This window comes from Amborella trichopoda, chromosome 8 (genome assembly GCF_054954075.1).
Source record: "Amborella trichopoda isolate Santa Cruz 75 chromosome 8, AtrichopodaSantaCruz75HAP2 v2.0, whole genome shotgun sequence".
In the NCBI taxonomy this organism is placed as follows: Eukaryota; Viridiplantae; Streptophyta; class Magnoliopsida; order Amborellales; family Amborellaceae; genus Amborella; species Amborella trichopoda.
In genome coordinates, this window is record NC_142343.1 from 38,179,903 (window position 1) to 38,251,991 (window position 72,089).

At 36.3% G+C, this 72,089-nt stretch overlaps 3 protein-coding genes and 1 long non-coding RNA gene across 11 annotated transcripts; 2 read left to right on the forward strand and 2 right to left on the reverse strand.

The window, feature by feature from the left end:
- The first annotated feature begins 6,360 nt into the window (after positions 1-6,360).
- On the forward strand, positions 6,361-21,580 carry LOC18433415 (PHD finger-like domain-containing protein 5A). Of its 3 annotated transcripts, XR_016060567.1 has the most exons (4): positions 6,361-6,448; positions 17,628-17,708; positions 17,836-18,063; positions 21,044-21,580. XR_016060567.1 is itself a non-coding variant. In XM_088873581.1 (2 exons), exon 2 carries the CDS (start codon positions 21,083-21,085, stop codon positions 21,413-21,415), a length of 333 nt encoding a protein of 110 aa, XP_088729707.1. In that variant the 5' UTR covers positions 6,361-6,448; positions 21,044-21,082; the 3' UTR covers positions 21,416-21,580. The 3 variants fall into 3 exon arrangements, 2 of the variants coding, with proteins under 2 accessions (XP_088729707.1, XP_088729708.1); XM_088873581.1 differs by lacking the exons at positions 17,628-17,708; positions 17,836-18,063; XM_088873582.1 differs by lacking the exons at positions 6,361-6,448; positions 17,628-17,708 and having other exon boundaries at positions 17,925-18,063.
- A 6,466-nt stretch (positions 21,581-28,046) lies between these two features.
- Positions 28,047-40,741, forward strand: PTAC2 (plastid transcriptionally active 2). Of its 5 annotated transcripts, none has more exons than XM_011624717.3 (6): positions 28,047-28,221; positions 28,829-30,368; positions 33,153-33,565; positions 37,676-37,990; positions 38,423-38,530; positions 39,935-40,741. In XM_011624717.3, exons 2-6 carry the CDS (start codon positions 28,890-28,892, stop codon positions 40,236-40,238), a joined length of 2,619 nt encoding a protein of 872 aa, XP_011623019.1. In that variant the 5' UTR covers positions 28,047-28,221; positions 28,829-28,889; the 3' UTR covers positions 40,239-40,741. The 5 variants fall into 5 exon arrangements, 4 of the variants coding, with proteins under 4 accessions (XP_011623019.1, XP_088729709.1, XP_020522408.1 ...); XM_088873583.1 differs by having other exon boundaries at positions 33,242-33,565; XM_020666749.2 differs by having other exon boundaries at positions 29,066-30,368.
- Positions 40,742-50,945: 10,204 nt separating this feature from the next.
- LOC18433420 (uncharacterized) lies at positions 50,946-53,357 on the reverse strand. The gene is made up of 2 exons (XM_020666645.2): positions 51,732-53,357; positions 50,946-51,544 (listed from the first exon to the last, which is right to left on the reverse strand). The coding sequence occupies exons 1-2, from the start codon at positions 52,717-52,719 to the stop codon at positions 51,246-51,248; spliced, it is 1,287 nt and encodes a 428-aa protein (XP_020522304.1). The 5' UTR covers positions 52,720-53,357; the 3' UTR covers positions 50,946-51,245.
- Positions 53,358-58,244: 4,887 nt separating this feature from the next.
- Positions 58,245-64,142, reverse strand: LOC148781077 (uncharacterized). Of its 2 annotated transcripts, none has more exons than XR_016060570.1 (5): positions 64,023-64,142; positions 61,915-62,156; positions 61,089-61,146; positions 58,558-58,627; positions 58,245-58,398 (listed from the first exon to the last, which is right to left on the reverse strand). It is a non-coding gene; the product is annotated as an uncharacterized LOC148781077 (long non-coding RNA). The 2 variants fall into 2 exon arrangements; XR_016060569.1 differs by having other exon boundaries at positions 63,941-64,142.
- Between the last annotated feature and the right edge of the window lie 7,947 nt (positions 64,143-72,089).

Below are 72,089 nucleotides of genomic sequence, written 5' to 3' on the forward strand. Positions count from 1 at the left end.
CCAATAATAAGTACACCTAAATTTATTTTGATCAATGTTTTTTATTCATAATATTTTTATTTAATTTTTTTGAAATCATTTATTATGAATTTCATTCACCCATAAACGATTACAAATGATGTTAAAAAATAAATGGATGTAACCGCCAACCATTGTTGGTGCCCACCACCTTTTGCGAAAGCATCAACTTTCATATTAGACTCTTTAAAATAATGAGATAACTCAAAATAGTTATTATTTAAAATGAAAAAAATTTGTCAAAAATGTTGCATAATCTCGAGGGTGCCTTCATTCCTCCTTTTGCCCAAGCAAGGATATTACTTGAATCACCTTCAGTCATCTTTTGGTCCTCAAGATTCTTTATTATTTTTAAGCCTTCCTAAAGAGCTCTTGCATCCGCTTCATTCACTGTTGTATGTCCATATGGTCCCGAGTAGGTGAATTGGTAATTACCCCTATGATCTCCAATAATACCACAGTAACCTGTTGGATCTGGGTTTCTAATCGAGCTTCCATCAAAGTTGAGTTTTAAGCAATTTTCATGAGGCTTCTAAATAACATTTCGAACATGGGTGCCATTGTTATGCTTAGCAACTTCATATGAGTTCTAAAAAATCTGTGACTTTGGGATACTTACAATCCTTATTTGTTGAACTAGTATTTTTAAATTTCAGATCAATATTGTTTTTAAATAAAAAATTAAAAGTAAAAATAAAATTTATTTTTGGCCCTTGGATGAAGATGGTTCAGTTTGAACAATGAAAAGGTGCTTGTGTACTTTTTAGCGTCCACAATATACCAACCAATATCAGGGCTATTTATTCAAAAAATAGAGAAACAAACAATGAATATTGCTGAAGGAGAGAGATATTCTACTAGTGAACTTTTATACATAAGACATGACAGTCCTTGGAGTTGGTGGGGCCGGTGGGAGAGGGGTCAATGGAGAAGAGAGAAAGGATTTTCATGGATTGCCGCCTTCAATTAGTTGGAAAAAAACTTTGACGATAACGATGATTGGAACAAATAGAAAGCTATCTAATTTCTTTTGTTTTCTCTTCCTTTCTCTTCCAGGCTCCATGCAATTTTTTAAAAAACTGTGCTTTATGTGGGATTAATATTAACCATTGTTATTTGGAAGGGTTGTCACATAAATACATTTGGGGTAAAAACCTGATGACAAATTTGAGTAGGGTAACAAACCCACTCTTTAGCAAATTTGTGTGGGGGTGCGAAACCCACTTTGTGTGGGGGTACATTACATTTAGGGTAAGAACCCAAAAACAAATTTGAGTAGGGTTACAAAACCCACTATGTAACAAATTTGTGCATTGGTACAAAACCCACTTTGTATAGGGGTACAAAATACTACATTTGTTCATTTTGTAACAAGGTGTGGAGATCCACTTTCTCATGTTACCGACAACCTTCTCATATAATATTTTGAGATAGAGAAATTTATGTTTATATCCCTCTAAATTACAGTTATTTAGGATGTTTTAAAGTTTGTTTTTATGTTCATAGTTTTTTTTTTTTTTGTGCCCCAGATTACCCCAATTTCGGAACTCAAACGTCCATATTTTAATCTAATAGCCCAACTTTGGATCCTCAAGTTCCAAGTTTTTTTCTTTTTTTTTACTCAATCTTATTTCGGACCTTGCATGTCCGACGTTATTCCAAACCTCAATTTCACACCTTCGAAGTCCGAATTTATTCGAATGATGACTTTCTTCCTAAAATGACGATAAATTACTTTGGATTGGCTCAAAAACTCAACATCCTGAGTTTTTCTTTTTTAAATAATCATGTAGACCAACAGACCAAATGTTTTCTTACTAAAATCATGTGACATCTTAAAGATAGATACAAGTTGGTGTTCTATTTAAAAACAATGGAAACTATTGGTCCAAATGTTTTTTTACTAAAATTATTATTTATAGTTTTTAAATTTTATTTATTTTTTTAGAAACGGGGTCCATATTTTTTAATAAAATTATCATTTTTATTTTAAAAATTTGAGTTATTTTTATATATGGGAAAGTATAGAATGAGATCGTTTACCTTTAAGACAAAGTGGTCACATTAATATTGACTAATGGATGTTAAATAGGGTGGCTGCAATTATTCTATCGACCAAGCTCAAACTTCAAAAGAAGTTTTCTCAAACTTTGTGACACATCCAAGCTATCAAATTTCACATCAAATGGTTGTAAGGAATTGTGACCACCTTGTATCGGAGGTAAATAGTCTCATTGTATACAATCCATTTATATATGGAAAAAGTTTATGTAAAGATACAACCTTATAATGTAGAACCACGGATGCACATAAAAAATCTATCGGAAAAGGTAGTTTTAATATTGCCCTTTGATTGATCATCTCGACATCGAGATGTGTGACCATGAAAAATAAAATGATTTTAAGTCTTAAAAGCATTTTACAACATATTATCTACACATTCCATTTTCAAGATTTTTATATGTTTATAGATCTACTTGATTTTAACTTTTTTTGAAATTTAAAATTTTATAATTAGATATAAAAATAGATTTTGAGATAATCTTAAGAACATTTTACATCAAAATTATATACTATGATAAAATTTGAAGGTACAACTTACCTCTCTATAACTACGGATGTATCTATATACCAACTGCACCCTTTATATATTCGTGATCTTCATATTAGAGATCATATATTTTTAAAAAATTCAGGTCCAAAATCCATGTCAAACTTTTTGTTTTTTTATAAGAGGGGACTCACGTATGTCTATAAGAAACTTGAGTTTACTATTAACCCCATTTGGTGGTCTTTCAAACTGGCCGTAGTACAAAGGGAGGGACTGCACAAAGGCTAAAAGCTCGAACAAGAGAGAGAGCGGGCTACAAACGAGCTTGAGGGCCCGTTTGAAATGGGTTGTTTTGGGGATCTATGATAAAAAATCGTGTTTAAATGCCTCGTATAGGCGGAAATGTAATTTCCGCATCAAGATTGGAATCCTTTTTTTAGGCTAAATTTGTGAAAATCTCAATTGCACCGTAATTGACATTTTATAAGAAAAGGAGAAATTATGAAAACCCCTCTTGACACAATTTTCTTTACAACGTACTCCAATCAATTTTTTTCCCCCAACTTTTACCCTGAAACATACCCTTCCAGCAGATATAGCAAATAACAAAGTCACCGTTATTTTAACCAAAATGCGTACGCTTCCAACTGTCGTCCGACCATGGTCATTTTGTTCAGGCCGTTGGTTCGGCAATAGAAAAGGTGGTCCGGCAGGTACACCCGATCCGACAATTCCAACTGCCGACTTACTCTTTGCTAACATAGTATACCCGCCGTTAGGCACAAGGGGCCCTTGGTCTGACAAATATGGAATGGGGTTCGACAGTATTTTTACCTCGATCCGATACATGGGGTGCGAGATTGTTTTTACCTCGATCCGGTACAAGGTGATGTCGGACGGCACTTAACCCACACGGATGGGTTGTATGAGGGACTAATCTTTTGACATGGGTCCCTGTCCTTATGCTGTTTATTTGTGGTCCAGCATATTGTTCATTCGGCAACTCTACAATGGGTCCGGCGTAGCTTTTATTGTACCCATCGTTAGCAATTCCGCCGTTAATCACCGAATTTTTCAAACAATCAGGGATTTTTTTAAAAACGTTTTAAACACCGATTTTTTTTTAAAGTTCCCCAAAAAAACACGGTTTTATCATAAAACCGTTAAAAACGCGTTTTTTTACGAGGAACTAAAAAAACGGGGTTTTTTTTTTTTACTTGCAATTTTTTAGAAAGAAAAACAATTATTTTCCTAATCTATCTAATTTTTAAAAGAACAAATTATTTTCACAAAAAAAAATCCGAAAATGAAAGGTATGATTTTTTTTTTTTTTTCTTTTTAACTTCAACATGATGCATATTTAAGTGGTTATTTTGCAAAAAAAAATACTGTGAGCAGCATGATTTCAATACCCTACACAAATTGTGTGCAGCAAGAAAATACTGTGTGCATCAAGAAAATATAGTGTGCAGCATGATTTTGCAAAGAAAAAAATGAGCAAAGAAAATTATTTGTCTTACAAACACCTTATCAGACTAAATGCTTCATTTGCCCTTTCGATTTAGCTGCTGAAACGCTTCCTTCGCCCTTTCGATTTAGGGTTTACCTTCTGGGTTTCTTCTTCCACTTCGTAGAGTTCGTCATTCGATTTAGGGTTTACCTTATTTGAAAAACAGGGGAGATAAGAGAGAGAGAGAGAGAGAGAGAGAGAGAGAGAGAGAGAGAGAGAGAGAGAGAGAGAGAGAGAGAGAGAGAGAGAGAGAGAGATGCAACCATATATTGTTTACCTTCTTTGAAAAACTGTGGTTACCTTCGAAAAACAGGGGAGATGAGTTCGCTGTGATGCAACCATATATTTTTTACCTTCTTTGAAAAACTGTGATTACCTTCGAAAAACAGGGGAGATGAGTTCGCTGTTCTGCCTCTGTTCTCTCGACCTACACTTTGCCTACCCTTTTATGTTTACATTTTGGAAAAAGTTTTTGTAAGGATGCAACCTTATATTGTAGAGCTACGAGCTCTACCTTGTGTTCTCTTCTCGATTTACACTTTACCTTCCCTTTTATGTTTACATTTTGGAAAAAGTTTTTGTAAGGTTGTAGAGCTATGGATGCACCTCAAAAATCATCGAAAAAGGTAGTTTTAATGCTGAAAAACCCTTTGATTGACCATCTAAATATCGAGATATATGACTATGATAAATAAAAAGATTTTCAGTCCTAAAAATAATGTATTTTACAACATATTATCTACATTGCCTATTTTCAAGATTTCCATATGTTTATGGATATACTTGATTTTAATGTGAACAAATATATGGTTTATTTCTTGCTATGTTTTTAACTAGGTATGATATTTTTTAAAGTATTTAATGTAAAAATTTATATGTATTTTTTTGGTATGTACTAAGTAGGTGTGATGTTTGTTAAAACATTTAATGAAGAAATTCATATGTTGTATTTACCATGAACTTATTATTTTATTTTTTATAAAGGGCATGAACCCTTAATATGTGTAGACTTATATATTCTATATTTTTTATTTTATTAAAATACAGGAAATAGATACCATGATTAGGTCAAAAGATCCACTTTGGGAGTATCGTGAAGAAAGATGGTATAAATTGTATTGCAATTTTTATTTTTCGAATTTCAAAATTTCTAACATTTTAATTTATCCGATTTTTAAAGCCTAATCCGATATATTAACGATATCTTTACATGAAGTATTTTTGCCTATTCGTATTTTTTAACCGAAATTTTCATCCAACTTTTTAAAATAAAAACAATTTATTCTCGATTTTAAGCTAAGCCAATTTATTAAAAGTTCTTGACTTGCTAACTATGATACGCCGATTTATTAAAAGTTCCCGACTTGAACTATGATTGTATCAATCCGACGGTTTTCTACCCTGACCCAATAGTTCACCTTTGATCATTATACATCCTACAGGATGTCACGTGAGCTTGTACGGATAAAAACATTTCAGTATAAATAACGCCTCTCTCTCTCTATATATGAAACTTTCTCTCTCGCCCCCTATAACCCCCCTCTCTCTCTTTATTTCTTGTATTGTGTTTTTGCTCTCATAATGCCTTGCTTTGGTTAATTGATACCATATTGCGATCAATGTCGTGGTATTATTAAACCTGTAATTTTCCTTGTATTAAATCTGTAATTTTAATTGACACCATATTGTGATTCAATTTCATGGTTGTGCTAAACCTGTTAATTAAAGTATTTGAAAGTTCTAATAAATTTACAATTTGGGTTATAGGAAAAGAAAAATTGTTTCATGCGGGTTGGACTGCATTTCTACATATATGGCCCAAAAAGTGTAAAACATCCATTTTAAATATGGATGCAAGCAGGTGTTCTATCTAAAAATAATGGAAACTAACAATGGCCTAAATATTTTCTTACTAAAATTACTTTTTATATTTTTAAAATTTATTTATTTATTTTATATTCATGATCTCTATGTTAGAGATTCTATGTTTTTAAAAATTAAGTCTTAAAATCCATCTAAAAAATTAAATCTTAAAATCTATTTAAAAAATAGATTTATTAAGAGGCCTGCATTTCTACGTATGCTGGCTTGGCCGCATAGAAGCGAGATCCATAGGAAAATTCTGATTTTTTCGTTGGAAATGCTAATTCTAGGAAATGCCAATGTCAGGATACACTTGTCTTCAGGAGTCCCATTTCCAGGGAACCAAACGTGCCCTGAAAGAAAGCTCCTTGACTCTTATTCCGAGTATATAAAGAGGACCGCCCCTTCCTTCCCTTTCATCACATTCCGACCTTCCCATTTTAAGCTTTGCAGTCAGATCCCGGCTTCCATCGCCTTCTCACAACAAATTGGTGCTCTTCTTCCAGGTTGGTTTATTTACTCCCCTTCAATTTAATGTGATTCATATACCAGTGTTTCATTTGTTTGTAGTTTACTGAAATTTTAGGGCTTATCATTGAAAGTTAGGGTTTATCCTCGTTCTTTGATTACTGGTATGAATTCCTTTCTTTTGTATTTGGAGGAAATTTTAGGTTTTCTTTGTTTGTTCATATATATGAAAACTATGGTTTGCGGAAGTTGAAACATTTAAACGTCACTCATAAATGGAGTGGGTGAGGGCCAAGCGACGAACCGAGAGAAAAAGGAAACAGAAAAAAAAAAAGGAGGTTTTCGTACCATCTTCTCATTCATCTCCAAAAGCCACTCGGCTTGGTCCGGGAACATTATTGGGTGCACTACTCAGGAACCCATTTTGGAAAGGTTCATGCATTATCTTATTTACTGTCGAAACCACAACGTGGTGACTAGGGTGTGGGGGTGCTACCACCACGACCCTAGCCCCTTTCCAAGAATAGGGACTTTTAGAAAACGAAATATGGGAGAGTGATAGATCATTTGGGGTTGTTTTTGCGGGCTGTGGCAAAACTCAGTCTCTAGGGCTTGTTTCCCGCAACGGCATCAACCCACTCTTGTTTGAAACCCGTAAGTATAGTCAACCATATTTTGATCGTTTAATTTATTGTTGCAAAATAGAAAAAATCTGTTTTTTTTGTGGGTTTTTGCAAGAAATCTTGTAATGAGCCTGGAATCTATTGATTAGTTATCATTCAATCTCAACCCAATATCCATTATGTGGCGGTACTTTTTCATGTGTAAAAATGCTTTTTTATGTGGGTTTTTACTTTTCTCTCTCTCTAAAACTCTTTGCGATTTTCTCCAAGCAAGACTTTTCTTTTTGAATGATTGAATGAACTTTGAAGCTGATATTATTAGGGATGTTTTGATTTAAATTGTGGTCGGTCCTCAAATCTTAGGTATATCTGCTTTTCAAGCTTACTGTTTATGCAATTTGTTTTGCTGTTTTTTTCAAAATAGTAAAGACCTCACCATGAAAGTATTTAAGATTTTGAACCTACATAAAGATATTATGAAGTATAGACTCATAATTTACTCATTTGCTATTACAAGTTGAATTTTTTTCACGTGGATTTGTTTTTTTCATATGAAAAAAATGCTGAGATCTTGAGACAGATTCATTATTTTGTTATATTTGTTAATTCAATGTAATTTCTTTTTTTTTTATGTAAAGTAAAATCGACAAAACACAATTTTCTCTTTTTTCTATTTTTTTTCTTATTTTTCTGTGAAAATTCATAATGAAATTACTTGCATCTAATATTTGTTTGTCAATGAGTATTTACTTATTGATTGATGTATTATTTTTGTTTCTATTAATCTTTTGAAGTTTTCTTGTTTTTCAGATTTTTTTCTTTTTCATAATTTTCTCTATTTTCCCTTTTTCCTTATTACTTCATATTTTATTCTTCATCATCATCTTCGGATTTTATTAATTTTTTGATTTATTGAACCGGTCTGGCCATGAACCGGCCGCGTTCGGCCGATCCAACTAGACCTGTGCTCGACTTTTTGCCAAATTAATTTTTTGCCTCGGACTTTTTGGAGAAAATCTGACTTAGTACTAGTATTTTGGTTCGTCGATATATTATTAATCCCTGATTTAACTATGGTTTCAACATCATGGGCCGAATCTTGATTGATTACTTGGAAGTAGTTTCCTCATTAACATTCACATTTCAAACATTTTTTTGATCTATGAATTAATTCCAACTTTTGGAAGGGAAGTTTCAAAATGAACTTGCAAGAAAATGGATGTTGATTACTCGTAACTCATGGCGACTTGATGCTATATGTTATTGGGTGTCTTATTTTAGGGGCAGGAAATGTTCCAACCATTTTTATAGGAGTGAAAGGAAAGACTCTTAACATTGGTGATGCATTTATAGCTTGTTTCTATGGAAATTTTTTAAAAAAGCATTTTATAGTTTGTGGAATACAATAAAATAGCAAAGGATCGTTGTCTGTCTATTTTATAGCAAAGTGATTCTTTGTTGCATTATTGCATATAATTTTGTTGTTGAAAACAATGAAAGAAAATCATGTGCAACTGTTATTACCCCAGATATGAGTATAGGTTGTGACTTTGATGTTTGACTGCCAATTTTCAAAAAATGGGTGTGGGTAGTTTCTGTAGAACTTTTGACATAAAGTTGGTCTGCTCGGAAGTTTTCTGTATATCAACGAGTTCTAATGAAGTACCAATCAGTTTGTTTGAGATTATTCTGTGGTTTAGGTTTTCTTTCTTTACCTCTGAGTAATTCTTCTTCTGGTCAATGACAGTCCCATTTGCCGCGTGAGTTTTTCTCCCTCCGCCATACCTGTGTAACTTCATTTTTTGACTTTTTCACATAATGAGAAAATTATGTGTTTTGGAATAAATTTCTCAACTAAGAGAGCAAAAGGGTGATTTGTTGATATCTTGGTTTCCATAACCAGCAAATTTCCCACAGCAAATTTCCCACAGAAATGAGAAGGCCCCTCAGATTTTGAGTGTAGGAGTATCTTTAGGAGGTTTTCAGTTAATGACTATTTACGATTAAAACCAATATTTGCTTGATTGGGAGGATATTAACATTCAAAGGTGAGGACTATAAGGCCTCTTGCAGTTTTTTTTTCTTCCGGGTACATTCATGATATGAGCACATTTGTTCGGTAAAACCCTTACGAACAAGCTTCTTCATTATGACCCATGGAGCCCCTAGAGGTCACTGTAGAGGTATCAGAGGGCGTAATCTGAATTATTCTATGGTATCTAAGGTGAAGTGGCTGGAGCAAGTACCATTAATATTTTTCTCTTGCTAAGGGAATCTATCCTATTTCGGATCCCCTTTATATGATGCTTGACCTGAAATTTGTGCGTAGATGTTTTGATGATGCTTAGGGTGAAAATGTCAATTGGAATGAGTTGGAGATGTTGTTTTTCTTCATATTGTTTTGATAATCAAAGATAATAGGTTCAAGGCTAATAGGTTGTTTAGGCACTAGTTTTGGATATTGCAAGAGCCATGGAAGGAGAGTGGGTTATTTGTGGTTACTTTTGTGTATTGGTTTCAGTCTTGGATAGAACTGAAAGATGTATGGCACCATCAGAGGAAAAATGATGTCCTTCAGATGACTCAGGTGATGTAAAAGGGATTCTCATTGTGATATGTTGGGGAGGAGTAAATATCTTTCTACTTCTTTGCAAGGCCAGAGCCAATGGGAGTGTGAGATAATCAGATTATAAGTTCCTAGATCTATTGTCCTAGATAAATGGATGTGGAAATCCTTCTTGAGAAGGGGAGCCTTGGAAAGGGAGATAAAGGTAGGTAAATACATTCTAGACAACCTTGAAATTTATGGAGATTGTTGGAGGAGGAGTAAATATCTTTCTACTTCTTTGCAAGGCCAGAGCCAATGGGAGTGTGAGATAATCAGATTATAAGTTCCTAGATCTATTGTCCTAGATAAATGGATGTGGAAATCCTTCTTGAGAAGGGGAGCCTTGGAAAGGGAGATAAAGGTAGGTAAATACATTCTAGACAACCTTGAAATTTATGGAGATTGTTGGAGGCATTTGGTTTCAGTGTTTGAGATTTGGACTGCCATTAACACTTGGCTTCATGAGGTTAAGAGATGCGTCATATTTGTTGTAGGTGACAAAAAAATACAGAGTTTTGGATTGATGAGTGGTGTTACGAAAGGATATTGGGGGGCTGTTTCTTAGGGATTTCTGCAATTCCTAGGGGCATATAGGTAAAGTGAATGATTGCTTTTTTGGTATGGATTCCTGCCTTATGCAAGTATCTAAGGGATGAAGAGGTATATGAGGCTATGGTGCTGCTTCTTGTAGGGTCTATATAGGTCTCCTCAATGAGGAGTCTAGCATCATCTGGACTTTCGATCTTGCTGGGATCATTTCTGTGAAATCGGTCTATAATATTATGGCATGTCTGGAAGACTAACGTTGTTTGCTGGTAATGGCTTCTCGTTCTTACTTTGAGAGATACAGAACAAGGATGTTTCCTTTGGAATTTCTTCCTTGCTGTGCTTCGTATATAAGGAGATTTACAGAAAAAACCCATTTTATTTCTGAAATTTAATAACAGCCACCTATATTTCATATTTCACTCTTAGAGTCCCACGTTTTGAGTGTGTATAGTGTATTTAGGTTTATTTTTATTTTTTATACATCAGATTAAGCGCAAACTTGGGTCATGCATACTTCTCACCATCAAGCAGTGATAAAAATTACAAAAAAAATTGATTTGAAAGACTAAAATTATCGAAATACCCTTGAAACTGGTACTTTGGTCAGCTTTATTATTAAATTATTTTTTATTTTCTTTTTTAAAGGTGCATGAAGGTTGGGAAGTATGGATGCCACAAATTTGAGCTTAATCCAATCCTCATCATCATCTAGGCCTTATTCCAACTATTTTGGGTCGGTTTTGAGCTTAATCCCAATTACTTGAGCTTTACCCCAACTATTTTGAGGGTAATCCAATGCGTAGAAAGTAAAATAAAATTAGAATACACCATACAGTCTCACAATGCAGGACTTGGAGTGCAAAATATGAAATATAAGCGATTGAATCCCAAACATGAAAATGGAATTTTTTTGTAGATTTCCCTATAATCGAATATAAGGACATCCAAGAATATAATGGTTGGTCTTGGACAATCCATTGCAAACGCTTATCCACTCGAGCATATACCTCTTTTTTCTTCTTATTTGTTTCACTAACCACTTCCTAGGGTGCTAGAGTATTGTAGAACTAGTTTGCAATGGCTCTGCACATTTTCTTTATGCGTTTTTTTCTCAAAAGCTTGTAATTGACTTTGGGTATCCCTTATTGAAGGAGTCGAATTTGCTGGTCTTTGGGGTCTTCAGGGCTATAAGAAACATTCTTCTCTCCTTCCCCTCCCTTCTTTTTTTGATACTGTTAATGACTTTATTGAATGAACTGGTAAGGTACAAGAGTGTGGTCCTACCAAAAGGGACCAAGACCAAAGAGCAACAAAAGGAAGGCCTCTAAAGAGGTCCAAAGACAAAAAGAAGTAAATACACACCTAACGAGCAACGCCAATAACCCTCCCAATTTAGCTACACGCCTTCCGCAGATGGTGTGATCCCCACTCCTTCTTTGGCGAGGGAGTCCGCCAAGGCGTTGCTCTCTCGCCAGACATGGCTCCAAGAAATCAAAATGGTGGAGTAAAGATGGGTGATTTCTTCGAAAGTGAGTGCCAGGGACCAGGGGTAGGGGGCTGCGGCCGAGGCCCAACGAATGACGTTGAGGGAATCCGCTTCGACAATAAGCGAAGACGTCCAACCCGTAGCATACACACGCAAGCCTTCAAGAAGGGCAAGGGCTTCGACAGTTTGAGCATCTGAATGACCTATAGATTTGGAAAAGGATGCTCCAATACCTGACTGTCTAGGGTTGCCTGGGGAACACCCATCAAAGTTCAGCTTAATGGATCCCGGAGGAGGCGGCGACGACCAAAGAGAAGATCTAGAAGCCCTAGTGTGATCAAGATGGAGGAGGGGCCGCCAGGAGAGAAGGAAGGCTGACCTATTGACCCCTTTGAAAACGTTGTGGTTAGAAACCCAGAAGGAGATCAAGGATTTAATCTGGTCGAATAGCACTTTAGGGGACCTGAAAATTCCTTGAAAAATTCGATTGTTCCGCTCAAGCTAGACGAACCAAAGAAGGGCGAAAATGGAAGCTTTCCAAAGCAAGTGGCTTGAGGCCGCCTAAGGGAGAAACTAGATAGAGGAAAAGAGGCAAAGGGATTGAGGAGGGGATAGCCCATTGCCATTGAAACAATAGGAGAAAACCCCACAAGGAATGGGCATAAGGGTAGTGAAGAAAGAGGTGCGAGTTGGTCTCCTCCGCCTCAAGACACATCGTGCACCAGTTGGGGATGGGGATGCCTCTTGTCTGAAGAAGGTCTACAGTCAAGGCTCTTTGGTGAAGGATCAGCCAGGTGAAGAACTGAATTTTGGGTGGAACCACAGAGAACCAGGCTCGAGCAGCAAGGGACGAGGCGTTAAGGGGAAAGGTATGGGGTTGAGACAATTTACGATAGAAAGAAGAAACCGCAAAGGTGTTTGAGGGGGAGGGGCACCAAGTCATTCTATTGGAACCCCTCAATGGAAAAAGTGCTGTTCCAACAAAAGAGGGAGGGTTAAGAAACTCTTCCAGCTCTGTTTGGCGAAGTGATCTCTTGAAGCCTCGGATACTAGCTCATGCTGGTTAACCATGAGTAGGAAAAGGGAAGGGAAGAGATCCCGCAAGACAGAAGATCCAACCCACAAGTTGAACCTGAAAAGAGTTTGACAGCCTCCCAAGCAACTATCCTGGAATTACATTTGAAAGACTTAAGAGTACTTAAAAGGGTACTCCAAATGTTGGAAGATCTGCTGTAGGTTCGCGAGGTGGGTAGCCAAGAAAAGGTTGAATATTGTATTTCCCTTGTAACACAGACTTCCACAGGTGATTGGGTTCCATTGCAAACCGCCAACACCACTTCCCTAAGAGAGCCGTATTAGTGAGCAGCAAATCTCATATACCAAAGCCTCCTAAATGTTGTGTTACTCGCACGTTATCCCAAGCCACAAGGTGAAACTTGCACCTATCACTATCTCCTTCTCAAAGAAATTGTTTCATCAAGAAATTGAGGAGCTTGATGATTGATGAAGGAATCTTGAAGAGGGACATCTGAAAGATCGGAATGGAAGAAAGGGTAGCTTTGATGAGGGTTGTTGTTCTGGCTGGAGAGAGAAACCAACCTTTCCAACAAGCAAACCTACTATCAAACTTGTCGATGATATGAGCCCATGCACCAAGTTTCGGTCTACCAATGTAAAGGGGGACACCGAGGTAGGTGGAAGGTAGGGATTCGACGGAACAACCCCAACTATCCGCCAACACATGGGTGATGCTAGGGTTCGAGGGCAACCCCAATCATTTTGGATTTCCCTAAATTAATTTTGAGCCCTGTAGTCCACTCAAACAGTTTGAGAAGAATATTTGTCTCTTGGCGGGAAGCCTTGCAGAAGACGAGAGTATCATCAGCGTATTGGAGGTGTTAGGTCTCAGGACCCCTGGACCCACATTGGAATCCATGAATGTGACCAGCTTCAATAAGCCGAGAGATTGAGCGACTAAACACTTCTACCACTATGGCGAAAAGAAAAGGTGAGAGGGGATCACCCTTGCATAAACCTCTCGAGGCCGGGAAGAAACCCTTAGGCGAGCCATTGATGAGAATCGAGAAGTATGGGCTGGATATGCGGCCCCAAATCCAAGACCTCCATCTTTGATCGAAACCCATCTAGTACCTCCATCTTTGATCGAAACCCATCTAGTGTTGGGTTTCATCTAGGACGGCCCAATCGGACACTTAACAATCAAACCTGGACACTTGGCAAGGGGAGATAACTAAATTGAGAACTTCTTTGAGGCGGGAAGCCAACACTTTGGCCAGAATTTTGAAAGAACTATTAAGGAGATTGATAGGACAAAAGTCCTTGAGTTCCTTAGGGCCCTCGATGTTAGGGATTAGGGTAATGAATGTAGCGTTCAAGGCCTTGTGAACTATACCTCGCTCGAAGAATTCCTCAAAGAAAGCTAGGATCTCTAGGCGGAGCACATACCAGAAAGAAGAGAAGAAGGCAAATAGGGAAACCGTCTGGGCTAGGGGCTTTGTCCTGGCCGAGGTCGTGAATAGCCCTCAAAATTTCGGTTTCAGAAAAGGGGGATTCCAACCAAGCTGTTTTCTCGGGAGGAATAGACAAAATGATAGGTCGCCCAAGCGAGTTTTGGGGTCAGAAGGAGACGTAAAGAGGTTTTGAAAATACTCGATGATGGCCGAGTGGATTTCAGCATGTTGTTCGAAGGTAGAGTTGCCCACTTTGATACGAGTGATCATATTGTCCTGTCTCCTACAATTGGTAGTCTTGTGGAAGAAAGCCGTGTTGAGATCACCGAATTTCAACCATTTGAGGCGTGACCTTTGATGCCAATAAATTTCCTCTTTCTTGAGTATCGAAAAGTAATCGGACTTTAAGGCAATCCGCAATTCTCTTTTAGAGACCGAGAGAGGTCTGGATTCTTCCTGTTGATCCCATTTTGGAATCACTGCCAAAGAAGAAGCTTTCAAAGTTCTGAAGTTGTGGGGAGAATTGATCCTCCAACCCTTAATGGACTCTTTAAGAAGATAGATCTTTTTTTGCAATTGAAAGCCAGCGTGACCTGAAACCTGAGGCGAGAAAGAATTCACTAGATAGGGATCTGGCGACAGAATTCAGCATCTTTGAGCCACCATAACTCGAGTCTGACAGGCCTGGGCCCTCGCAGGGTTGGGTTGGTATCGAGCAAGATTGGGCAATAGTCCGAAGTGGGTTTGGGAAGAGCCGAGGCGAAAGAGCCTGGGAAAACGACGTCCCACTTCGGGCTAAGGAGGAAACGGTCCAACTTGGAGAGGGTGGGATCAACGGAGTGGTTTGACCACGTGAATTGAGCGCCTTGCCATGGGATATTTATCAGCTGGTTACGAGCAATGAAGTCCAAAAACTTCATCATGGCTTGAGTGAAACACGCCCTCGAATTTCTTTCGAAGGAGACTCTAGTGATGTTAAAATATCCCCCCAAACACCAAACTAGAGGGGAGAGGACAGCCACCTGTTCGAGCTCCTCCCACAAGAGCTCATGAAGGGAGTTCGGGTGAGGGCCATAAATCACCAAAAATTTCTAGAGAAAGTCGTTAGTCCGTCTAGAGAGGACCAATGAAACGGAAAAAAGGCTAGTGGGGGAGTGGCTCAAAGAGAAGAGGGAAGGGTTGCAAATGACCCAGATGCCTCCCGAAGCCCCCGAGGCAAGGAGGGCTAACCATTGATTGGGTCTGCGGCCTCAAACCAATCTGATTTGGGAAAGAGACGGGGCCAAGTTTAGTTTCACAGAGGGCAATGAGCACTAGGTGAAGTTGATTTGTAATGTCCCAGATAGCTGAAGTTTTGGCGGAGCTATCCAATCCGCGCACATTCCATGATAGGATTAATATGGAAGAAGTCTTGACGGGGTTGGTACTTTTCTAGTCGAGCGTCTAAGCTTAGACTCCGATGGAGACGGAGGAATCATGACATTGCTGGGTCTCGGATCCACCACCAGGATGGCCAGTTCACTTGTTAGGAAGGGGGTTGGCCAAGATGAATTCTTGGAAAACATGCTCCGGGCCATCAAATTTCATACCCATGGCTTGTGTCACTAGAGGATAATCCCCTTGGGCCAGATCCAAGGCGTCGAGAGACCTAGAATCAGCAGGGGAGGGAAAGGACGAAGAAGGACGAGGAGAGGATAGAGAGGGGGAAGGTGTCCTCATCGGGGAAGAGGGCTTCAACGGAGCAGGGGGTGAAGACAGGGAAGGAGGGAAAGAAGCCAGAGGGGCAGGCGAGAGGCAGAAAGGTAAGAGGTGGGCCTCCAGAGGGAGAGGAGAGCAAGGGGTAGACGGAGGGCGAGAAAAACCCGTAGAGGATGGTTTGGGAGGTGCCGATGAAGGGCAAAGAGGTGCAGGCTACAAATGGGCACGAGGTAGAGTCGCTTGCGAGGACCCTATCGGTAGAGAACCATGGGTGGCCCGACGAGAGGCCCAGCTATAGAAGAGGTGATTCAATCTTGAAGACAGGTCAGCCAATGATGACTTGCCACATCTCGAAACAGATGACAGAGAGGCGGTCGCGTGGTGGGGAGCCGCAAGGGCACTGCCGCGAACAGACGAAGGATACGGAAGAGGGTCCACCGGTTCGTGGACGATGACATGGCACTGGGTTGTAGGAGAAGGTTGGTGGAGATGAGGGCGAGGATCAACGAGAGCGGTAGAGGGATACGTGGCGCAAAGAGGAGGAATGACAGAAGAAGAAGGCGGTTGGGCAGAGGCAAGGCTGCCATCTGTCGACCTAAGAGGAGATTGGTTGGGATTGAGGAGTATGGCCGGCACGTAGGTGAACATGCATCGACCTTGGGGCAGGGGGTAGGTGACGCCAGACAGGTCCCTAGGGAGGGTGTGCGCCTTGCGATGGCTAGATGGACCGTTGAGGAGACCCGACGTCCCGCGAGAGCGAGAGACCTGGATCCAACGGCTGGGATTGGCAAGGGCTACGGGAGGTGGAGCCATCGAGTTGAAAAAAGAAGGGTAAGGCGGCGATGCTTGCTGCCAGGTGTAAGACACCCTCAAAAAATGTCCATCCGCCTCTAACCAAAGAGAGGGGACTTGCACCAGGGTCCAAGACCTCCACACATACTTGGATAGCTCACATAGGGAGAGTTTCTATCGATTTCCAGTAGATAGACACCAACTTCCCACAAGCGTTTTCGAGAGTTCTGAACATGTTCGTTGTCCAAGCGTGGAGTGTGATACCAAAAAATCTAACCCAAACCTTTTGAGCTTTGAAAGCAACCATCTCTAGCGATCAGGGCGAGAGAGAGAGATGGCTGCACCTTTGAATCTTGTTGAGTTAAACTTCCCCGCGATGGAGGTGGCGGTTGCTACAGGCCAAAAGAACTGAGTCTTTCCACGCGCTAATCGTTTGTAGATTACGTTGGGGATGCCCCAAAGACGCTTGGCCCATCTTTCGATCCCACGAATGTCATCCCGACTAGGGGACTAAGAACCTATAAGAGCCGCAGATAGTTTGGATGCAAGCATCGGGTCGCAAACACTGTGCAGACGGCCAGGAGGAAGTTGCATGGAAGAGGGGGACTCCAGATGTGGGTTGAGAAGGGTGGCCGAGGTGTAAAGGGGTGGTAGAGGGATGGGCACAGGGGGGCTCGAGGGGGTGGGGGTGGAAGAGGTTCACAAAGGATTATCTCATTTTCTCGGAGGTATGGACTTAGATATCCTTCCCCTCACTTCTTATAATGCGAAGCTTCTATTCAGGCTTCTCGATTATTGCATAATGTGTATCCTATTGGGTGATGCGCTATATCCACTCTCATGTGTTGTCCCGCATCTGTGTGTTCTCGTATTCAGAAGTTTCCTTGTTAAACACTCACACTAGAAATAAAATCCTCATCAAACTGAAGTCTTTCATTGTGCTCTTGCAATTTCTTTCTCTAGATGCTTCTTATCCTAGATGGTTGGCAGGTATCTAATTATTCTGCATACTGGCAATGATGGTCATGCAAACTGAATGGAATCCACTAACATCTTCAAGCTTTTTGCTAGGTAAGGGATTGACTGTCAAACACTAGAGTGAAGGTCATGATTCTAAATAAATATTATTTTTATTACTACTGAAGTGACCATTTTCTATAAGACATAGAAGTTTAATTCAATAACCCATTGCATGCAGTGACAAATTGGAACTGAGGAATCGAGTTTGATGACAAGGATGACATGAGACTGGAACCGAGGAATTGAGCATCTTGAATGTATTAGCAACCGTGCTCGTCCTTGACCAATTGGAAACGAGAAACTCTTATCTACTTATCATGCTCAAAGGCTTTGCAGTGTTAAAAGTCAATTGCAAAGCACAAAATGTTATCATCAGTCATCTACCATTTGTTTGCTTCTTCGTGAGGTGGAACATCATGCTTGTTTCAGATGGATATTGAGAACCTTTTTAACGTTTTCCTTATAATCAATACCTTTGTTTGAGCATTGAAATCTATGATGTCTACTAGTGGGGAATGTGTTTGTCAGAAAATTTCCTAAAATTCCATGTTGGTATTGTCTTTGATAAACTGGAGCATTTTTTTTGGAGCTATCCCTGCTTAGATGATGTATTGGTGAGCTTTATGGTTTCTGGTGCCCTTGTAATTTTAAAGAACTATTATTTCAGGACAAACATAATATATAATCAATGGTTAACCTCTTCAACGAAGTTTGGGCAACCTGTAGCTGCCTGAGACTTCTGCATACCACTATACATGGAGCTATATATATATATATATATATATATATATATATATATATATAGGTGTCTGTTCACAGGGCAACCTAAGGTGTTACGGACTACAGGGTTGGGCCAATGACAGCCAAACATCTTGCATTAGTTGGAAATACAGAAATTGAATGAACTCAATGCCTGGAAAGGATCTGCTTTTTCCGATGCAATTATTGTTGGCTTTCAAGAAATGTTCCATCATTCTCATAAGATTCGGAAGTCAGTTGATGTAAATTTTGCCTGGCATCGACTGAAGTTTTGAAGCTATTAACTTCGATGTGTCTGCGAAGGGGAACTGAGGAGTTGTGGATTTGATGATATCATATTGAGTGAAGATGGAACAATCTGAAATTTATCAAAAGAAAAAAAAACGGAGTGTTTTGCATGTTGGCTCAGTATTGTGGATTATATAATGGTTGATTAAAAAATTAGCGTTGGTAAGGTGCAGATTTTGATGTACTCTTGAAGGGAGTGGGATTATTGAGGGTGGCCCCCTACATGTCATCTAGTGATATGATAATCTTGTGGGTTATTACGCCCTGTGATTGTCGGAAAGTCTGAGAAAACGAGTACTTTGCGGCCTTACTTTTTTTTTGTTACATGTTAGGATGTCTAATAGGTTGGCAGAGATGGTTCATCAAGTAATGGCATGGGCCTGTGGGAATTGAAGTCACTGTTTGTGTTCTGCCTTTATGGTTCTTCCATTTGTAGTTTACAGGTAGGGGCATGCACACTTCTAAGCATAATTTTTGGGGGGGGGCGTATAAACTTATGAGAATAGTTTATAATGGCATGCACACTTATGAGCATAATTTGTACATGCACAATTATGGATTTTATAGGAACTTGCACACTTTTGGAAGTATGAAATACAGTCTCCCTTCAAACGGGTCTACAAATCAACCCATTGCTTGATGCTTCAGTGATTATCGCTCTTATTGATACTTCTGTATTTGGTAACTGGTTGATACTTCAGTTACTTTACTGCTATGCTAGGAAGCACAAGGGTTTTTTCTACGACTGATGCCCATGGTTCTCATTAGTGGCTGCTTCCTGTGATTTTAACATCTAACTGTTTTTATTATGTGCAGGTAAAGGTTCTAGAATTAAAATTTAAATACGCATGCAATGTTTGCTGATTTTCTTATTTTGACCAATCAGAGGAATTACTGTTAGTCTAGCTGTCATCCTAGGATAATATTTTGTGGCTCAGTAGTGTGCATGTGGATGCACTTTTTGAGATCTTGTATGCCATCACAATTTTGAGTTTCCTTTATGTTCGTACCTGGCCTACAATTTGATATTTGAGAATGTCAGAAGTTGTATTGAACATCAAGGGGTCTAATTAATGAGAAAAATAGAAGATTCCTTGTTTAGATCAATTGCCATCTTTTTTTCTCGTCTGGGGATTGTGTTACCCCATAAGCTGCACCAGATTTCAGTACCCCAGAAATAGTCAATCATGTTTTCCTGTTAGTTCGATTCTTAGCTGAATTATACAACCCCTCCCCCCCCCCCCCCCCCACACACACACACACAAAAAAACCATGAATGAGAAAAATAAAAGATTGCATGTGTTCAGATCAAAAAAAAAGAAAAGAACCATTAATGAGACAAATAAAAGATTGCATGTTCAGATCAATTTCCATCATCTGCAGATTGTGTTCGTCCAATCAGCTGCACCAGATTTCTATATTCCAGAAACAGTCCATCATATTACCCCCTTTATTCGATTCCTAGCCAACTAACCAAAAATAAAAATTTGAAAAAGTAAAAAAATAAAAATCAAGGGGCCTGGTGAGGGTTAGTCTTAACACTAGATCATTTTTTTCTGTATACTTGTCCTGAGTTCAGTCCTACCCCTGAACTACCCAGAAAAAGAAATATATGCTTCTCTTGCTACACTAGTATTTTATTATCTTATTATATTAATTATAGGTATTTCCATTTTTATCTGCTTAACACTTTTTAGTTTATCAAAGTTTGTTTCTAAACATTCAACCAGAGCACGACTTAATAATTATATCTTTGGAAAGGATATGATTCAAAACTTATCTGAGGTGCTTAGGAGGGTAGAAATTACACCTCGTCTGAGTTGCAGATCAGGTATTTTGGTGAAGAAAAAAACTGTCATTTTTCTTTAGTGTTTGAACTTTGAAGGAAATGATCCTATTGAGCTTGATGACGATCATCATTCTGATTTGAGAGAATGTTTTCCAATCTGCGACTGTCCTGGACGTTTTAATGGCTGAAGTAACGTATCAAAAATTTGTCAGGGAGAAAAAGTGAAAAAACAATCAGGGAATCCATGTTTCTATTTTTTAACCAAGTTTATTTGAGCATTCCCCTTTTTTCCTTGACAAATGGTAAGTGCACCTTTTATTTGGAATAGCTGCATATTTATATGGTGATTGCTTCAATATTGTCTAGCACTCTGTGATTTTCTCGATGCTGCTTAACGCATGCACTCTGCTCGCCTATCTGTCATTGTTTAATATTAGATGATGAGTGCTTTAATATTTTACTAATTGCTCTCAACTTAGCCTAGTTTTTCCTTAGTTACATTTAAATGACCTGTTAGTTATACTCAAGAAAAAACGAACTGTCCATGCAGGGAGGCAGCGAGGAAAGCACGCAATCTCATTAGGAAGTCATGGCCAAGCACCACCCTGATCTTATAATGTGCCGAAAGCAACCAGGGATAGCAATCGGGCGTCTCTGTGAGAAGTGTGATGGCAAGTGCGTGATTTGCGACTCCTATGTTCGTCCATGCACGCTTGTGCGTGTATGCGACGAGTGCAACTATGGCTCTTTCCAAGGACGATGTGTCATATGCGGAGGAGTTGGCATCTCAGATGCATACTATTGCAAGGAGTGCACCCAACAGGAGAAGGACCGAGATGGGTGCCCCAAGATTGTGAACTTGGGTAGTGCTAAGACTGATCTCTTCTATGAAAGAAAGAAATATGGGTTTAAGAAAAGATAACAATTTGGGTTTTGTTCCAATCACCCAATATTGACTAGCTTTTGTAATATACTTTAACTTGGGATTGGTTGGTGCCTGTTTTATTACTGTCTTTGGTCCTAGCTTGCTATGGCTCTATATGGTTCAATATTATAAATGATTTGAAAGTTCCTCAGTTTTTGTTAATCGTTGGTTTGCCTTGGAGACCCATCTTATCTACTAAGAAGGCGACATATACAATATGACTATTTATCTTTTGTAAGAGGAGATCAGAGTCATTTATGATGGTTAGATGTGAAATAGGAAGACCGTGAGTGTGTGATTGATTAGGTTCAAAGTTATTAAATTTTTTTTTTCAAACTCTGTTTTATATGTTAAACTGTTTAATTTGACATTTAATGGTTAGGATTAATTATGACATTTTTACCCAAAAGATGGATGGTCTTATAGTATACAATCCCATATCTATTACTGCGTCTTAGTAGCAAAGGTTAATGTCTATTTGGACTTAATTTATTAGGTTGACGTCGGTTATCACGAGATGTCAAAAGGTTTGCATGTTTGTCTGATGCAGTTGATGGTTACTGATGAAAATGATTTGCAAGGATTTGTCATATATGTTTAGCATGATCAAGTTTTCATTTAGAAGTGGGCATGGAAAGCTGTCACGACGCAAATGTTTCATTTGCCAAAAAAGGGTGTATGCAAAAGGGCTATAGACAAAGCCATTGTGGCAAAGCCTTTCATTGTGCTTACATTCTACCTTTTTGCTTGCAGTGATTATCTGGGTCAGTTGACGAAAGCAACCTCCATTTAAGTGCAATATGGTAGAGTGAGCCATGCGAGCTGTTGGGCTTGGCCCAGCCTGATTTTAGCTTGTGCCAGAGCCAATATATGTGGCCTGTAAGGCTGGGTGCGGCTGAGGAAATCAGGGCCTGGCCTAGCCCGTTCCAGGCTGTTAAGAGTTCGTGATCCAGCCCACCCACGCAAAAGGCACGGTTCACAGCTCTGGACTAGCATGGCCGATTAACTGGCCTAGTTATTTTCATTCAAAGATCTACACTTCGCATAAAAAGAAATCGAAAGTGTATATCACCATCGACAAAACTGTCTGAACTATTTGGGTTGGGCACATGTACGGAAAGAATACACGAGGTCTTATTCAAATGTGGTCCCCTTTTGAAATCCCTCTTACAAGTCAGATTTAGGATACAAAAAAATGTCCCAAATCAATCTAGATGCAAATTTGCTTAATATTCATGATGTCAAGAAAATTAACAACAAAATTGGTTGATATTGATAAAAGAAACGAGACTATGGGCAAACTAATATATATATAGCGGGGTTTTGGATAGGGGATGGCTTTCTATGTGATCCCACTCATTCATATATATATATATATATATATGGAAAAGGTTTGGGTTTACAAGAAAAAATGAGTCCAATGGTCCAGATTAAATTTAGGTTGATCTAATGATTAAGAATGTCCGATAGTGTTTGAATTTTAATTTTTTTCTACAAATCCAAATCACTTGAAATTTTAGACGTGTGTTGATAAATAAAAGGCGAATATTGGAAAAATATTAAAAAAATATTTTACATGAAAAAAATGACCAAAATACCCTATAAATTTTTTGGGGTATTTTGGTTATTTTAATTTGATGGATTATTATTATTTTTACATTTTTACTAAGGGCGGCTTGATGAGAAGAATGTTATCGCAAAATTTCAAGTGATTTGGATTTATAGAAAAAAAATTAAAATTCAAACACTCTCGACCGTCAGATCGGCCAAGATTCAATCTGGCCAGGGTCCTAAAATTTCAAACGATTTGGAATTATAGAAAAAAAATTAAAATTCAAACACAAAATGAGGTCATGACCGTCAGATCGGCCTAGATTCAATCTGGGCCGTTGGGCTCATATATTTTTGTTAGCCCTTGGGCTAACAGGACGATTTCTCTCTCTCTCTCTCTCTCTCTCTCTCTCTCTCTCTCTCTCTATATATATATATATATATATATATATATATATATATATATATATATATATATATATATATATATATATATATATACCTAGTCTTAGCCATCAGATCTGAGTAGATGATTAAGATGACTTGAGTCATAATGTCACAAACTGGCTTTTAATTGTTGGATCTTGATCATACGGCTTAGAGTTTCTTATTTTTAATTTTAATTCTATAAATAATTTTAAAGCCAAATTTGATGCATGCATAGATTTGACAAGGGCGCACATGACAAAAATAATAGGAAAAATTATGTAAATATCTGTTTTAATTTTCGTTATTACTAAAATACCAAATACTTTTTGTTATTATTGGCATGTCCGTTTTTTTCCTTCATAATGAATTTTTTTAAAAAAGATGTTTTGACACTTTTATGATTTTTCAAAAACTGAAATGTTTGGAATTTAGGTTTTTCAAAAACTGAAAATGGCCGTGATGGTTTAAACGCTCATGTTCTCTGCTTTGTGTCCCATAATCTGCTCTGTGAGTCTCAAAGCTGCTCTTCTGTGCATATCAAAAAAACACTCCCTCACAAAAAACCTAACTCTAACTTTGGATTATATTAAAAGCTCATGTATCATTACAAGAATTTGACAACATTTCTTGGATTTTGAAGGCATTTCGCAGATTTCTGATCTATAGTGAAGGTATGTATACAATGATTTGTGAGTCGATTTTAGAAATGTAAGTTGTATAAGATTTTGATTTAGGGTTTTGATTTAGGGTTTATATGCAAGAACACTAGTTCTTTCTCATTAATTTGAGTTAATTCCAGTTAATTTATGGGTCGATTTTGATCGTATAAGATTTTAGAAATTTGGGGTTTTTAAGAACTATAAATTTTGGGATTTTTTATAACTAAAAATTTATGCACGAGGTTGTATTGAGTTAATTATTATTTTTAGTGTATGTGAGGAAATTTACAGAACTGTGATTGATCATGTTTGAGAGGTAACACATTTGTATATACTGTTGATGTGTTGCTTTGTTTTGAATGCTGGACAGATTTTTCATTATATTGTATTGTGTGTTAACTTTGATACTCTTAGATAATTTTAAGTATAGATTTGTGATAGATATAGGGATATCTTAAAAAAGAGTTGATTTTTCTTGTCGATAGATTGAGTAACTTAAAAATGAAAATTTGTATCTGATTTATGATGGATCTTATTGAACATTTTGCAAATGCCTGTGGTTTTAGAAGTACATAGGAAATAAATAACATGCTTTATGCTTCAATATTTTGAATAGAATAATTTGTGATTAGATTTATTTGGGAGCTTATTCTATATGTAAATATGGGATCACCTATTTGGAGGTTTAATATGAGACTTAGCATTGTTTCATTGATTCTATATGTAAATGCGTGATGAGTTCTTGGTATCTCGATATTCGTTCTTTTGTATTATCATGTTCTTTTCATAGATTAGTGCTTGTTATTGTAATGGTTAATGTAAAGAGAGGAAACGATGATAAGCTAGGTATGAGACTTATATTAGAACCTATAGGTTGAGTTGAAGAGCTTCATAACACCAGGTTATGGTCTAAAACTGACCATCTTTTCTATTTAATAATAGCATGTCATTATTGTTTATCAGTTATTCAGTTAAGTTTTGTATACGTAACCTTATAATCAACATGGTGACCATATGGGGTTTCAGTGAATATAAATCATGTTTATCTATATGAGGGATATCCAGGAGGTCCTCAGTAGTTTGCTACAGCTGCATCCAGAACATTCATCCTATTACATTTGAGAAGGACAAATATATGCATACATTCATTTGCTCTTTCCATTAGTTTGTTATTTTTTAAATAAATTGTAGCCTGTTTAAACATCATACGGGAAGTACATATATTTATATTGTGACCCATATGTTTTCTATTTGTTGTATTCCAAGAAAAACAAGAAATAATAATCGATGAAAAAACACATCAATTAAATACTTGCCATCTAACCAATGAGTAAGTTCAATTAGTGAATGCTTCTAGGTTGGGTGCTCTATTTATTATCCAGTCAAGTCAAATAGATCATCCATTGGTCGCAGCCAATGTAAAGAGGTGGCGCTCTGAGACCAATTCTTTTCATTATAACCTTCAAATTGGTGAGATGACAACTACATTATTTAATGCTTACGAGATATTGGGATTGGCTATGGATGACGACTGTGTTAAATGACGTCCAATTAGTGGCCCCCAAGAGTTTATAGAAAACAATTTGGGTGAAGTCCCTACTGGAAGTAACTTGGCAATTATCAATCACTCATGGTCCTCCGCGAGTTTATAGAAAACAATTTGGGTGAAGTTCCCTTTGGAGGTAACTTGGCAGTCATCAAGCACTCATGTCCTCTGAGAGTTTATAGAAAATAATTTGGGTGAAGGCCCCACTGGAGATAACTTGGCAGTCATCAAGCACTCATGGTTGAAGGTCAAATTCCGTCAATTGCCACCTGAGTTCTTAGGTATACCCATGTCTACCTACTCTTCCTCTTCAACGTCACCATTTTCTCAGATCCATCGCATGCAATAGTACCAACAAGGTATTTACAATTTTTTGAGGATATTGAGGAAGTTGACTGATATGCTTGGGGTGCTATGGCCTTAACATGTCTTTATCGTTCCCTCGAAAAGGTTTATACTTTTAAGCGAAGACATTTTAGTGGTTTAGCTACTCTTGTGCAAGTAAATTATATTTTCGTATCTTACATAAGCATAATAGTTTAGACTACTTTCCAAAAATAATTATAGCTTATCATATCTTAATATAATCCAGTGCTGGTCTTATGAGTATATTATGAAGCTCATATCACATATTACCTCTCCAAATATACCTAGAGTAAATAGATAGGAGCCACCAAATAATTATTATGGCAATCCACATAACCTGATACCTCCAATTAAACAAGAATTTGATAACTTCCAACCTAATGAGGTTAGTGGTAACTTTGATATTACAATATTTATTATGATTTGATATTGATTTGTTTTAAGTATTTGTAGTTATTTGTTGGCTGATTGTTGTATATGTGATTTCATATCACATGATAGATAATATGGAATTCCTATTTCAAGCTAAATGATGTCATTTCAGATGATAGACAACATGCATTTGGAACCGCAATGTGCATAACCATCTTGATATTTGAAGATATTGCCGAGCCATATATGGCTGGTTGTGTGTGCTGACAATTTGGAGCTAAACAGAGTATTCCAAAAAATCCTATCTATGTTGGTAAGAGGTCTAGTACACAAGGTGGGCATCGAGATTGGAGAAATGCTAATTATGACAAAATCCATCATTGGTTGTCTCGACATGAGCGCATGATACCAGTTATTGAAGTGGATACTGACAATGGGTTGCCCTCAGATGGAGTACAAAGCCTGGTACCATTGAGTGACTCATAAAATATGAGTGTTACATAATAAATCAAAATAATGTACTACTAAAAAAAGTCAATAATTCAAAAAACAAAAAAAAAGCAACAAATATTTATACAAACACAAAATAAACAACAAATATTAATATAAACAAACAAGTTCAACAATATCTACCCAAAACAATAAATACAATATAGTGTACTACTATATATCAACATAATGTAGCATAAAATAAATCAATTGTTCAATAAACTACCCAAAACAACATATATTAATACAAACACAAAATAAAAAACAAATATTAATACAAATAAACAACTTCAATAATATTTACCCAAAAAAAAGTTTGCTTCATCAATACCCAACAAATATTAATACAAAAATAAAATATTGTATTAATTATGATAAAATTAATCAACAGTATACAACAAGAGTAAAAAAGGTACCAATCACGACAAGACTGAGAGCAAATATCTTCAAGATTGTGGAATACTATATAGAAGGATAGAAAAGCTCTGTATTGGGGGAAATTTTTTTTTTGGAACCCTAAATTTAAAATAACAAGAAAAATACTCCTATATGCTTGTAGAACACCTTAAATTGGGTTTTTTTGTACGAAAAACAGAAACTTTAATTTTCAGTTTTCAAAATTCGAAATTAAAAAAACTGAAATTTCAAAAAGTTCGGTTTTTGAAAAACTGAAAAAGGGTAAAAATGACCTTTTTTAAAAAAGAAAAAGTTTATATAAAGTTGCAACCTTAAACCTTAAGATGTAGAATTAAAGATCACCTAAAAAATCCATTGGAAAATGTTGTTTTAATGATGAAAAACCTTCTAATTGATCATCTTGACATCGAGATGTATGGATATGAAGAAAAATAAATTTGTTTGAGTCCGATAAAAAGTGTATCTTGCAACACATTATCTAGACGGTCTATTTTAAAGATTTTCTTATATTCATATATCTATTTGATTTTATTTACAATTTTATCATTAGATATGAAAATAGATTTTGAGATAATCCTAAGAATTTTGTACACAAAATTATATATTTTTGATAAAATTTGGAGGTGCGCCTTAATTTAGATCGTTTAAGGTTGCAACCTTTTAGAAAAATAACGTGAAGCGGAAAAAACAGTCACGCCAGTAATGTAGGAAAGGATTTGACATTTCGATAATAATGAAAATTAAAATGGATATTTACTTAATTTTCGCATGATATTATCTACAACTTGAGGCCAAGGCTAAGCTCATGTTGCCAGCGCCATTTTGCTGCTCTCAGATAAGGCCCTGCGTGCTTTTCCAAAATCCTTCTTGGCAAAGAACGAAAAATTAGAAAACACTCATTTTCCATTGATGGGCACGCATATTCTCACTCCAAGATATTCTGCGCTGGGTTTTGCTGCTCCTTCATCTTCCAGGTAAAACATTGAACCCCCCGTTTAATGTAAAATGGGGTTTGTTTTAGTGTTCTAATTCAATTCCTCCCCCTAGAGAAAAGCTTCAAAAGAGTGAACAATTTTGGGTAAGATTGCAAGCTTAAGAACTTGAAAGTTTGAGATTGAAATTGGGTGTGTTTCATGGTTTCAGTGAAAGTCTACAGCTACTGTTGTTTTCACTGGTTAAGTATAGACTGTAACACGAACGTTGTAAAATTCCATATATGAGAACTCAAAACAACTGTTATGTTTGACAGATGATTTGGACATAAGTACTTCGAAATTTAGGGTTCTGAAATGGGGTTAGTTTTGAGTTTTTATGGAGAAACTGCAGAACACTGGTAACATATATTTGGTGAGTGAAAACAATCTGAAAATAACCACTTTCTGCCAAGAATTCACCCTGAAAGTTTTAAAATTTAGGGTTCGGGGATTGAGTTCAGTGGACTTTGTATGGTACTTATGTGAAAAAACTTAAGTTTCCTTTCTAGCGAAGGATATTTGGTTTCTAACTGAATGTGTTTGACCCCTGAAAATTTAGTACTTTACCATTTCTAGTAAAGACTTGGAACTCTCTGAATCAAATTAGGAAAAGGAGGAAGCATTTGCCATTCCTCCATCCTTTGGGGAAAGGAAGCAAAATCAAATGAATGGCTGGCGCCTTCTCATCTTCATCAACATTCCTGTCATCTGCTAAGCATGTTGCCTGTTGCTCCGACAGTAGTAGCAAAACCCACTATGTCTCCTTCCCTGTTTCCACTTCTTTCCATAAACACAATAGCAATAGACCCTCTCCTCTTCAAAGAAGGTTGCCTTTCTTGCACAGAGGAGGAGGAGGTGGCCATGCAGCAGCAGCTGTTCGAGGGAAGCCGAAAGAGATGGTGTTGGGAAACCCCTCGGTGACGGTGGAGAAAGGAAAGTACAGCTATGACGTGGAGACCCTCATCAACAAGCTGAGCAGCCTACCTCCTCGAGGAAGCATTGCGCGCTGCCTCGACGCCTTCCGCAACCGCCTCTCCCTCGCCGACTTTGCCCTTGTCTTCAAGGAGTTTGCCCTCCGTTCTGACTGGCAGCGCTCCCTCCGCCTTTTCAAGTACATGCAGCGCCAGCTCTGGTGCAAGCCCAATGAGCCCATCTATGCCCTCATGCTCGGCATTCTTGGCCGCGAGGGCCTCCTCGATAAGTGCTCCGAGGTCTTTGAGGAGATGCCGACGCAAGGTGTCCCCCGCTCTGCCCTCTCCTTCACTGCACTCATCAATTCCTATGGCCGCAATGGCCAGCATGAAGTGACCCTCCACCTCCTTGGGCGCATGAAGAGGGAGAGAGTTGCACCCACGGTCCTGACCTACAACACCGTGCTTGCTGCTTGTGCTAGGGGAGGGCTTGAGTGGGAAGGTTTGCTGGGCTTGTTTGCCCAGATGCGGCATGATGGAGTGCGCCCGGACATCGCCACGTACAATACGTTGCTCAGTGCATGCGCATCGCGGGGCCTTTCTGACCAGGCTGAGACCGTCTTCCGGGCGATGAATGAGGCTGGTGTCCTGCCTGATGTGGCGACACACAAGCATCTCGTGAGTGCTTTTGAGAAGGTTGAACATCTTGAGAAGGTATCGGAGCTGCTTGCTGAGATGGAGTCATCAGGGAATCCACCAGATGTGCCTTCATACAATGTCTTGGTGGAAGCACATGCTAGGTCAGGATCGGTGAAGGAGGCAGTGGCTGTGCTTCGGCAGATGCAGAGGGCGGGCTGCGCACCCGATGCATCAACCTATGGGTTGTTGCTTGACTTGTATGGCAGGCATGGGCGGTACGAGGAGGTGCGGGGCCTGTTCCTGGAGATGAAGGCGGGAGGCACTGAGGCTGATGCGGCCACCTATAATGTGTTGATCGGGGTTTTTGGAGAGGGAGGGTACTTTAGGGAGGTGGTCACCTTGTTTGATGATATGATTGAGGAAAAGGTGAAGCCTGACATGGAGACTTATGAGGGCTTAATATATGCTTGCGGAAAGGGTGGCCTCCATGGAGATGCGAGGCGGATACTGTTGCATATGCAGGGGAATGGAATTGTCCCGAGTGCAAAGGCTTACACTGGAGTCATTGAGGCTTTTGGACAGGCCGCACTCTATGAGGTACTAATTGTTCAATCTCTCTCACATTTTTATCCATTCTGCTCTTCCCTCATTTCATTTTTATCTCTGTTGGTGGGATTTTTCCTGGCAAGTGGTTAGTTTTGCTTTTCTTTTTCACTGGTTTGTGATTCAATGTTAACTCAAGAATCTTGAAGTAATTTGGCAGTGATAGCTGAACCAGATGGGCATATGATCCCCAAATTCAAAACCTTGATTTGATACATTCAAGCTTCAGATTTTGACTATATTGCAAAACCTTAGACATCTGCTACTAAATGATTCTAGAAATACCTAAGAAACACCGAGGAGGAGAATGACAGCTGCCCAAATAAGTGGTTTATCCACTCACTCATATGCTTCCATGTGCACATGACATACATTTTGGAGTTATTCGCATGTATTTGAACATGACACAAGTTGAAATTATCGATATAAGCCAATAGAAAGAAAAGCTTGGGAATTAATTCTATGACTTTAGAAAAACTTATTCTTTTCGCAAACCATTGGTCCCATATAGACTACTTGGCAAGCTTATGGTACCCCTCTATTTCTTCATTTGGATGCCCCTTTTGGGGATGCATCCAATTAACGCTTCCATCTCCTCCATGTAACAATGCTACATGTTTATCTTAACTTCTTTCAATGAACCTCAACCATGGGTGCTGATTCCTAGTGCTTCAATCCTGCACCATCTGTTCAACCACAAACAAAACCTTCTAAGAAATCTTAATGCAAAACACAGCTCCTTGAAATGTTGAATGTAATGCCCACGCAAGCCATTATTCCTTGTAAATGCATCAATGTTTGTTGCTAGTTTGAATCCCTCCATAGTCATTGCTGCACGCCCAATCCAACACACCAACAAATATTTCTTACTAAAAAAAAGTTTGTTCCTACAAGGACCTCACCCGAAGACTATTGCCCTCTTTATTTTCTCATCTCTAGGTCTTGTTAGCAAGCAACTCTTTCTTGGCACCTCTTTTGATGTCTGAACTCTCTGCTTAGTAGGTTTGAATGCAGCCTCAACTTTGACCAAATGAATCTTAAGTCTTCTAACACCCTTGTCTCCACAGGCGAAATCCTTTTGTAACTTTTAATGGTGTCTCATGTCTCAATGCATGGGCCAGCTACTCTAAGAATGGATATTAGGAAGAGTAGAGCAGTAGACTTGATTTGTGTATTTTTGCTGCCCAAGGATGACATCATTTTTCAAGAAAACTACCTCATTTCCGCTTATTTTTAGAGTTGGGAACTCCAATACAAAGTCCCAGAAAAGCAGTATATGAGCTCTCCACCCACTTCCAATATCTTTAGTCACATATAGTATACCGTATCATTACCACATATAACTCCAAATTCCAGGCCCGTTGAATGTGTTAACCTTGTTGGCATGGTTAACAAAAAAAGTTCAACTTGTTAACCTTTTCTAGACTTATTTAAGTTAGATCTAAGAAACAAGGCTTGGTCAATGCATGCTTTTACATAAGCTACTGTTACTATGATAATCTGGGATGGTTGGTTATGTTATCTCCGTCCAGTGGGAGGTGATGGGTTTCATTGTCATCTTGGTTCCACCATTGGGAGATGTATCCTGATCCAAATCTTTTAGCCCCACTTAAGACTAAGCATTATTTCTTGCACAGAATATCTTCACCAGCTTGCTGTGCATGTTGATTCTTTTCCTATCCATAAGCTTAAAGAAAACAAAAGGAAAGTTGGATTTGAAGGGATCATTCTTGCCATCAATCTCAAACTCAATTATGCATTATGAGCTGTATCTTGATCCCCTTGAATTGGGAACTGAATTTGGTTCACATTATTTGTTACACCTTGGTACTCTTCAAATGAAATTCATCGCATTTTTTCCCATTCTATGGTCCTTTAGACATTTCATCTTGCTCAAATCTTATTCGTTGGCAGCTTTCCATTACCACCCTCTTCTTCCTATTTATTTTGGAGCCCTCCTCTAAGTCTTCTTAGATAAGTGGTAGAAGACAAGGTGATGCAACCTTCAGGATCCTTTTGTGATCCCTATTCTTGAAGCGTCCTTCTCATAAATGTTTTCTTCTATTTCCTTATGACATGCTGCAAGGCCAATATTGCTTGGGAGACTGAGTGGGACCTTCTTTGACACAAATCACATTGTAACAAGCAAAACGCTCATCAGGGGCAAGTGCAGCCTTTTAAACTATGGGTATTAGAGGGATGATCTTAGAGAAATGGGAATTTCAACATGCTAGAGTGTATAATGTAACCAATCTTCATTATTCTTGTGCAGATCTAGATCATTGCACCATACTACAAGCAACACAATTAACATTCTGCTGTTATACCAATATTTTAAAACAAGGACTTAGGGCTCGGACATGCTGGGACCTGAGGCTGAGTCATCCACCTACTCGGCCGTGTCTCTGGATAAAATTGAAAGGGGGGTTGGGACTGGGTGAGACTCACTTGTATTTTGGCCTTTTCCATCTGGACCTGGCACCCTGCTGTGTCCAAGTTATTTGGGTGAGGCCGATCCTGAGTAATCAATTTATTTATCCCTGGTTGTAAGAGTGTCATTTTCCTACTTGTGCATTTATTTGTCAAACAAGACACGATATTTGTAACAACAAAGAAGTCAATTTACAAAGCAAGTATATTTTCAAAGTTATGAACAGCCCTTCTGTACAAGAAGAAATCCTAAATTACTGAAGAATTTCAGCTGCCATTTAGTTGTGCTGATTATGATGTAACCTAAGGTAAAGAGAAATTTCAGAGTTTGACGATTATTTAATACAGGAAGCAATTGTCGCTTTTAATACAATGCAAGAAATCGGGAGCGTACCAACAATTGACACCTACAACTCTCTTATAAACATGTTTTCCAGAGGGGGGCTTTATAAGGAGGCCCAGGTTGTTTGTTCCCGCATGAATGAGGCAGATGTCCAGAGAAATGACGAATCATTCAATGCGCTGATTGAAGCATTTAGCCAGGGTGGGCAGTATGAAGAAGCTTTGAAGACATATGTGGACATGCAGAAGGTGAGATGCAGCCCAAATCAACGAACTCTGGAGGCGATCTTGTATGTTTACTGTTCGGCTGGTCTAGTTGAGGAGAGCAGAGAAACTTTCCTTGAAATTAAGGAGTCTGGCGCAATGCCTACTGTCGATTCCTACTGTTTGTTGCTCTCAGTTTTTGCAAGGAGTAACAGGTCAGTATGTGTATTGATTCTTATTAGTTTTAGTACACTTCTGAAGTGGGCTGTTGCAGGATCTCTGCTTTGGTTTCATTTATGGTTACTGATTTCCTTTTACCTTATTTATCTATTATAGTTACTGAAATGCAAGAGGCTCATGCTTTTATTGATATTGTTGATGTCAAAGAGTTTCAAAGAAACCGAACATCAGATATGTCCCATTAACTTGAGACTACTAGAACCAAAACAGACTTTATTGCTACATGGAACCACAGGTTAAATTTTTGTATTTTTAATAGCATTAGAAAAGTTCCATGTAGAATGTATATTTCACTGGTACTGTAATTTAGGAGTACACTGTATCATTCCTATGCAATATTATGCAGAGGAAACGGCTATGGTTGAGCATAAAACTTTTATGATTCACACTGCTTTTGTGTGCCAATTGTGTCTGTTATAACACCTTGGTTACTAATTCCTCCCCCCCCCCAACACCCAAAGAAAAAAAAGAAAAAAAAAGAAACTGATATATTGTTAAAGCAACTTCTTCCACATGTGCATGTGTTTGTGTGTTTTGGTGCCGATGTGTGTATGCTTGAAGTTATGAGAAAACAGACTAGTGCTTTTTGCTACTTTTGAGGCATTTTGCTAGTTTGTCGGATGGAGAACTTGGGAGCTATTGGGAAATCTCAATGGCTTGTCTCTGACGATCGGCAATAGGATCTCTTTTCCTAGTTTCATTCTAAACCTGTTCAAATATGCGGTCTTTGTTTCCATTGTTGTAAACAATAACTGGCCAAAAGCTATGTACTGGATATCATTTACACTTTGTAATATTGATAATCTATACGTATGGTGCTTGTGGCCTCACTTAGGGTATGGCCTTAAATAGACCAGAGTGGCGGACTAGGATTCATGTAGCTAACCCCAATTAATTGGGAAAAGGCTGTGATGATGATGATGAATATTGATAATCTACACGTATCTTTGAGCTTTAAATCAGAAATATTTAAAGATTGAAATTTGTATCTTAATGTGTACACTTTTGATGGTCCAGTCGCTTTGGGGATGCAGTTGCATCATCTTTGGGATTCTATAACATCAACTTGTCAATTGCATGGGACTTATTGTTAGTGTTATGCTATGCTTGTGTGCCCAGTATTCCAGCTGAGAAAGAGTCACATTTTGGGATTTGCCTTAAAAAGGTTAAACAAATAGCATATCCATAGGCTATATATGTTCAGGAAAAGTTCTGTAGGGAGTTTCAGACTAAGTTATCCAGGATCCCTAGAAAACACGTATTCTAGAAATACATGCTGTAATTGGTTTCCAAAAATGAAGTGTATTTCTGTTGTTTGTTACATGTGATTCTTTTTCTCCCCAATCTTCACATGGTAGAATACGTGCCTAGAATCCATGCTACACTTTTATGGGCATATATGTTTTGTTCCACTAGTCTATGTATTGGCGTACCATGTATCAAGAGATATATTGTGGTGGGAACATCAATAATCTTTGTCTTATTGATTTATGTATTTTAAAAATAACATCAGCAATCTCTCTCGTGTGCTGGTGTTTTGGAGTTCCATGTTTACATAATCTAGGAATGAAGTACTACTTTGATCGCCGGGGTTTGATTAGGGGTGGCAACGGATCCGGTATGGGTTGACCCGGACCCGGACCCGGACCCGGACCTGAAATAGACTCTAAGTACCTGGACCTGGACCCAACGGGTCCAAATTGAACGTACTTGTACCCGATGGGCAATTTTGGACTCGGGACCTGGACCGGTACCCGACACTAGCCAATGAGGGGGTTTGGAAATCGTTTTGCCCCAAGCACCTCATTGCCTTTGCTTTTATAGATGGCGACCCACTTATTTCTTTTCTTTCTGTTCCCATCGATGTGAGACTAATCTTCCTATTTATAGGCAACAGTCTCTCTCTCTTCTTATCACTTCATACTTCTCTGTAGGTGGCAGGGGACCCCATCATTCCATATAATGAGTGGCACGCATTTGTTAGTAAGCTTCCCAAATGATATTGGATTAAATATGTTTTCCACGAATTTCTGAAAACCATCTTAAATTTGTCTGATGGTAGTTGGGAAAATTTATGGGAATCTACAACACTAATTTCCTTCCCCCAAAATTCCAATCCACGTTACCCTCTTTTTGATCGCAAATTAGGGCCAATTTAGGGAAAGCTTAACTAATCTGAGGGCAAAAAGGAAACTCTGATAACTCGTTACCCCATCTACATATAGTTTTGGCTTTTTATTAAAATACAAAGTATGGGTACTTTGGTCATTCTTACTGAAAGAAATAGCATTTCAGTAATAGTCCCAGCAAACCCTTCCGTCTTTCATTGCGAGCATTTATACCTGTTTCCCCAATCAATGCGCCGATCGATAACCTCTACCGAGGGGTTGAAGAGAGAGAGAGAAAATTGTTGTTGTTTTGTGGGTTGGGAAAATCTTTTAGTCTCACAACGAAAGATTTAGAGAGGTAATGTGAGGGGGTTTGCTATAAAATGGAGGGTAGGTCTCAAAAGGGGTGGCAAACTTCGGGTTCCGAATCTTCAGGTCCATTATGAAGGACCTGTACCTATACGTGGGTCCAAGATTTTGGACCCATACCTGGACCCATGTCGGGTATACCCGGAGGGTCCCGGGTCGGGTTCGAGTCCATTGCCAGCCCTAGGTTTGATCGAGCATTTAGGGTGAAATTTACATTATCAGAGGAGGTTGTTCTGATTTCTCCAGTGATGTTGGTCATGGTTGGCTCCTTGTGATAGCTATGGAAGCTCCTCCTGCAGGGGTGAAATATCATTGGGCTTGGCTGCACGAGTCATTTGTGGGATATGCTTTGGGAAATGGTTGTCAAATTGTCTCGCGCATAACATTATATGTTTTTTGGTGGATGACAGTTTTCATAGGGATGTTGGAATCCTGGAACTCTTACTGCCAAGCGGGTTTCTCACTTTTAGACCAAAGGCCTAGTTGACCAAAACAGAAACAAATAAAAAAATAGATTCATCCCGTAGCTACTGACTCTATTTGTTTTCCATATATTTCCTTGTCAATGTCAGCGATAGGATCGGCTTTTATTAAGTAGATTTAGGCCCTGTTTGGACATCGAGGTAGCCATATCCTGGCCTTATTTTTAGTTGCCTTTCTGGGCAACTGTGAAAATTTGCACTCTTCAACAGTCATAATCCAGTGGATGTGTGCAACAGTCTCCACGTTTTTAGTGATAGGGGTCAAAATGGATCTTTTTCCTTCTATTCTCCAAGGCAAAAAGGGAATCCATTCATGGCGATTTCTGGATAAGTAGGATTCCATTCCTTGAGTTGCACTTTGAATAGCGGCATGCCAAGCTGTTACATAGGTTTTATCGCTGCTGCTGCAAAAAGGGACATGCGCATGGGGCCTTATACGATTCATTAGCCGAATAAGTGGGCATTTTGTTAGAGAAAGTGTTACCGAAGTTATTAGCATTGATGATATTATCCTTTTTTTATCATTTACTGATTCCCTGCAAGTTTTTATCTGATTTAAATGTTTCATGGGTGTAGGGTAACTAAAATGTCTTCAATGTCTGTTCTATATTGATTCAGGTTATTCAAACTTCTGTTGTTGCCATTCTATTCAAATGTATAATCTGGTGACAGAATTGTATTTGCTTTCAGTGGATCCAAAGTAAGGATCAGGTTTGTTTAGGGCCTATAGATAAGGAGTAATTTTAAAAAATAAGTATAAAGAACGTGTCATTAAGTGGGACCTACTATTTTTGACCATTCTTATTCCTTGTAATGGCAAAAGATAATTACAGCTACTGGTTACTGTTTCGCATCATTTTAGTCGCTTCTTAGCATCTAATAGAAAGAAAATAAGTTCTATTATAGCGCTAGCTATAATCTTTGCCTAGTAACCTTCGATATTAGGATTCCTACAGATGTTCATCTTCGTTGCCATTTTAGACTCATGTCTGTGTGATTCCAAGGTCTCAATATTTTATCCTTTGGGTACATGAGTTGTTCATTAGTAGCCATTCATTACAACACGAAGCACTCATTGAGTTTTAACGTCTAACCCTCCCTGATTATTGGTGAAAAATCTGTCTAGGTTGGATGATGCACATGAGCTATTGGACGAAATGAGGACAAACAGAGCATCCAATGCTCACCAAGTTATTGGAACAATGATAAAGGGAGAATATGATGACGATTCTAACTGGCAGATGGTGGAATATGTGTTTGATAAGTTTGTCTCTGATGGATGCGGTTCAGGATTGAGATTTTACAATGCACTGTTGGATGCATTGTGGTGGTTGGGTCAGAAAGCTCGTGCAGCAAGAGTGCTCAGTGAAGCAACCAAACGTGCTCTCTTTCCTGAGTTATTTCGACACAGCAAGCTTGTGTGGTCTGCAGATGTGCACAGGTAAACTAACTGAACTGTGCTTTTCTTGTTCTTTTTGGTAATTAAACTTTTTTAAGTGGTAATTAAACTGTGATATCTTCTTCATGGATTCTAAGGAGCATTTGTTGTGTTTTATGGGGACTGTTCCTTTAGGAAATTTGCCTATTCCATGTAGTAAGATTCTACATCCATTGAAATGCATACTGTTTGAGATGTGAGGGTACTAATTACCATTTAAGTACCTATCTGCGTCTTGAGGTTGGTTAGTGATCCAATTGTCATGAATTCTCGCAGTACCAGCACCTGGAGTAAACTTTTGTGCAGAAACATTTCCCTTTTGTTTATAGTATTTGTGTATGTGTCCTTTTCTCTTAGTGGATGTTATAGGTGTTTTCTCAGCCTTGGCATTTTGATTTCCTAGTTCTTTTTTTTAATTGAATTTTCATGGATCAGGATGTCTGTTGGGGGTGCACTGACTGCTCTATCAATATGGCTGAACGACATGCATGACAAGCTAGCAAATGGGGATGATCTTCCTCAACTCGCATCCATCGTAGTTGTGTATGACCCTACTCCTGACTTTTATTTTATTTATTTATTTATTTATGTTTTTGGTTTAAGTTGATCATATGCCACTAATATGATATCTATTTAATATGATATATGGATTGTATGACAAAGATGGTGTCTTGGAGTATTTCTGTCGATCGTTCGTGGGATACGGGCCTATGTCGGATAGCAAAATGCTTGCACTTGAATTATTTGAAGGTTTTCTTATAAGAGATGTACAATCAAATCTATTTCTCAATTCAATAGATGCCCCAACAAAAAAGAGAATATGGCATCAGAAATGGTAGATAGGCCAAACAAAAATGTGATTATGGTACCCAAAATGGTAGATATTTAATAAGGAGGTGCTATTAGAAATAGGCCTACTGAATTGGAACTCAAATAAGAATTCAAATAGATGGTTTCTTCGAAAAAGCAGTGGTTGATCTAGATTTGTTTACGTGGGGATGAAAAAGGATTTCATTGTCTTTATTGATATCAAAATGTATTCCATTCCTACTATTTATTTTTTATTTTTATTTTTTATGCTTTATTTGATATTAAGTTGATCTTTTATTTTATTTTATATATTTTATTGTCTTGATCCTATCATGTTAATTTCTATTCCACCTGCTTGGAGGGTAGTTTAATAAGGGTGACGACCTTAAACTTTCCCTTAACCTGTCCCACCCCTGGTAAAGGAGGTAGATTGCATTAGGTAGGCAGCCAGTATAAAGCTTTGCCACATGTTATCATGAATCTTCATAGAGGAAATCTCTGCGATGTTTTTGTTGAAATTATTACATTTTGATTCCGGCTGATGGATTCCTTGGAACCTCTTTTTTTAATGATTTCAATTGAAATCATGTCGATGGAATTCACTGAGTTTTGAGGTGAAGATAATGTCTGTTGTATCTCAACATTGTTCCTTCCGTTTGTTTTGGCTTGGAATTGTTATGAAGAAATATATTTGTACTTAAACTGCAAAGTTGCAAGGAAATTATAAGAAGTTATAAACTCGAGTCATAAAAATATAATAAATTAGTAAAATCATTTTTTTTTTCGTTGTTTCATTAATAGAAAATAGAGTTGTTTCATACTTTTATCATTATTATTATTTTTTCTAAAATTTCTATTTTTAATTGAATTCCTTTGAAATAATTTTAAAAAATTTCACATTATAAAAAATAAGGAAACAATATTTGAAAATGTCCTCCTGGTTGGGTTTGATCCCAGCCCGACCCAATCCTATCTGCAAGTTGAGAAATTGCAGAGCAAGATCTATCACTGAGTTGTTTTGTTGCATACACGAAATTGATCCTACTGGTGGGGATAGAAATGTCTTTGAGCTTATGGATCTGAACTGCTAATGATAACTGACTTGCTTTTCTTCTTGGTGATGTGTATATATAATAGGCGAGGTGTTGTAGAGAAGAGCAAAGAGGCAGGTGGATTTCCTGTGGCGAGGGCCGTCTACTCATTTGTAAAGGAGCAGGTGCCGCCATCCTTCTCCATCGGTGGGTGGAACAAGGGACGGATTGTTTGCCATCGCTCTCAACTAAAGCGTATATTTCCCCTTCGGGAAGGGGATCGTACTAGGAAGGTGTTGATCCAGGTTGAGAACTCATCTCTACACAGTATTGGAACCACAAGAGGTCAAGCAAATTCTGATGATCCCGGTCACAAACAAGCAAGAGAAGAGCTGATGCAGGCCACATGAGAAAAATTGGCAGGGGACCAAGGTTGATGGCCTTCTCTTATGAGAAACTTCAGAGGTTTGAACCTCATTCAGCGCCCAAACTGTTATGTCTACTGCAAAATGGCAAGTGGGAAAGCTGTTTTGGTTTCTTTTTGAAGAAACTTTGAGGGTTCTAATTTTTGACTATCCTTACCCAAACTGATGCGTTCACCACTAAGCGGGAGGTTAGGGGACTGCGTTGGTCTTGTGAGAGAAGACATCCAAAGAGGATCTCAGGTAGCCCTTGGGGAGAGCTGCTGTTGCGCAATTTTTATTTGGGTGATTTGGAACCCCCCCTTCATGTATTTTAATGTAAGGCTGTATGTGTTATAATTTCTTGGATAATGGAAGATCATGCTTGAAATTGAAAATTTTTCTTTGTTTTTTCTTCTATACTTTTCGTCAAGGCCTGGCCTTTGCCAGGCCAAGCTTTTTACAATTTGTGAACTCTAGGCGAGGATGCTTATCTATGATTTTTATCGGTATTGGCTGATGTAATGCATGTGCTTGTATTTGATTTTTATTGGTATTAGCTGATACATTAAATCCACCCATATTATGAAGCATTTTAATATGTTATATATGTTATGCGGCCCTCAAAATGCCGTAAACATTTTTCTCCGGTTTATATTTATCTCTTTCATCCCTCTATCTCTCTCTAAATTTTTTTAATATTTATCTCTTTCATCTTTCTAATTCTTTTTGTGTTTTTCTCTTCCGTCTCTTTAGTTCTTTTTAATATGTATCTCTTCTTTCTGTTTTTACTTACTTCATCAACTTAACAAACAAAAGCCATTCCAATGCGATGCAAATATCTTTCATCTCTGATTTTTTTTATGTTTATCTCTTCTTTCTTTTTAATTCTTTTTAATATTTATCTCTTCTTTCTCTCTCTACTTACTTCATCAACTCAACAAACAAATGCCATTTCAATGCGATACAAATATCTTTCATCTATCTAATTTTTTTATGTTTATCTCTTCTTTCTTTTTAATTCTTTTTAATATTTATCTCTTATTTCTTTCTCTAATTTTCTTTATCTCTTCTTTCTTTCTCTACTTCATCAACTCAACAAATGCTGCGGCATAAATCTAATTTTCATAGGAGATGGGGTTGATGGGAGTTTTTATAGGAGAGGGTAAGGTACACACACATTGTTATACAAATCTCCTTGGAGAGAGGAGAGTTAGAGAGAGAAAGAAGAGAAAAAATATAGAACCCTAATTCTTTGTATTATTTTATAGTTGACCTTCATTATGTTTTTCTTTCAAACGGTATAAAAAAACCCCTGAAGATTTTACCGTACTCTTCATCTCTTATCTCCCTCTTTTATTCTCACGAAAATTAGCCCCAATGAATCTTTTTATACTATTTCAACCCAAAAACGTTTTTTTAATGGGTGGAGAGAGAAAAAGTTAAAAAAGTATTTGGGATGAAATGGTATAAAAAAATTTATTGGGGTTAATTTTAATGGTCAATAAAAGAGGGAGATAAAAGATGAGGGGTACGGTAAAATCTTTAAAGATTTTTTTATGCCGCTTAAAAAAAAAAAGGAAAGATAATCTATCATGAAATAATATGAGGAATTAAGGTTCTATATAAAATTTTCCTAAAAAAGAATGAGAGAGAGAAATAAGAGATAAATATTAAAAAAAATTAGAGAGAGAAAAACGAAATAAACATAAAAAAAATTAGAGAGACGAAAGAGATAAATATAAACAGGTTGTTCTACAAATCTCCTTAGAGAGAAAAAGAGAGTTATAGAGATTTATAGCGAGAAAGAAGAAATAAAAAAAGAATTAGAGAGAGAAAGAAGAAATAAATATTAAAAAAAATTAAGAAGAAAAAAAAAAGATAAACATAAAAAGAATTAGAGGGATAAAAGAGATAAATATAAACAAAACGAGAAAAGTGTTTGCGGCATTTCGAGTGCCATATAACATGAGTTAGTTTTTACGGTACCATATAACATAGGTGAGTTTAAAGTACTTAAAATGCCGTATAACATGGGTGGGTTTATGGTACTTACATGGGTGGGTTTACGGTACTTAAAATACCGTATAACATAGGTGGGTTACTTAAAATCCTGTATAACATGGCTTTGGATTTATGGTACTTCATATGCCGTATAAGATGAGTTAGTTTTTACGGTAATCAATTACCTTTTTGGATCTATCCGAAATTGTAATATTTTTAAATGATAAAAAAAAAAGATTAAGATAGAAAATAAGTAAAAATTTTTAATTCATCTAAAAAGATATCACTTTACTCCCAAACCATCGAGCCAAAAATATTCAAGTCTGACTCAAATTCGAGTCGCGTTTCTCTTACAACTTTACCCGCTCACGCCTCTCTCTCTAATCCTCACGCTCTTCTCTCTCCTCCCTGCTTTTCCCTTGTCTCCTTCCTGCTTTACCCTCTTTCTCCTCTCTACTTCATGTCTTTCTCTCTGCTCCATGTTTTTCCCTCTAACCTGCTTCTATTCAAGCTTAGTAGCATATTTTTCTCTCTATAAACAATGGCTCAGGCCCTCCCATTATCTCTCAAAGACAGCCAAACTCCGTCTTTCTTCCTAAAGAGTCCCAGAAGACTCCATATGAGACTCATTTTACAAAATAACCGATGATTGTTATCTTCGTTCAACAGCAACCAAGCCTGCAGCCCTAGCTGTCAACACTTCATCTCTCTAAGAAATGACAGCAGCTGAGTTTTCCCTTTCGCTCTCCCAAAAACTCAGCAAATAGAGGCTAAAAACTCAGCAAATAGAGGCCAGGTTCGCAGCCCTAGCTTTTGCTTCTTCAGTCTCTTCTCACCCTCTACCTCTTCTGCTCTCTACAAAAACCAGCAACAAGATGCATGATTTCACATATTCAAAGAGGTCGTTTGTACAGAGCAAAACATTATAGTGAAGCAAGCTATGCTTGATTTACTCATGAATCTCAAGAGATTATAATCTTGCTGGTTTTGGTCAAGTCAATGAAGACAAGGTGATTCAGAATTTCTTGAATATAGTATACAATCTTGACATATGGAAAGCCAGCCATGGCTATCAATAGATTTCTTAAAATTTAAGCTCTGTTTCTATTCAAACACATACATTTTTCTCAATTCTCGAACTAGAGCCCATCTCAAAAATTTCATCTCGACATCATGTCATCAAACTAGAGCCCACCTCAAATATTTCATTAGAAGATGTTGTTTTGATGTCCAAATATCCTCAAATTGATCACCTCGACATCTAGATGAATGGACATGAGAAAAAAATGAATTTCAAATTTTGGAAATGGTGCATCTTATGACGTATTTTTGGACTGTTAGTTTTTCAGATTTTTAAGTTTTGATAGATATGCTTGATCTACACTATTTTTGAAGCTTTAAATTTTATAATTAAATATGAAAATATATTTTAAAGCATTCACAAAGATTTTCAGTATTGAAATCACATTTTTCGACACTCTTTGAAGATGCGTTTTAATGTGATTGTTTAGAGCCTCGGCTCTATACAAACCAACAACCATTAATTCTAGCATGAGAAACACTTGGAAAATATTGATGCTCAAAACAACACAAGAAACACTATAAATTGAATGTCCTCTTAGTACCACAACCATTAATTCTAGCATGAGAAACAATTGGAAAATATTGATGCTCAAAACAACACAAGAAACAATATAAATTGAATGTCTTCTTAGTTTATTGAGCAATGATCTAATGCAACAGTTGTATCATAGTATAATGCAACGACACTTATAAAAAATCATGACTTTAAATTTTGCATACACACTCTCTTCATCTCAATAATCAAAATCCCAAACAAGAAAAAGCTCAATTTAAACCCTTGATATGGTCAAAATCATTTCCCTCCAAAAATGAATCTTGACCATTCATTTTGTGAATTTCAAGATCTTAGCCTTTATAAATTCAAAATCATTCTTAACATTGTTCATCTAATGATAATGAAGCCATCCAAAAAAGTTGAAAACGGAAAAAATCCTTCTAAGGTCTAGATCTAAGCATCTCACCAAAATGAACGGCTTATGAGCTCAATATATACTTTTTAGGTTGTGTTTTCAAATTTTCTTTTTTTATGATTGCTCATTAAAATGAAAAGAGTGCATATTTCACTATGTGTGTAGGACCTCAAAGGATCACCCATGTGTGTAGGACCTCAAAAGATCACCATTAAATTTGGCACACCTCAAAGGATCACCATGGACCTCAAAGAATCACCGTTAAATTTGGCACACCTTAAAGGATCACCATTAAATTTGGCACACCTCAAAGGATCACCATTAAATTTGACAAAGATCTTTATAACCCAAATGATCACTATTAAATTTGGCACAGATATCTAAAAAAGTTATGACATGGGTGTCGGACTTGACTTGATTTTTTTAGAGATTGATCTCTAGAAAAATTATCACATAGGTACAAATCTCTAAAAATGTTATCACATGGGTGTGGGTCTTGACTTTTCTAGAGATCGATCTCTAGAAAAGTTATCACATGAGTGTGACTTGATTTTTTTAGATATTTGTGCTAAATTTAATGGTTATCCATTTGGATCCTATACACATGGGTGTGGGAGGGTCTCAAAAGATCATTATTCATTTAGATTTGTTAGAATTTATGTTAGAATTTAGAATTCTTATATTAGATCTTATTTTTCCTATTATTTATATTTATTAAATTATTTATATAAATAAATGTGATCTTATTTTTCCTATTGTTTATGTAAATAAATGTGATTTTATTTTTCTTATGAGAAGGCGATGTTATTTTTCCTATTATTTATATATATTTATGGAAAATTTACATCCAGACCGGTTTTTTAAACCCTTACAAAGAAATTATTAGGACAACCTCTTAAAAATTTTTACTTTTTACAAATTTGCCCCCTTTAACATCATACCTAGCAATACATCGCATTTAGACATCATTTTTTTAAAGGTTTAAGCGGTTCGACGGCATTTTTTAAGGTTTAAGGCGGTTTGATATTGCGGTCTGATATTTCTATCATTGAATTGGATATTATTTTTTGAAGGTTTAAGAAGGTTCAATATTAAAAATATCAGACCACATTTAGACTTTATTTTTTGAAGGTTTAAGACGATCCAATGTTTCTAACGACCGAAGGCAAATTTGGAAAAAAATGAAAAATTGGGAGACAAGGACCTCCGCTTAAATTTCTCATATTTTTAGCTCAAGACGTAATTTTAGACCATAAGTAAAAACATCTCATATTTTTAGACCATCTCATATTTTTAGACCATCACGTAATAACAGTAAATTAAAACAGCACGGACGTAATTTACCCTATATTTATTTGGTGCTTTGTGGCCTGCTCTTTTATGTAAGTATTTATATTCACCTCTCAATTTAAATCCTTTTGCAATACAAGAAATTTCCTGCAACCATGCCTTCTCGCTCCCCCAACATCTTTAACTACAAAGTTTTAGTAGATTGGATCGAAATAAAGAAGCCAGGCTATACAACAAACAACATTTTCTTCAAGATGGACCTCACCCACCGCACATGTTTCACCAGTTCACGCCCAAATGATCATCATATCGAGTCCAGCACCATCAGCACCTTTCCAACATCTGCAACTAACATGGGCAGATCCATACTTGGTACTGAAAAACATGTTTAAGAGAATCAGCGTGCCGTCTATGCTCCTCGAAGACCTAAGCTCTGATGTCACTTGCAGGATATTGGGATGAATTGAACGCCCTCGACTGTCAGGATGGTGGGGCTCAAGAAGCATACGACGTGAAGATTTCGGTAGGGATTTCGGGCGAGATAGATGATCAAACTTCTTTTTATTGGCCAATGAAGAAGATGGAGATCAAAGAGAACATATGAGCTTTCTGGGAGGTGTTAGAGAGGGAGATTAATGGGGTTGGGTATCAGAAATTAAGGGGCGGATGCCTAACGTAATGTTACACTCTCCATTTCCACTGTTAACACTTCAAAAAAGAAAAAAAACAGGGATGAAAGAGGACCGAAGCCCTACTCCAAAAAGAGTGCATTATTATAATGTTATTTGTTCTTGTTTTATATTATTGCTTTTATTGTAATATTATTTGTTCTTGTCTTATTTTGATCTTTCATAAAGATAACAACTTTTCAACTCAGTGGGAAATAATGCAAGGTGTAATCACATCTATATCATTTATGGGAGAATTCATGGGCAAAATGAGAAAAAAATTTACTTTTTTAGCACAAATGTTGTAATGGCAAGTGTTATCAAAACTAGACTAGGTACCCAACTGGAAAAATGTTCCTGTTAGTTCAATAAGCATTTTGGCCGACCATTATACTTGTTGAACGGATGAAAATTGATCAGAATTATAAAATATTTCGATGAATTTTCATAAATCACATTTAAAAACAAGTTGTCCCTAAGGACTTATTTTTTAATTAAACCGAACCAATTGAACCGGATTTGGTTTTGGTCGGTGATCCAACTAGTTAGAAGAGCCAGGTTGGTCCGGCTTCGTGAACAGCTAAATATGTAGAAGATTAATTCATAATCAGATGGACATAACGTAAAACTATCACCTTAAAGAAAATGTAACAGACGAAAGAGTTTTCATATAAAGTTATACTTTCAAGCTTTCTATATCCTAATTTTAGGCAAAACCCTAAATTTAGAGAAACCCTAATTGGAAATCCTAATTTTACGATAAATCTTAAATTTTGTACATTAGGTTAATTAAATTATCTAATATTAAAGCTTCAAGTGCTCAGCTTTAATGATGCTACAATTGGATCAAATAAGGTTTAGTAAATGGGTGAGTTTATGATAAGTTGCAGTGTCAAGCGAGTTACAAAGGGATTTCTACAAAATATGCAATTTATTAATGTATTAGGGAGCTTGTTACAATTTGTTTTACCATATAAATAATATTTATTTACAAACAGGATGATGAACTTCCTTCATGTGAAACCTGAATTCATAGGCTTTACCAAACCTAATTCCAGAGGAAAAGGTTTCAATTTTGTATATTAGGCTAATTAAATTTTGTAATTGTGAAGGAACACCCTTAAATTTGTCATAACAGAAAAATTAAAAGCGTAACATTCTATTTAGAAAAAAAAAAATAATATAAAATGGTTTAAGCTAATATGACCAATAAGATGGTGAAGAAACATGGAAAAAAAAAAAAAAAATCGAATTTCCCAAGAAATAGAAGATACTAATTATATTGGCAGCAAATAAAATTCTAATTGGATTTTTTGCATAAAGAGAAAATAGTAATCCATGAATGTAGGCAAGACCCTAATTGAGCTACTCCACACACTTCATGAAAGTAAACAAAACCCTGATTATATAAGAACTATTGACCAAAGGAACCAAATAACACCCATATTGAAGCATTCAAGTAAAAAAAAGATAGTGATCCACAAACAAACAAACAAACAACAGAGCTTCATGAAACAAAATCACACACAAAAAAAAGAAAAAAAAGAAAAGAAGAAGATGAAACAAAATCCTAAGTGAGTTCATCCATAGATTCAACTGAGCTTCATTGTTAAGACATAAAGAGCATGAAGTCGGAGAAAATCCTAATTGCAATATTCGACAGCGCAACAAATTAAACCCCAAAGAAACTATCATAGATTGTAACTAAACTTCATGGTTGATATTTGCAGATATAACAAAGTAACAATGAAACTCTAAAATGAAAAATTATAGAGAAAATGAAACAAATGAATGCCAGCTCTCCTTTACCATTAAAATATTAAACCAAAATTTCCGGAAATGGTTAGCTTTGAATGAATTAACCAAGGACAAAGGGCAAACCTCTAATTTATCATCTCAACATTGAGTTGTATGAATATGAAAAGAAAAAAAGATTTTGAGACTTAAAAATAGTGCATCTTGCGACATATTATATGGACCGTCCATTTTCAAAATTTTCAAGTGTTTATAGATCTACTTGATTTGAACCGTTTTCCGAGTATTAAGATTTTATAATTAGAGATTGAAATAGATTCGAGTGAATTACATACAAAAAAAAAAACGCTAATGAGTCAATCTTGAGTGAAAATTACACGGAAGTTCGGTCAACCAAAGTTTTTTATTCTTTTCAAAATTGCCCCTCGGTCTGAGGATACTATCCTTAGACGACATTTTTTTGTTTTTGTTTTTTGACTTGTTCCAATAGTAGGGTTGTGCTCTAATGTTTGGGCTCAATTGGTCCGATATTAGCATCATCGGACTTCCTTCTGTGGTGCTCTTCAAATTGGTCTGAGGTTGGCATCCTCGAATAGTACGAGCTATCCATTCTCGGACTGTCTTCTCTGGTGCTCTTTAGGGCGGTCCAAGGTTGGCATTCTCTGACTGTGTTAGCTCATTTGTTTGCTAAGAAATAAGGCGACCCGAGGATGCTCAGACTACCTTATGGACTGGGCATTACCGTACTAACAAAATTTTGAAAAAGAGAAAAAACACGGGTTGACCGACTTTCTACATAATTTTTGCCCAAATTTGGGCCATTTCGTATTTTCCTTTTTTTTTATTTATTTATGTATGTGCATAAATTACTCTTCTCAAGACCTCTTAAGAATTTTTACACCAAAATTTTATGATAAAATTTGGATTTGCGCCTTAGTTTGATTATTTGAGGTTGCCACACCCATTAACTAAAAGGTGAGGTTTGTATAGAACCAAGACTCTAAAAAATCAAAGTAAAACGCACCTTCAAATAGTGTCGAGAAATGTGGTTTCAATGCTGGAAATCTTTTTGATAGCCTTAAAATATATTTTCACTTTAATTATGAAATTTACTTAAAAAATAGTGTAGATCGAGTAGATCTATGAAAACTTTAAAATTGACTGTCAAGAAATACATTACAAGATGAACTATTTCCAAACTCGAAATCCATGATCAATTTGAAGATATTTAGACATCAAAACAACTGTGAAAGTTTTGAGGTAAGCTCTAATTTGATTGTATAAAACCTAGGCTCTAGATAAACTTTTTCTAAAATCGTTAATTTAGCTACTCAAGTGCAACATAGAAACCTTCAACAAAAGCGAAAATGCCATGAAAGAGCAAACTTTCAACAACAAAATGAAGACAGAAAAGGGGGTGCAACTTGGCAATTACACGTCAAATATACATGGCCCAAAACCAAAAATCAAGCCCTAACCTTGAAATCTAAAACCCACCACAATCAAATACCTTCAAACCCTAATTTCCCACTAATATCACCCATCTACTTAATTAATCTTCAAAACTATTTAAGCCGTGTTAAATAAGATCCACAGACGAGGTTGAGCTGCTAGAGCAAGAGATTGTCGCCTGCAATAACTTCTTTAGTTTGGAGCTCTATATAAGCACTCATATCATAGACAGAGAAAATATCTTTCGTACATCATATTTTCAAATTTCATTTATCAATAAATCCAAGGTTTCAAAACATATCTTACGACATAAAGATCTCATATGTTATATCTTCTAACATCTTAAATTAACTTTATCCCATCTAAAAATAAGAGTTTAAAAAACATTATTTCTAAGCCCCCTTCTCTCTCCTCTTGTGTTTCTTCTCAACCTTATCTTCCTGTTTTTTATATTGAAAACATATATTTTGAAAAAATATATTTTTTAATATTAAAAAAAAAAGAGAGGTTTGAGAATAACATGGCAAAAGAGAGAAGGGGGTTTAGAAAAGAATATATAAAATGTTTTCTGAATTTTTGTTTGGGCTCAAAAAATGAGATAAAATTGGTTTTGGGGGGTTAAAAGATGTAATACTTAGAACCTTTATAACGCAAGATATATTTTGAAACATTGGGTCTGTTGAAAAATGAAACTTAAAAATAAAAAATAAAAAATATACAGAGATATTTTCCTCTACAAATATTAAACAATAAACATTGAAAATACATGCTTAGCTCAAAACAACTAAAAGATTTTGATGACTCTCTTTCAAATTTGGTATAGAATGAAAATACATCCCTAATCTTCAACTCAAAATTTACCTTTGATGTATTTTGCATGTTCTACAATGGACATGCCAAAGGAAAGACATGGCTCTTTCTCCACAATGGTTGTGGAAAGAGTACCCCATTCTATTCTATTTTATTTTATTCTTTTCTTCTTCTTTTTTTTTTTTTTTCTTTCTTTCTTCTTCTTCTTTATTACTATTACTATTATTATTATTATTATTATTTTTTGGAGGTTTTTTGTTAGACTTTTTAGGGTTCTTTTAAAAGGGTGCGGTTTGTATAGAACCGAGGCTCTAAACAATCAAAATAAAGTGCACCTTCAAATAGTATTGGGAAAATTAGTTTCAATACTAAAAATATTTATGATAGCCTTAAAATATATTTTTATCTTTAATTATAAAATTTAAAACCTAAAAAATAGGTTAGATCAAAGATATCTATGAAAACTTGAAAATATTAAAAATTGACGGTCCAAAAATGTGTTGCAAGATGCACTATTTTCAAAACTTGAAATCTATTTTTTTTGTCATGTACATGCATTTGGATTTCGAGATGACCAATTTGGAGATACTTGAGAATCAAAACAAGCTATTCTAGTGAAATCTTTGAACTTTTTCCTTTCTAAAAATGCATTCTGATTAGTTGCTAGAGAAAGGGTAATGTGATTAGCTATGTCATATGTTCTTGGCATTATTATTTATTTTTTTGGAATATGTAGCATACAGTTTGCATCATAAGAACATCCACCGTTCATGCTCGCCAATGATTTCAGATGACAAACATTCATAGCAGTACACTGTACAATTACTCTCGAGTCTCTATTGTCTATTATCGGGAAGGGACAGTTGATGCTCCTGTGCACCATACACAATGCAGCAATGGTGTATGATATATTTCCCTCCTAAATTAGTCACACATTTGTAAGAGCATAATTACGAAATTAAAAATTAATAATCTCTGGACTTAGTTAACAGTAGAAAATTTACACTTCTTTTTCCCCTACTTTAAGCAGGAGTTTCAGTTTATCACACTGCAAATTCAATGGCTGCCTCTTCCATGAGCTGATCAAATATCAGCCCTGCAATTTCGACTCGGACTTCTTCTACTTCCTTCTCTCTTCCCCAGTGAGTTTGGATCCCCATATCTCTCCAAACCCAGTTTGTATTTTCACCTTCAGCTCTCAAAAGCCTGCAAATATTGACCCAAGATTCCATGACAACATGCCTTCTCAAATTAGGGCTCGTTATGTCAAGCTCGAAGCATGGCTCGGCAGTTTGATGTGCTGATTGAGCTGGTAGCGAGCTTTGATGGATTTGCCATGGCTCTGTAGTTTTAATAACAGGCAGAAGTAAGCTTATAGAAGAGAACAGTCGAAATTATCAAATTACATAATATTAAATCCTTTATCCTTAGGAAAACTTGGTGGTCTTTATCATGGTATGAATACTGATGATTTTTTTAGGAGAGATGGAGAAATTTGATTACAGTGAATATGTTGTGAGAAATTTTACCTGGTCCAAATTCTGTTAATGAGGTATCTTTTGAGGAATATGATTCATCGTCGAAAGGTGGATCGAGGACTGAAACAGGGCTTGAATTCTCGGAGTTGGAACTGCTTTCTCTCTCTCTAACTTTTGTTTGGATCCTCTGTTTCTCCCTCTTCCTGAATTTGTTCTCTGTTCTTGAAACGGACGGGTTTCTTTGTTCATGGGTCTTTACCTTTCCTTTCTTCCTCAGCTGGAAGCTATCCTGGGTCTCGATAGACCTGTGAATTCTCCTTTCCGGAGATTCTTTACAGTGGGGCTTGACCCTCTCTCTACACTTTTCCCTGTTCTTCTCTGATTGCAGTTTCATCTCTAACTGCAAATCTTCAGTGTCCATGGCGTTTACCTGAGAATTCCCCTGATTTCCTTCAATTCTTTTCCTCCTCTGCAAAGTACTCTCTCTATTCACGAGTACCTTGGGTTCTTCCCTTGCTTTCTGCAACTTCTTCTCCCTCTTGACGACCGCCTCTTCGTCGAGGGTCTTTTTGTTGCTTTTGTGTCTTTCTCTCTCTAAACCGTCATCTCTTTTTAGGCTCAGAAGGACAAAATCCCCATTTTCTTGCTGCAAAAACGTCAAGGACTCTCTAAAAGAGCACGTCCTGGTATGGTGATGCTTCTCTGTGTGGAATTCAGACCAGTCACTAATGGCACTGACCGACCGGCTTCTGGAGAGAGAATTTGGGGCCGAAACGAAACTTCCAGCTAAGTTTTTGCCTGAACTTGGGTTTTCCGGCATAGACTCGAGACCCATTAGCTTGGCGACCACATTGGGGGTGTTTGTGGTCTTGCAAGGGGGGCATTGGTCATGGACATCGACTCCTCCTCTCTCTCTACAACCAGAAATCCGAGAGAAATTGCCTGAGCAGATTAGATGTCGGAGAATTCCAGCAAAACATCCGGACGTCGGAGCTTTGGTGCTTCTTGCTTGGTTTTCTAGAGAGAGAGGGATCTTCATGGATGGTAGAGAGAGAGAGAGAGGGGAGAGGGGAGAGGGGATCAGAGAGGGTTCATGCTGAAAGTTCGCGTGGTGAAGGGAAGAGTTTGGTTATAATCGACATATCGAGAGCGAATAGTGAGTCTAACAAGCGTTCGCAAAATCGAATAGGAACGGTTAATCGGATATGGACTCGGAATGGTTAATCAGATAAGGACTCGGAAGTAGAGAAAGCTCTATGCTAATAGTGCAGAGAGAGAGAGAGAGAGAGAGGGTAAATTGATTGATGTCGGCAAGCTCACGCGCTTCGCGGTCATGGATGGATGACGACGGGGTTCAAAAAAAAGGTGGGTTTTCGCTTCTGGTACGAAGTGAGAGAAATGAATAGTGAGATTCGGGTAAAAATTGGGTTTGAGGGGAAAAAGGGATCCTTCCTGTTGGTGATTGCTGCAAAAAAGAAAGCAATAAAGGGGGCGATGGATCCTGTTTTGAGTAAATTTGGTGGGTGTTGTGGCGGGCTCCAGATTCAAATTGGTGCAGTGAGAAAGAGATGCGGAAAATTCATCTTTGCAAAGTCTTACGTTCACATTCAAGGCACGTGAACGCTTGAGAGGCCTACTAAACCTATATTCTCTCTTCACACTCATTATGTCTTTCTCAAAGGTTTGATTCCCAGATTCTATTCTCTTATAGAAACTGATCTGGATCAGATCGGTAGATGGGCTGTTTGGATCGACGATATGGCACGGTGAACTCGCAAAAAAAAAAATTTTAATTGAAAAACAAAAATAAAAGGTGAGAAGGGCTCTATTAGAGAACTTGGCAGAAGTGGCTCATCCAATAAAAAAAATTTCAAGAACAAAGAGAATTAAAATATAACAATTAAAAGATGAGAACAGTTTTATGATTGGTACTTTCAGAATTGGCCGGTTTGTAGTTCCCACTATTTTGCAGGAACTAGACTGGTCATATCGGCTTCAAATTTGAATCTACCCGTTTCAATTTGGATTTGCCAATTCCAATCTGAATCGTCAGCTTTTTAAACATGGGTCCCAATGCATTTAAATGCCGGGTACATTGGGCATCCGCCGTTCATTGTTAATGATGGATGGTGCGGATTGCACTTGTATAATTGGGAGCTACAGTTGATCTTCACATATCATGGTTGATTGTGGAAGGTGGATGCTCAATTGCTCCATGATGTGTAGCATGTGCATATGGCAAAGTGTTCTATGAGGCATATGATCATAGAGAACTATGCTCTACGTTTCATCACTGTCTGCTCAATGGATGGACGGTGCAAAATAGTCCAACACCATCCATCAATTGGCTTGACTATTCTTTGGTAATGTGGATCAGTTTTTTTTTCCATGCAATAAATAAGGAAAAGAGGGTTCAATAGGGACAAGTATTGTACGGGCACCGACCAAAATATTTATGGCATGTAAGTGATAAGATGGGAACCAGAAGGGAAAATTTTGTTCTGTATGGGAAAGTACTTTACGAGATCACTCAAGTTTCCTACGGTATTTTTTTTTTTCTTTCTTTGTTAAATATTTTGGTCGGTGCACGCACAGGTGGCAATGGATCCGAGTAGACTCGATATTTAACGGTTATACCCGACTTCGGGTCTGGTTGTGGGTCTAAATTTGGACTTCAGGTCCAAATACGTTTGGACCCAACCCGTAATGTACCCATGATAATAGGATATATAAAAGTGTTTTTAGGCGCGTGCTAGATGTTCATATCGTCACAATATTGACAACATTTACAGTATTATTGACAAAAAAAAAAAAAAAAAAAAACTCATAATCATAGGGTATATAATGGTAAAAAAATGACAGAAAAAAAAAAAAAAAAACAAAACTTATAGTCATAAGGTGGCATTGCATTCGATAAGACTTGGGACCCGACGGGTCGACTCGAAACCTAATGGGTACAGGAACGGGTCCAAATTTTCGTGTCCGGAAAAAGGTCCAGCCGTAGCCTACCTATACCCGTCCCATTGCCACCCCTAAGTGCGCGTACAAAGCCTGACCCTTCCCGTACACCAAGTAATTAAGTCTTACATCTGTCTAAAAACTAACATAAATCAATACAAAGACCAATAGTTTTTGTAAACAAACCTTTAGATTAATCAATACGATATACTTCTTCCTCGACACTCAAATCTATCATTATCTCTAAGCACTGTTAACTCGTGACTAATAAAGTCGGATTCAACTTTCCCCTCCAAATCATTATTAGAATTTATTGATATTTTACCATGGAATCTCTGCATTAAACAATAAATACCATGAACTTCGTAGCTTTACCAAATTTTCAAACGAAAGAAAACAGATTCTAGGTGAGGTTATTGATGGACTCCTACGACCAAAAGTAGAAAATTTATGGAATATTTGAAAATTTATTTATATATATTCATCTCGAAGTAACAATCCCTCTCCCCTCCACCCAAGAAAAAAGGAAAAAAATAAATGAAAAGGTTAACATTGGAAGGGTTGTGATGGATGTATTAATTAAAACATAATTATTTTTTGTTTAAATATATGTTTAACGGAAGTAACTTAACTATTAAATGGGTGTGGTTTGTATAAGGCCGAGGTCCTAAACAATCAAAGTAAGCCGCACCTTCAATAATGTAAAAAGATGTTGTTTTAATACTGGAAGCGTTTGTGATGGCCTGAAAATTCATTTTCATATCTAATTATAAAATTTAAAACTTCAAAAATAGTGTAGATCAAGGAGACCTATGAGCACTTGAAAGTCTTGAAAATTGACGATACAAAAAATGTATCACAAGATGCACGATTTCTAAGACTTTTAAATCCATTTTTTCTTATATCCATACATCTTAAGGTCGAGATGATCAGTTTGAGTTTCTTTAGGCATCGACACAACCTCTTTTAGTGAATTTTTGAGGTACACCTTAATTTGATTGTTTAGGGCCTCACCATTATATAAACCTTTTCCTTCTTAAATAATGGCAAATTTGAAATTTTCAAAGAAGTACATTGTCTTTTTTTTTTTTCATTGAACTACAATGTTATCTTGAAAAGTATGTATTGCAACCCTTTTTGTATAATTCCTTTATCCTATAGTATAAATTTCAACCTTAATATTATGTAATAACAAAAGTATCGTTTGTCTTTTAGCGATAACAACCATACTTGATGAGTAAACTACCACAAAAACTAACTTTTTAAAAGAAGAACCACATAGTTTGTAAATCCATCATAACAACTCATTCTAACATTAACTTTTGGATTTTCATCAAGCTTTGTAAATTGTAATGCATAAAAAAGAGCCCAAATACCATTTCCCAAACTCTTTATGATTCAGTTTTAATCTGACTTCTATTTGCTTTTATTTCCGATACCCTCCTCCCAATCTTTGGTTTTGTGTAGGTCAGCAGTTATGTCATGGTCTAGTTGTCAACAATGTAACCGATCAAGGTCATGCATGACTCCATAGTCCTCATATTTTCCTTGACCCAATTTTTTTTTGCAATTTTTTGTCAAACATATAGGGTTAAGGTGAGTTTGGATACACTGAGCAAGTGTACTATGATCAACAATAAATGCTAATGAAGGCAAACAATTAGGCAATACATCTTATTGAGCCAGAAGTGATCATATTACATATAAATGCACATTAAAGTAACGTGTCAATTCTTTCCGATTGACATTTCATTGGGACTTATTATCACACTGGTTCCTAAAATCTCCCCCAAATTCATTATGTAAAGTACTAACTACTAGGTATCTAATCCAAGTAGTAAAGAAAATTTCTCCCCAATGGAAAGACAGATGGCCCTCCATATAACTAGCAGGATTCCTAATCAAAGAACTATGGACCTCTGACCAAATATCAAAGCCATGAAGAGACGACTCTCCTATTGGCTTAAGATGAAAACCTTGAGAGTTTCCATTTGGACTTGGCTGATTATGGTGCAAGCCTTGAGAGTATCTATTTTCTCTTGAGTTTATAACATTATTGGCAGATTCTTGAGCTGAAGTAGGAGACTTACTTGCCAAAATAGACCACCAAGACCCATTGTCATTGTTGGAGTCTAAATATTGATCTTCTTTAGAGATGACCAAAGGTTGCAGAATCTTTAGTTGGTTATATTCCATGCTGTCCTTAGAAACCAATGGCATGAGCTGCAAAATGGGATCAAGTGCTTGTAGCCTATTGTGAACCCAATGGACTTGAAGACTCTCATTGACTTTTGAATCGGGGAGAAGTTTATCTGCATTTATCCTAGATACTTCAACAATACATGATGATGATTTTGGGGAAGAAGCTCCATGAAATTTATGATCAATCTCGATGTTGTTTTCAGAAGTGAGCTTGTCAAGGTAGCTTCCTTGAGCTTCAAGTTTCAGTCTTAATGGGTTTTGACCCCGCAGAGAAAATGGGCATTTTTAGTATTTCTTTTTAAAAAATAGATGGGTATTTGAGGCTTCTCTCGGCAGTCTCTAAATACAAATTTAAAATATTGATAAAAAGGAGTTGGTAGCTTTCATTTCTTGCATAATGAGTAACCAGAAAATCACTGGTATTTCTATTTTTGGTCTGCTAACAGAGTAGAAGAAATAAAGTTAACACCTGTTAAGAATTCACTCATGATCATAAAGATGAATAGGGAGGTTAAAAACGACCAATTTTCTCATATGCTTCGATGTGGGGCAAAATACGTAGTTCAACTTGTTAAAGATACTTTCATGATTAGTATCAATACCTGCTATGTGATTTTCAATACTCCTAAAACTTGTTAGAAATGAGCTTCTAACAAGGTTGTCAACTTATATCAATGCTCGATTTATTATATCCTATAAAGCTTGTGTGGTGAGGTAGGCTAAAGCAATTGAGCATAAAGAAACTAGAATCAGTTACTTGATGGACAAAGTTAGGGCTGTAGTTAGAATTAAGCCCTAGTCCTATCAAGACTTATGCATTCCCAGAGGACTCCCGAAAACTTTCCCTTTTCACTCTAATGGATAGAAGGAAAGGGAGACTAAGGCTGCCATTGATCTAAAAGTATTAATAGATTATATTAAAGCCCAACACACCCCAAAGTGAAAAGGCCATGATTGCAAGAAGAGATGATCCAATATCTCTCCAACTTCTGAACAAATGACATGGAAACTAGGGAATTTGTGCCCCCCATATTGGACATGGGCCTCCTCTAAAATATTTTCTCTGATAATGAACTGGCTTAAAAAATTTAGAGAGTAACTGGGCTACCATCATAATTAAGACAAGAATCACAATCATGAATAGTCTAAAATCAATAACAAAAAGGGAAGAAAATAATCCGGGATTGATTTAATGATTTGATCAATCTGGTTCAACCAATTTGTCCTGTTCAACCTATTTTTTTCGATCTCTGACTTTCACATCAACTAAACCAGAAGTCATCATGTTTCTGTCGAAAAATTAACACCTAAACTCTCTAGGAATGGTCTTCGTAATATTAGTACAAATGTCCATGATTCGCTCATTGAAAGGAAACTTTTAAAAAGAGAAATCAATGACTCTCATTTGAAGAAAGTGATCTTATTTTCGTCATCCCACTATTTCATAAGACATCACATGTGAGACAAATATTACACCCTCAAAAGAGTACCTTGGAAGCACATTCGCTCTCAAGCAACCTATGCGGAGAGTAATTTCCTTGTAAAGCACATTTTATTTCTGCATGGATGAAAAGATTTCAGGCAACCATATGCACATGTCATTTAAGTCACAAATAACTATCGAATACAAACTCCAAAAAGAACAGGGAAAAAAGATATTGAAATTTTTCATGAAAAATGTTCCAAATTGGAAATGTCTACTAAAAATGTGCCTCACCTCCAGTTGACCATATAATCACCTCCGCACTTGTAAGTGCAATTGCAAGGCTTCAGTAATTTGTGCACATCTGCGAAGTATATATATGGTTTACATGGGAAACTAGAATTAACGCTACAAAAATATAGAGAAACATAATGTTTAATTATTGGAAAGAGATGTTTCAGTTCATAGCATTCTTAAACTCTCATGTAAGGACAAAGTCTGCAAGTTTTATTTGTTAAAATGGCTATAGATCAGTACATGTTCCATCACATACTGGTAGGCAGGAAGCAAGAACTACTTATAAGAACATATTTTTGAATGAGCAAACTGAAAAGGTTTATAACTTGGCATTAACAAATGAAAAATATTTCAAACTGTAATTAAAAGCGAAAGAAAGAAATAGAAGAGAGAGGCATATCTTAAGCAATAAAATCTTAATTTAAGATCGCCACAAAGAGTTATCCCTAAATCCAATTAAGTATTTTTTCTGTAATATGGCACTAGCCTTATTCTTTGATGAGCAAACAAAATTGCACTATAGTGCATACTGCATAGATTCGGCTTCTAGAAAGAGGACCGAGGTTCATTAGCATGGATATATATTTTTATCTTTTGGTTGAAACATCCAGGCCTAGTTCTTTTATGAGTGGAGTTGAAACTATAAATTCTATAAACATTTCCATTCCCTTCATATTTGAGTTGCTCCTATATCCAATCATGAGTAAGCTTAATGCATCTAGTGAAAGGGGGTGGACAGTGACCCCATTTGGATGGCTGAACAAGTCTAAATTGACAATTTTATTTGTTAATGAAGGACAACAACTTCTTCTTTGTTCTCTATTTAGGTGAAAGAACTATGAACAACTTGTTCTTTCAGTTGGTGTTTCTTTGACATGAGGGATTCCAGAAGTCCATCATCGAAGCTAGTAAAGAGGGTTGCTTTGTACTCCTAAATGGGTGGAGTGCACAAAAGGCCCTATAGCTGAAATTTGGTGCGCCCAAATGGAGCCTTAAAGTTCACAACTATGTGTGTCAACTGCAGGAGAAATCGGAGAACCAAAACAAACTATGCAGCATTATAATTATCGAACAAAACCAACACTCTGCTCGACAAGCAAGAATTGAAGGAAGTGTGCCTAGTGAATGATCTTGGCATCTCATAAAAAGAAAGAAGGCAGAAAGTGCAAAGTTTACAAGATACTAGACAGAAACTACCATCATCATCTTCATCATCATCATAATCATCATTATCATCATCATCATCTTCATTGTTATGATTATTATTATTATTATTATTATTGTTGTTGTTGTTGTTTTTATTGTGTTGTTGTTATTATTATTATGGCAAAACAGAAATGAAAATATCATTGTTCATTAATTCAGCTATTATGTCACTTATAATGAGATATAGCCACTGTCATTCACTATAATTGCCACATGTGGATGATGTGCATCTCAGCTATTTTTCATAAAATTCCCTTCTCTACGAAGTGTTTAATATTGTCTTAAAACCAAAAGAGGATGTAGCAACAAGAAGGGAGAGTTGACATGTATGGAACCTCTAATACTTGAGAGAATTATTTATTACCAATTTAGCATCATAATATTAGGAGCTTGTGAAATGTATCTTTATATAATGACTATGACTAAAATGCCATTGATTGAAAAACAATAGAGAGAATCATACTGTTTTATACAACTTTTACAAATATACGCCTAATATACAGTAAATTAATACAACAATAAACCCCCACCCCCGGGCCTAAAGAAATTTGATGGAAAATTGCTGTGTATGCTGAAAGACTAAGGATAATCCTTGAAAGTATTAGATAGAGTAACTTCCCGAATTATATGACAAGCTCTGAAAAGGCAACATTCAGCTCACCTTATCATGAACCTTTTATTTTCTTAGTTTATGGCCAAAGATTAAGTTTTTATAGTAACCATATGCCTGCCAAAATGCATAATGATTATTTTCAAATTCCAGCTATGAAGAAATACACAAGAATTTTCCAACTGAATAATCCAACACACCATGTGATTTCGAAAACCGAAAGCATTCATCTCAAATGCTTCACAGTTAGAATGAAGACATCTATAATCATCTGACGTCAATAAAACCATTTGACTCTTTCAAGTTTATTCCTCTTGCTGTCTCAACTCCTTAGATCAAGCCAGAATTGTGTCCTGGAGAAGTCATAACATAACATGGATTTCATAATCTTAGTTGTTTCCATTTTAGAGAATTTAAGTTTTCACCTTAAATATTTTAAAATTCTTAACCTTTAAATATATAAATGTCATTGGATACTGTAATATTTTACTCTAATATCATTCAATGCTATAATATTTTACTTTATTTGACTTAAAGTTTAATATATTACAAGTAAAATGCTTTTGATAGTTAAAATTGTACAGAAATATTATACAAGCTAAAATTAAAAATATTCATGAATATTGAACAACTCAAGGTCAACTTAGCTACTTGAAAAAAGAAAAAAGAGACTCATCTAGATAGAATTGAAATATGATAGGATGGCACTCACGATGCGACACCAAAGTTGGGAAGAATATCAGAGAGTCGTCTCCGCTCAATTTTGGATCCTAGAAAAGCAAAAGGTCAAGAATCACAAAATTGTAAGAACAATGAAGCATTAAAGTGTTTGTTGAAATACACATGACATTCAGTTTCAAAGTTCAATATTTACTATCATGAGAATCAGGAAAGAACTTATAAATTCTGTACTTCTGCAAAGAAACCATAAACCATGTCAAAGCAAGCCACACTACAAAGAGAAGTAGGGCTATAATCAATTATGAAATCCATCTTCGAAAATTTTGAAATATCTACTCTACAATATTTATTACTATAGCAGATAAAAGGGCATGGTTATAAATCTGCAGGTGGCTTTTGACATTATAGATGGTAAGTCCTGGAAGAGACATAGCCTTCAATATGCGTTTGGATGTTGCTCCTTGAACACATTAAACATTATAAAGATTTTGAGTTCAAAATGTTTGAAACCAATATGTATGGTGGCATGCCATTGATTCACGTGCAAAATTTATATCAACTCCAAACATCAGGAAGTCTTTTGGTTCAATCATATAAAATGTGACAGAACCAATTTTTACATCATCTCCAAACATCAACAAGTCTTTTGGTTCAATCATATAAAATTTATACATTACTACAATTATAGTCAACTTTTCTCAAAAAAAAAAAATGATAAAAATCAATTTTAGTTGAATGAATAACCCTCAACAGTTAATCTCTCGTCTCTCGTCAAGAGCTGCTGAATGCTCCTTTCGATTACTATAACATACATCATTGGATTTAATATGTTTCAAACTATATTGATTCCCACTTACTATCAGCTCCACCAAGTTTATTAACTGCCTCCTCGATACGAGATCGCAAGTCTTGAGTCCAGTGCAAGCGTTCCTTCTTTGAATTTCTTGTGTTGCCATCGGAACAAGAAGATTGACCTATCAATTTTCCACCGTTCGATGAATTCTTTTGAGAACTTCGACGGGTCATAGTGGTGTTTGTGTCAGCAAATTCGGCAGTGCAGGAGTCCCCCTATGCATCATAACCAGTTCCACATGAATGCCTACAAACAAGAATGTTTGCATGACAAAAACCTAAAATATTTGTGTAAAATTTCAGCATGCAAAGTAAGTATCTGTAGAAGTACATGTCAAGTCAGGTGGCAAGTTTGTTTCGCCAGTCGATTTGATACTCAAATGAATCAACTCATGATTTGGGAGGTAAAGTTTGGCATTTTAGGACTCAATTAGATAGATAAATTATTGTAGTTATCTATGTAGAGAGACGGGGGGGGGGGGGGGGGGGGGGGGGGGGGGGTAACGAACAATGGGGTTAAACACACAGGTCCATGCAAGGTAGGATGAGTCAAGAGTAAGGAGAGTGCATGCTATAATTGCGGAAATTAGCCAGCATTTATGAGTTAGTTACACAAGGAAGAGGAAAGAGAGATGAAGTGAGAGCCTCCCCTAAAAAGAGAAGGGTCTGTTCACCATGCTTCTATGCTAACTAAGTAGAAGCAGAGAAGCAGAGTCTTATTTCATATCAAGTACATGAAAATTCAAGACTTAGATACAGATTTTGAAAATCAGAGAGCCACACACAGGTCCATGCAAGGTAGGACGAGACAAGAGTAGGGAGAGTGCATGCCATAATTGGGGAAATTAGCCAGCATTTATGAGTTAGTTACACAATGAGGAGGAAAGAGAGATGAGGTGAGAGCCTCCCCTAAGAAGAAAAGGGTATGTTCACCATGCTTCTATGCTAACTAAGTAGAAGCAGAGAAGCAGAAGTCCTATTTCATATCAAGTACATGAAAATTCAAGACTTAGATATAGATTTTGAAAATCGGAAAGCCCCAATTCCACATGTAACGGTGCCAGTTACCAATGTTTTCATCCTTAAACTATTATATGTGTTAACACATCATGACATCCTAGATTTCAAATATGTAGCCATTGAAAGCAACAGAACACTTCGTATGTTTACAAATTTTCATCATTCAATAAACACGGGTAACTGGCACCTTTACTGGTTACCCAGAAAAAAAAAACAGAAATTTATTTATTCCAAAAACAATATACAGAAATGAAGGAACCTGTATCAAACATAGCACCAATATGGAGATCATTCTACATTAACCGTAAAATCCCAAAATATATGAATGAACAATGTTGAAAAAGGAAAATTAACAAATTATGTGCAGGGACACTAGATGAATCACTATTAAAGATCTGCTACCTTAAAACTCAAAGTAATGGTATTTTTCAGAAGACTTCATAAATGAGTTTTTGAGAGAAGCATTACGATGCAGAGAACCAGCCACCTCATCATGGATCATTCTCAATCAACAGGATAATACAATTGAGAAATGGGTAAACTGTGAGAAAAGGACACGATTTTGTAAATGTTCAAAGTTGAACGAGATGGAAAGAGTAACATAAAGCAGAATTGATAAGAAAAACTACTGATAACAAGGTTAAAGTATTTCTATTTGTTATGGCTCTCCTTCTTTACCCATTCTAAATGATTTTATTCAGAATCTTAAAAAAATGGTCATTTATTTATCAGAACTCTATTGGGCGATAAACTTCTGGAATCAAACCGGCAAGGAAGGTATCTAATATTTGTCAACAAATCTCAGGATCCCAATCAATGATGATTGTTTTCCCAATAAAAAAAAGAGTAAAAGGAACCATGAAATATCAGACACCATAAAGAAGTTTGGAAATTCGGGTTTTAATGAAGTTAGTAATTAAGTATTTCCAAAATCGATGTAATAAAATCCTGTCAATTCAAAGTATCTCAAGTCATGTGATCCTTGAAAACCAAAAAAACAGAAGCAATTACGTCAACTACTCCAAGTCATCCCCATTGGAAGGAAAAAAACACCCCACAGAAGAACCATCCAATGAATAAGACAAGCCCAAACCATTGAAGAGTTCAAAGTAATGGAACAATGTCCATCAAAAGAGTAACTTGTGAAGGTCAAGCGCCGAGCTTCTCCAGCAGAACAAGGAACTTCATGCCTGCCACTTTATGAATCATTTATTTATTTGAAATGTATAACATGTGTTTGGACGTTACAAAAGAGGAGAGAAAGAGAATAGGAGAACTTCTTTGAAAATGCCAAAAAAGGATTTGGTGTTTTGTATGGACAAAAGACAGCAAAGAGCCATGGCAACTCAAGAACTAGTTCTGCGTGCCAAGGGAGTTACTAAAACCGCCCTCAAATTTTCAAATAATACCAAAGTGCCACTCGTTTTATTAGTATCCAGATTTCCACTAAAACTCAGGTATTAGTTTTAAATTTACTAAAATATCCTCAACAATTTCACAAATTTACAACTAACATGGGGGCTATACTATCTTTTTGCACCATCAAAGCCATGTTTATCTCGGCAACCACTTTTATGACACAAGGAGGTCACAGTCATTACTGTTGGATGTGAAATTGAGCAATTGAGAATGTGTCATTGATTGTGCACAATGTCCAAGATAAAATTTTATGATTTTGTGACACTTCAATCTATTGAATTTCACATCCAATGGTTAAAAATTATTGTGACCTCCTTGCACGAAAAGTAAACAGTCTCATAATATATAATCCCAATATAAAATCATGTAAAATCAGTCTGCTTGGGTATGTCATAAAGTTTTTTTTTTTATTTGTAGAACTTTAGCCCAATCAATGACACCCTCGACCAACCTATCTCACATCAAACATCCGTGCTTTTGACCTCTTTCTACTAAACATAAATATTTTTATTAGGAAGATATTACAAAACTCCTATAGGCGAAAATGAACAGTGATTTCGTCTACCCTCATCACTGTCCAAAATTCAGCGCACGGTCACGACTGTTTGGTAGTGTTTCATTTTTTTTTTTTTTTTTTTTACAAATCAAAATTACCTAAAATTTGAAGCATATGTTCATAAAAAATAGACGAATCTAAGAAAAATATCAAAAAAATATTTTACATGAAAATATTGATCAAAATACCCTTGAAATATTTAGGGGGTATTTTGGTTAATTTATTTTTATAAATTATTTTTTTTATATTTTTATTAAGTTCGCCTCACTAAGATGTACACATGCTCCAAATTTCAGATTATTTTGATTATTTTGATTTGGAGAAAAAAAAAAAAGAATAATAAAATATTATCGAACAATCGTGACCATGCGATGAATTTTAGATGGTGATGAGAATAGGTGAAATCACTTTTGCCTATAAACGTTGGGAAGGTTTTTCCATCTTATTGTATACTTTTTGGGGTAGAAGCCACCGAATATTTTTTAGGATGCATCTCTCACCACTAAGAGAAGAGGATATGAATGTCTTTTTCTTTTTTTGGGTGAAAGGGCAATGTGGATTGCCTATTTTGATACTTTGGAATTTGGATCTCCTTGAGAAGTAATGTGCAACCCATGGCAACTTGGTAAAAATATCTCAGATTTGTTGCCTATTGTTGATTTCCCTTTGAATATTAATAATAATGATAATGATAAAGACCTTAACGTTATGCTTAGAAGTTTAAGAAAAACAATTACATGGTCCTTAAGGAATACAAAAGAAGGGGATGGGGAAAATGCCTTAGCATGGCAGTATTTTTCATTGGTTATACTTAAGGAAACCAAGGTGGGCCACCCATTATAATATACTAAAACGACCCATTATAATATACTAAAACCTCGCCTACATACAAATGCATGTGCTCATGGTTAAAGTTAAAAAAAAGTAAAAAGTAAAAAGAAAAGGAAAAAAAAAGAATAATGCATGTGCATTACTTGCTTAAGCAAGCTTTAAAAGAGTTGGGAAGGGGCGGGGGTTGTGGCGGTAGTACCCCGGGTAGGGGTTTATCTTTCTCACTGAATTACCAAAAAAAAAAAAAAAAAAAAGTTTGAAAGAGTTGTTATAATTGTTATAACGGCCAATGTAGCGCTAACTATGTGATGTCATATGAAAAGTTTCCATTTAGAAAATAACATACACTTATTTTAGTTTGCGAAATTTATCAAAGTACACCTCATTTTTCAATTATTTAAATCTTATGTTTTTTCTACTATTCCATGTCAACATCATGTGTATTTTGATGGGACTCACAAAATTAAATCAAAACATATGGGTAAAATATTAAATAATTATTATCTTAAATGTATTTTGATAATTTCCCTTTTCATTAGAATAGTTAATGACCTTGATAAATCAAAACATATGGGTAAAATATTAAATAATTATTATCTTAAATGTATTTTGAAAAATTTCCGTTTTAATTAGAATGGTTGTCATATAACATATTACTGACCGTGTTAACAAATGTTTTATTTTCATAATAGAATAATATTAATAAATGAATAATGTAAGTTATTATTTTTAAAATAACAGAAATAACATCCTTTATTTTTTTGTTCAAATGACAATTATAAAAATTGAAATGATATATCTTTTAAATATTCGATGATTGTAGAGCTACAGGGATTCTTTAGGCCAAAATTGTACGCATTTTTTATTAGAGAAAGATGGGCCATTTTTTAAGGCAAGAAATCATTCTTAGGAAAAAGTTTATATAAAGTTGCAACTTAAAAAAATAGAATTAGAGATGTATCTCAAAAATCCATTGGAAAAGGTTCTTTTAATGTTGAAAAACCTTCTAATTGATCATCTCGATAATGAGATGTATGAATATATATATAAAAAAAATTTAAGTCTTAAAATAGTGCATCTTGCAACACATTATCTAGACCCTCCATTTTCAAGATTTTTATATGTTTATAGATCTACTTAATTTTAACCATTTTTGGAGTTTAAAATTTTATAATTAAATATAAAAATAGATTTTGAGATAATCCTAAGATTTTTTATACCAAAATTACATATTAAGATAAAACTTGTAAGTATGACTTAATTGGATTGTTTAAGATTGCAACTTTATAAAAACCATACCCTTCTTTTTATATTCTTGATCATGGTGGTTGAGAAGATATTGGAATTCTCAAAATGATTTTTTGATAAAGATCTGTGTCAAAGGTTTCACTTTGGAGTTTGAATGAAAACTTTTATCCTTCTCATATATTGTTGCACAGATGTTATGTTTGGGGTGAATTAGGCCCCAAAATGGTAGAGATTAATTCACAAACAGTTCCTTAGGAACTAATCCAAAATCAAAATCTTGGAATCTCCTTATTCACAGGTCTGATCATAACCCTAGTCAACTTTAGTGAAGCTCTACATGTCAGCGATTGAGAGCTCGAGACTCTTCTGGCACAAATGCCGAGATGAATCGGGACAAGTGTCTCTTATTTGGCCGGGTTAGTGTCCTTAGCGTTTTATTAAAAAAGAAAAACTATAAAACACACTGATACGAAGTTTGTACTATAGTCAAACTTATATTACAAAATCCCTTCGGATTTACTTTTGAAAATATTTTGAAGCTTTGGCGGTAGTAATGACGAAGTCTTTGACTTCATTCTCACCAAATGATAAGGCATCAATTTCCCATTGACTTACTTTTGAGAATGTCTTCATGAGGTCTTAACAGTAATATTATCGAGCTTTATGGCGAGATCTTTGACTCTATTCACATGAAAGGGTAGGGCACAAATCCCTACTGACATATCGCTTTGGAAATGGGGCTAAAGTTTTTGGTGGTAACACCATTTGAGTTTGAGCTATCGATCTATGTTTCCATTGCTACTGACGCATTCGAAAACCGCTAATTATTTTTAAAAACGGGAGGGGGATTATATTCTCCATTGATTTACTCAAAAAAATAAAAAATAAAAAAAAAAGAAAAAGAAAAGAGAAAGTCCTAAAAATCTGGTGGTAGTGAGTACTAGATTGTAGCCTCCGAGCATCTAGTAGCATACTTCACAGGCTGGGGTTGTAAGGATAGTACCGCGACACCCTAGTCACCGTGTTGTAGTTTTCATTCTCACTAACAACACCCCACTAATACCTTAAAAGAAAAAAAAAAACCGACCCTTAAACTATTTGAGAAAACGAATAAAAGCGTGTCTTCACGACTAAATTACCCAAAAAAATATGGTTAACTTCCTTGCAGGCATGGTCAATTCTCTAGATACAAAGATGAAGCTTCCAACGATAAGGATAAAAGGCTACAGAGCCGTGGTAGCAAGCTACCCATCATGGTCCCTATCAAAAGTTTAGACTTACTATCAATCTCTAGGTAAGTAGGATTAAACTCTCTAGTCAATCAAATCCTTTTCTCGCATTGAATTCAGCAGCATTATTAGAATCTTTTACAAGCGGCCATGAAAAACCTGTCACAAATCTACCATGATCTCGTGAACACTCCTCCACTACTTGCTCTACCAAAGCAGCATCATCACTATTTAACTTAAACCCATCCATATGAGGTCATTGCAACTGAATCTTTGGGCCAGGTTCCTGAGCCCATTTCAACTTAAGGTTATTGATGATTGTCCCATTTCATCACTTCCACATTTACTGAGATGTTACTGAGATGTCCAATGCGAAGAAGGATGCACTCTCTAGAAGATCCTTTACCCTTGAAGATTTAAGGGTTCCTTTCTCGCCAAATATGCCAAATGATAATTGAAAACAAGGAAAGCCACACAATAGAATAATTTCTCAAGTGTCTTTGAAGGGAACTCTCTGTGTTTATACAAACTTGTCTTATATTAGACAAATAACAAATGATAAAAATAGAAAAAAAAAATCATAGACAGCTTATATTACACTCACATTTTCCATAAAATACACACATTAATTATAATATAACACTTCCATACTGACCTTATAGAAAACATACATTTTTTTTAACACTCCCTCTCAAATTCAAGATATTTTAGGAGAGAACAATTGGAGTTTGGACAATAAGTTGCAGAAACAAGTAGTGGGTCCTCAGGTGCATAGCGTGGATCAATAGAAGTAGTGGTTTTCATGTTCAAATTGTATGATAAAAAAAGCATAGAATGAAATATCTAGTCGAAACTTGGAAATGAAAATCAATATATATGTGTTCAAAAGTAGTGTTTTCCATATTCAAATTATGAGATGTTCAATAGAATTGCAGCTCGGAATGTTGAGATCCAAGACTGGACTGTAAGCTTTAGGAACAAAAGGCACGAATAGGCAGGCTCGAGTAAAGACAAATCAACAAGCCTCAGAAATAGAAGGCAAGAGCATGGTAGGTCCGAGCAACAACATATCAAACTTGAGCAACAAAAGATCAATACACTTTAGCAATGGACAAAAAACTTCAGATGTTCACTAAAGACATAAAAACAGCCAAGATAACTGAAAGAAAATAATGACACTTGAAAGAACCAACATAACTTATATATGATGGTGCAAATCTGATACCATTTCAGCAGCTCACAGGACATGACGAAGATGCTCTCAGGCTATGATACCATGCCGTAGTCTTAGGTTTCATTGAAGAGTCTCACATAAACTCTTTGTGTGCATTAATAAATGAACATACAACTTATATAAACAAATAACAAATGATAAAAATAAAAAGAAATCATAGACACCTATATTACACTCACACTTGCCATAAAATACAGGATCATGGACCTACCCTTCCCATATATATTGATTATAATATACACCTTCCATATTAACGCTGCAAATAATATACACTTTCCTAAACAAGGAAGAGTTGGAAGAAGTGTCCCTGACATGGATCTGATTGAAAGAAAGCTAAACTATTTTGTCTTTGATTCTTCTTCCCATAGTTTGCCTCTTAACTGAGATTGAATGTGGACCGTCGATCAAGGGTGACTGGTGGGGTAAGAGATCTGAGCCATCCATATTCTATATGTTGGCTTACTTGCTTTCTCGAACGATCTATTGATATGTATGCTGTGTGATGGCATGTGGATGAGGCTTTGGCCCCTGTCTCTGTAGGCTACCATCATACACAAGGATCACACAGTCTCTCGGCTCACTCATGCAGGCATACTCCGACCTCATCAAGGGGTGATCCATTACAACCATTATCGGTTGATATTCTATGCCTAGGTAACATAGATTTTTCCAAACCGACTGGTCTTGACTGTCAAGTACAGTTCAGTATCAGCAAGCATCGTTTGCTTAATATGAAGCACGAGGGACTACACTCCCACTGAGTTCATGTTCCACTATATTATTTCATTTTACAAACACTCATAAGGCCTTTAAAGACCATATAAACCCAACAAATTGTACTTGTATAACAATCCTAAACTTTCAAAAAAAAAAAAAAAAAATGTATATATATATATATATATATATATATATATAATAGTAATAATATTAATAGTGTTAATAGAAATAAATACAAAAATAAAAATAAATAAATAAATAAATAAAATAATAAATATATATTAGTAATGATAATAATAATAATAATACTAATATACCGTTAGGATATTGTTGCTTTTATATTAACAATAAATAAAAGATATTATTGTTAATATATTTGAGGGTTCAATTTTACTTGGATAGACCTTAGGTCCACCACCTTAAAGGTTTATAATCACAATCCTTTAAACGACACCTTGCATTGAGGTGTATCTTTTTATACGCCTCTTTCTCTCTCTTTCTCTTAAAACATCAGGTCTTTCTTTTTCTCTCTCGCTCTGCGTTTGTAAGTCAAGAGGCTTCTCTTTTTCTCTCATCAACCTTCATCTCAAAACCTTCCCTATCGCCACGCTCAGTAAACCTCTCTCTCTATCCATGGCCTATGAACCATATACACACGAGACTACGATGATGCATATGATAAGCCCACATCCAAAACGGATGCTCCCCCAATTTCGGAACTAAAGTAAGTGACATCGTCTTTCTAAAAAAATAGTTTGTTTTTAATAAATAATGATATTTCCATCTAGGATCTTTATTTTATAAGTTTTGTGTGTGACTTCATTGTCTCGAAAAATAATCCATTCTTTTTAAAAAATAAAATGAAATAATTATTTCTGTTTATTATCATGAATTTTAAGCGCGATAAATTTTATGCGCACACGACCTCATTATCTTGAAAAATAATCTTTTTAATAAAAATTGTGATATTTTATCTATGTTAGAAATTTTAAATGCTGTAAATTCTTAGAAAAATAAATTTATTTATTTTTCTTGTCTATTGTCAAAAAATTTTAGATACTATCAAATTATTAGAAATAAATGTGATATTTCTGCTTTTAGTAAAATTGTGAGATTTCTTTCTACTGTTTTAAAATATTTAGACATTGTGAATTTCATGTGCAAATGACTGCCTTATTATCTGAAAAATGATATTTTTGCATTTGATTATAGTATTGTTGTGAAATGTTTAATTGCAAATTAACATCCCATAAATTGTGATAATTCCGAATTCTTGAATTTCTATAAGAGTTTTTCTATACATATTAGATTGGCAATTATGCTAGAATGTCTTTACGAACTGCTACCTTTTTAGATTTGAGCCCAAAATATTTGATTGGTTATTTTTGAAATGTTATTGAAAGTGACTGTTATTAATGGTGTCAGTGAGATTCATATTAATGATTTCAGTGATATGTTGAGTACATGATATTTGCTGCTTTCGAATGTTTAAAGAGATTTAAAAATAATTTAAGTATGCAAGTGGACTCATCCGGTTTGCCGGTGAGGAATAAGTGGACCTACCCGGGACACCGGTAGGGATTAAGTAGACTAATCCGATACGCCGGTGAGGTATAAGTGGACCTGCAGGGATTAAGTGGACCTATCTGGGACGCCGATAGGGATTAAGTGGACCCATCAGGACGTTGATGGGGTATATAGGTGACCTACTTGGGACGCTAGTAGGGTATTTTGTGAAATCCTTTGAATTATGCACTGCCGTTAAAGTGTTATGTGCATTTCAATTATTCAGATTATACTTAATTATGCATTTATTGAAAGTGAAACTGTTGATGCATTTCTATTAATAGATCTTCTTTTTGAAAATATTGATATCTTTCAACCATGATTATTTTTAGGATTATGATGATCACTTACTGAGTAGCC

What these genes read in the sequence shown, in the direction of transcription:
- LOC18433415 (XM_088873581.1), top strand. Translation starts at nt 21,083, where the DNA reads ATGGCCAAGCACCACCCTGATCTTATAATGTGCCGAAAGCAACCAGGG.
- PTAC2 (XM_011624717.3), top strand. Translation starts at nt 28,890, where the DNA reads ATGGCTGGCGCCTTCTCATCTTCATCAACATTCCTGTCATCTGCTAAG. An exon ending in TGGTCTGCAGATGTGCACAG is followed by an intron (nt 37,991 to 38,422) that starts GTAAACTAACTG and finishes TTCATGGATCAG; the next exon opens with GATGTCTGTTGGGGGTGCAC. An exon ending in CTCGCATCCATCGTAGTTGT is followed by an intron (nt 38,531 to 39,934) that starts GTATGACCCTAC and finishes TATATATAATAG; the next exon opens with GCGAGGTGTTGTAGAGAAGA.
- LOC18433420 (XM_020666645.2), bottom strand. Translation starts at nt 52,719, where the DNA reads ATGAAGATCCCTCTCTCTCTAGAAAACCAAGCAAGAAGCACCAAAGCT. An exon ending in ATTAACAGAATTTGGACCAG is followed by an intron (nt 51,545 to 51,731) that starts GTAAAATTTCTC and finishes TTAAAACTACAG; the next exon opens with AGCCATGGCAAATCCATCAA.